Here is a 62,202-nt window from a genome sequence, read left to right on the forward strand (position 1 = left end):
ACAGCCTTAATGATTTTGTGTTTTTGGAAAACGTGAGTGGTTTGGGGCCGCATGGTGGTGCAGTGGATAGTATTGCTGTTTCACGACTCCACGATTTATGGTTTGATCCTCGGCTTGGTTTACAGTCTCTGTGGACTTTCACCTGTTCTTTCTGGGTTTGTATGGGTTTCCTCCAGGTTCTCCAGTTTCCTCCCACTGTCCAAAAACATGCAGGTAGGTGGACTGGCTATGCTAGGTGTGAATGTGTGTGTGCATGGTGCGCTGCAATGGACTGAAGCCCCACCTCAGGTGAATACTCCCACCTTGCACCCAGTGTTACTGGGATAGGCTTCGATTCCACCATTACACTGACCACAACCTGAATGAATGAATGAATTAATCCATCGTAAGGATGTAAACAACTGCTTTGCTTGCATATACATGAATAAACTTGCATGTGTTAAAATAAACACATTTACAGCGCAATGACATTTAGTCCTGTTGCATGAGCGGGTTAGTTAGCAAAGCACATCCAGTGTATTTTTTTTAATGGTGCGTGGTATTGTCTGTATAGTGTACGTTTCCCCACATCACCACAGAGTATAAAGGAAAGATTCTGGGGTCTTTCCTGCCTAAATAATGTAAACTTTGAAGCTATAGTAAAATAGTAAAATGCCATATGGAAATATTAAAATTAGAAATGAAATGTCTACCACAAAATACAGTAGAATACAATAGAAACCAGTGTGTTTTTTTGTACTTTTATTTGTTTTTTTACAGTGTATTTTTTTAATTATTATTTGCATTGTATTTAAGAGCTGGTAATTGATAGATTTTACAGAATGGCTCCCAGGTCTTGCATCGACTCTTGATCCATGTGGTTAGACAGAACCTGTTGGTGTTTTGTTCCTATCCATAGTCTGGTCTCAGGAATACCTACAAAATAAATTATTTTGTTAAAAAAAAAGGTGTTCACTGTATATAGAGAACATTAATACATATGAAAATTCACACCCAGGTGTAATAAAAAAAACCCAACTAGTACCATGCTTATAGTCTTCTGCTTGGGTTGTGTTGACACATATGGTCGAGCAGATCCAAACATCTTTCATAGTGTAAAGTCATTCAAAATCAAGATACCGGAAAGGTCTTCCTCGGGTGTTATCATAGAGCAGTGTTTCTCAACTCCAGTCCTCAAGCCCCCCTCCCAGAATGTTTTAGATGTCTCCCTATTTAACACACTAACAAGCTGATGAGTTGAACCAGGTGTTTAATTATTGAGACATCTAAAACATTTTGGGAGGGGAGCCTGAGGACTGGAGTTGAGAAACACCGTCATAGTGTATTCATATGCTGTCTGATAACTTAAAGCACATAAACATGTGCTGTTTTACCCCCAGCCAGTACAACCTCAAGATCAAATTTCCCATAAAGAGAGAAGGCACTGTTTGTGAGACACAGCTCATCTGTCTAAACAGCTGAATGTCAGAACTGGAGGTATTTCAGAAAGTAGGTTTAACAAACCTTAAATGCTCTTCTTTCTTTTTTTTAACCCTGTTTTACTCTCAACTTAGTCATTGTTATTTAATGTCTATTAACTAGTTCTCTCTATTCATGCTCCTGTCTGTTAGATAATATGCCTACTGTATTAGGGATGTAATCAAATAAAAAGATATCATTCATAATAAACAGATAGACAGATAATGTATTCTAAACAGATACATATACAAACAGAGGGTACACAACTGGATGTATTCTTTCAGTGTTTTGGTGAGACGGTAATTCTTGTGATGGTTATGTCAATAAAGCTAATATATATAAATATATATATATTTAAGTTTTCTGTTTTCTTTAAGTTTCAAAATCAAAAAGATTGTGTCAAAATCAAAATAAAACAAATCCCACACTGTCAGTTACCACAGATGCTACTACCACTACTACTACTACTAATTTTAATATAGATTTAGACTAGCCCTACAATTTTGCTATACACATTTGGATATAAAGGTATGTTCGAAATAAAACAGCTGTAAAATATCATTAATGTTAGTTTCTTATCCAGACCTTTGTAAGGAAGGAACTATATGTAAAGACTAAGTGTTGCAGGCCCTATCATCAAATTAATCATTAATGCAATTTAATACAAATTAATGCTGTGAATTTTGTTCTGCGTATACTAATCCCTTACTTGGAAATTCCTTCCATTACACATCGCAAATGTTTAACAGTTAAAACACTTGAATAGTAAGCACATAATGTTTGAAAATGTATTGTTTTCTTTAGAATGTTTCATGTTAGGAATCTAAGCACCAATTGTTAATTGGTTTTTCTGCTTCTTCTGCTTCTTCTCGTTCGTCTTCCCTTTTCTTTATTAAAATGTATCATAGGTCTAATTAACACAATGGTGGCACAATAGTGCATCCACAAAATTCATTTAGCTGCATTTCCATAGTATACAATTGTGCAGACCAAACCCTAAGTCATAGAGACTTGAAATGTAGACAATATTAGTAGTACTTGTGCCCGCTACTCAGGCAAACATGATGGCTTCTCCTCCGCCCACGTAACCCTCTATAATCCCAACCAGCTCGCCCAGCTGCACGCACTAATAAATTTATTATCCTAAATATCTTTATGGCTTGTAAAATCCACATAAATGCTGACTAAAAACTGATCACCACTGGCAAATGTTTATAATGGCTTTCAATGCTAATAATGATGGTAAACTCTGGCAATTGTCCAGAAAAGCTAATACACGACACAAGTTTTTAAATCATGTATGCAGCCTATAGGATGTGTACTGTGCTTTGCAGTTTTGTTATCCCATCTATTTCCCTAATCGCTTTGCTGCAATGCATGTAGTCGCCACAAGATGGCGGAAAACTCCCCAAACTGTCAATGCACCGCTTTAAAAGGTGTCAAAAAATGCGGGCCATATTGCATGCATGAATGTACCGCTGTGAACTGTTCATACCGTATACAACGTATTTACAAGTTAAATCCAAAAACAATCAAAATGGATCCCAAGAAGTGAGGACTGAAAAACGACAGAGTATGCTGTTATATGAAAATAATCAGTGACGGATTGTTGGTTTGTTACTGTTACCACCCCAAAGCTGATTGTTTTTACAAATACATAGTATGAATGTAGCACTGTGAACAAAATTGTCCACACTATTTGTCCAATTACTAAATTTTAAACTTAATAGTTAGACACAAAGTTTGATGTGATGTACGCAGCCTAACGCTTTGCTGCAATGACTTTAGTCGCCAAAAGATGGCGGAAAAACTCTCACTGCATCAAACTGTGTAAAAAAATATATAGATATATATTTGGATCAAAAATACGTCCAAATACATAGACATGTAGCACCGTGAAAACGTGTCCATACAATCTGCGGTAGCACTAAAATGAACTCTTACACAGTTAACAAGCTTGGTTAGCATGTAGGCTAAACAGTCTAAGGGTTAGTCTATGGTTTATGGTTTTGAACGCACCCATGTGTTCCAACAATCTATTTATAACTATGCACCAGCGTCAGGTTTCTCGGTGTGTCCTCCAACAGAGACAGACCCTTGAACTACAAGATATGGTCTAAAAAAGAAAGAAAGAAATCCCTCCTTTTCAGTGAATACTGGCAAACCGTCTGATTTCCGATATTGTTGTTAATATTTGAAGAGCTGAAATGTCGAATGTCACCTACCACATTTCCAACCTGTTGGAAAAAATGACATCCACTGACAAAGACTTTCGGTAAGAGCGCCTGTGTTTAGTTTGAGTGGAAGCCGCATGACTAGTATCAGGCTATAAATATAGGACGGTAATGGATTGTCCTCCAGTTTCTCAAATCAAATGTCTTTTCCGTTTTATACGAATGTCATAAGATAGGATCACTTCAGGCTGCCAGCACCGTTTATCGGTAAACAGCCCATTCCAAGTCCAGCATGTGTCACACAAACAGTCTGAGTGAAAATAAATCACTTCTAACAAATTACCTAATATAAGGTTTTATAAAAAAAGATATGAATAAGCCTCATAAATTAGCAGAATAATATTTATTAACACATGTATATTGGACAATTTATAAATTTAAATTCAGCTCTGGCTCTTTACAGAATATGCAAAAACAAACAAACAAACAAACAGGGTGAACACTTCAAAAAGTATTAATCTATAACAATAACTTGAATAGTTGAACTACCACTATCCAATATTCATATCCATATGCATGGCCATTTCACTTCCATAATTTTTTCCGTTTTCACACTGTTTACAATGTTTAGACAGTTGACAATGTTTATTGCCACTTTAATTCCACTCAAATTGGCTGCTTGTACAATGTTTCAATGCTGACACCCATTAAATACTGCTCTGACCCGTCGAGGCATGGACTCTACAATACCTCTGAAGGTGTGTTGTGGTATCTCGCACCAAGACGTTAGCAGCAGATCCTTTAAGTCCTGTAAGCTGCGAGGTCGGGCCTCCATGGATCGGATTTGTTTGGCCAGCACATCCCAGAGATGCTCGATCGGACTGAGATCTGAGGAAATTGGAGGCCAAATCAACACCTTGAACTCTTTGGCATGTTCCTCAAACCATTCCTGAACAAATTTTGCAGTGTAGCAGAGTGCATTATCGTGCTGAAAGGGGCCACTGCCATTAAGGAATACCATTGCCATGAAGACATGTACTTGGTCTGCAACAGTGTTTAGGTAGGTCGTACGTGTCAAAGTAACATCCACATGAATGCCAGGACCCAAGGTTTCCCCGCAGAACATTGCCCAGAGTATCACACTGCCTCCACTGGTTTGCCTTCTTCCCATACTGCATCCTGGTGCCATCTCTTCCGTAGGTAAGCGACGCACACACACCCGGCCATCAACATGATGTAAAAATAAATGTAGTTCATCAGACCAAGCCACCTTCTTCCACTGCTCCATGGTCCAGTCCTGAAGATCACATGCCCATTGTAAGCACTTTTGGCAGTGGACAGGGTACAGCATGGGCACTCTGACTGGTCTGCGGCTACACAGCCTCATACACAGAATTTTTAAACTCTGTTTGGAATCCAAGATGGATTTAGAGAGTAAGTATGATGCTAAGTGATGATAATAAAGTACCGATCTGGCAAACAGTCAAATATACAGTACATAGTTTTCCATATTTTTGCACATTCCAGAAACCCAGAATCATTCATTCATCTTCAGTAACCACTTTATCCTGGTCAGGGTCCCAGGAACACTAGGCACAAGGCATAAATAAACATTGAATGGCAGCCCATCACAGGCGCTGTGAGATGGCAACACTACCCATTGTGGCACTATGCTGCCCTAACTTTCATTATTTTGGCTTCTTTTCAGTTTGGTATCATTCCTCCCTACAGGTCTGACCTTCCCAAAGTTTGGAATGTAATAGTATGGGGATGATGAAATAGTTTGAAGTTTATAATTATTAACCCTTTCTGCTATTTTAGAAAACAATCGAGTTTACATAGTTTAACAATTTGTATTTCAAGTATGCCAAGATTTTGGTGTTTATTAGCCAAAAAATTTTGTTCGAAATAGACCTTTATTAAAGAAACAATAAATAAATCACCTGCCTGATTGATGAATTGTATGACATGATGATTTGTAGTAAGAGAAAGTTGTATTAATTTGATGTTTTGTCAAACAATTCATTTAAGAGCTTTATAAACCAATCACTTTCTTGACTAGACCTCACTGTTTAGGTTTATGGCTACCAATGATCTCATGATGGAGCTGCAAAAAGATTCTATAAAACTGGATGAGGACAGCGAAAGGAAAGTGGTGACAATGCTCCTGAAGCTCCTAGAGGACAAAAATGGGGAAGTTCAGAACCTGGCCGTCAAATGGTAGCCAAATTATTTGTCTGATTCACCAACACATACTGTATATAGTGTTTTATAGATCATTGCTAAATTATTTGTCCATTTCACCACCACATACAGTATATAGTGTTTATAGATCATTGCTAAATTATTTGTCCGTTTCACCAACACATACTGTATATAGTGTTTTATAGATCATTGCAAAATTATTTGTCTGTTTCACCAACAAGTACAGTATATAGTGTTTTATAGATCATTGCTATCCATGAACTATCATCATAGCTGTTTTTTTCAAGTGCTGTTGGCTGAAGAATTTATGATCTATGCAGTCTTGGTCCTCTTGTGGGCAAAGTGAAGGAATATCAAGTGGAGACGATGGTGGACACGTTGTGCTCTAACATGTTGTCTGACAAAGAGCAGCTACGTGACATCTCCAGCATGGGCCTGAAGACGGTTATCGCTGAGCTTCCCCCACCAACTCCAGGTGAAACATTCACATGTTGGTCCTGATGGCTCAGTGTTTGAAGGCTTTGGCCTACTGAACAGAAGGTTGTATGTTCCAATACCTGTACTACCAAAATGCCACTAAAAGTGCTTGAGTATTGGTATTAAAATGTAACCATGCTCTGATATATATGCTTTATTGTACTTTGTTACACTAGAGAAGCTTAAGGATGGCTGAGAGTACAAAATTTGTTTTCAGTCCTTCACATTTTGTGGTGTAGTTACATGAGACACAATCTCACACCAAGTTCAATCAAATTTGCAATCATTTTTATTTGCCTGCTTGGTTAATGTGGCTAATATAGGCAAATTCCGGGAAACGTACACTGTATTCTGTCATTTTATCCATTTATCCAACTGATCTCCACCTCTTTCAGGTTTGTGTCTGACAGCTAACATCTGTAAAAAGATCACTGCTCAGTTGATTGGTGCCATGGGAAAACAGGACGATGTGTCTGTACAACTAGAAGCCCTGGACATCCTTTCTGATATGCTAGGAAGGTTGGTATCTAACATTAATCTGAGATGAAATTCTTATCCAAGTCATCCATGTTCTGGTATTTTATGAACCATTTTATCAAATTTTGGTAGATTAATAAACCTGATCAACTGTCAGTGTCATGTGTATACATAGTATGAAATCACTCATTTTGATGGGGATTGTGGTGGTGGTGATGGTGAGGGGGGGGGTCAGGGGGGGTAATTATGCATCATGCAGCTTTTTTTTTCTTCAATAATTCTAAACACCGTAATTTTATTTCTGTAGAGAGTCAATTCAAAAGGAGCACCAAAAAAATAAATAAAAAAAAATCACATATTAATATGCTTAAATTTGATGTTGCAATACATGTTGCAATAAAATTTTTTTTTTAAAAATAGAATAATCATTTTCTGGAGGTATTGTACGTTCCTTAGAAAGAATGTGTTATGAATGTGGCATGTTGGATAAAGTTTCTTTATAGACTATAGAAATGGCACAACTACACCGATCAGCCATAGCATTAAAACCATCTTCCTAATATTAACAATATTTTGTCATGTTCCTCAACCGAGCAATTCTTGCAGTGTGGCAGGACGCATTATCTTGCTGAAAGTGGCCACTGCCATTGAGGAATACCATTGCCTTGAAGGGGTGTATTTGGTCTGCAACAATATTTAGGTAGGTGGTATGGTCAAAGTAACATTCACATGAATGCCAGAACCCAAGGTTTCCCAACAGGACATTGCCCAGAACATCACACTTCCTCCACTGGCTTACCTTCTTCCTACAGTGCATGCTGGTGCCATCTCTTCCCCAGGTAAGCGACACATATGCACCTGGTTGTCCACATGATGTAAAAGAAAACGTGATTCATCGGAACAGGTCATCTTCTTCCTTTGCCCCATAGTCCAGATTTGATGCTCATGTGCCCATTGTAGACAGGGGTCAGCATGGGCACTCTGACAGGTCTGTGGCTACGCAGCCCCATACACAGCAAGCTGCAATGCATTGTGTGTTCTGACACATTTCTATCATAGCCAGCATTCACATTTTCAGCAATTTGTGCTACAGTAGCTCTTCTGTGGGATTGAACCAGACATTCTAGCCGTCACTCCCCACGTGCATCAGTGAGCCTTGGGTGCCCATGACCCTGTCGCCGGTTCACCAGTTGTCCATCCTTGGATCACTTTTGGTAGGTACTAACCACTGCATACTGGGAAAACCCCACAAGACCTGCTGTTGTGGATGTTCTGACCCACTCGTCTAATCATCACAATTTGGCCCTTGTAAAAGTCGCTTAGTCACATGCTGCCTAATAACCCCTTTACAGGAGCCACTGTAACAAGATCATCAATGTTATTCATTTCACCTGTCAGCAGCTTTCATTTTATGGTATGTTGTTAACTGTATTAAACCAGCAAAATAAGACTTAAGGGAAAATAAACAATGAAACAAGTTTAAAAAATGTTCTTACAGTTTTATTTTTCCACGGTATGGTTGAGATTTGCCTGGGCTTGCCCAACAGAGTACAATTTGGATGTGCGAAGGTGTGACCGAAGCATTAAGAACCTAAAGGATAGAAAAGGATAGATGTTTGGTCTGTTATAATTGTTTGGTTTATATGCCTCACTCTTTCATTTACACCATGAACTTACACCATTGACATTGACTACTTACAAAAAGTCATATTTAGAGCTAAAACAAAAATACACAAGTTTAAAAAACTTTATTTACACCTGTATTGAACACAGTATTTTTGATAGTATTACTTCCAATGACACTGTAGATCATAATGTTTTCACCTCTGTAGGCTAAGCAGCACCTTAGTTGGTTTCCACCAGTCAATCCTGACCAGTCTTCTTCCACAACTGACTAGCCCTCGCATGGCGGTGAGGAAACGTGCCATTATGGCGCTCGGGCAGCTGGTGCCCAGTAGTAGCCCTGCGGTCTTCATGCAGCTCACTGAGTATCTCATGGGTGAACTAGCACGAGGAGCACCTGCTGCAAACACACGTACCTACATCCAGTGCCTCACCGCCATCAGCCAGCATGGAGGGCACAGAGTTGGTGAGAGGCTTTGCATCATCTATGAGTAATCTGTATGCAATTTTATGAACTGGAGGAGGATACGTTGAATGATTCTTGTTTTTCTTACAGTATCAGTGAGATAAAGTTATTGCCTCATCTGAAATGCCTCTATCAAATCCCTCATATTGCTTTCAATATGATTTCCATGATTTCCATTCTTTGTATCACAGTATTTTGTTACACCTTTTCAATTTATAGTTGCATTAAATGACAATATAATAGTCAGCTTTTGAATCAGATGTATTGAATCCTGTATGTCTTCCTCAGGGGAGCATCTGGAGAAGATCATTCCAATGGTAGTGAAGTTCTGTAGTGTGGAGGATGACGAACTGAGGGAGAATTGCTTTCAGGCATTTGAAGCATTTGTTCGCAAGTAAGTCTTTTGGCTTATGTAACATAAAGTTATAATTTCTGAATGATTTCACATTAATCCATGAAGTGTAGAACCTTTCTCTTTTTTTCTTGAAAGATGCCCCAAGGAAATGTCTCCTCACATTCCTATGGTAATTAACTTGTGCCTGAAGTATGTCACCTATGACCCAAATTATAACTATGACGCAGAAGACGACGAGGAGGACTCCATGGATATTGAGGATGGAGGGGATGAAGACCAGGGTGCAATTTTTATTCATTCCTAAACATACTGGAAATTATAGTAACATTTTTGTGCCACTATACACTCACCATACACTTTATTAGGAAAAACCTGTACACCTGCACATTCATGCAGTTATCTAAGCAGCCATTCATGTGGAAACTCTAGACACTGTTGCATGTGACAATCCCAGAAGATCAGCAGTTTCTACAATACTCAAACTAGCTCATCTGGCACCAACAACCATGCCACGGTTAGTCACAGAGATCACGCTTTTCCCCATTCTGATGTTTGATGTGAACATTAACTGAAGTACCTGACCTGTATCGGCATGATTTTATGCTGCCACATGATTGGCTGATTAGATAACTGCATGAATGTACAGGTGTTCATGTACAGGTGCCCCCCGCCCCCATCTGATGATTCATACAGCAAAAGGATTGTGAAACAGGCAGCAAACCTTTCACCATCACTATTTTTTCCTAACAGAATCTGAGGATGAATACAGCGATGATGATGATATGAGCTGGAAGGTAAGACGCTCATCTGTGAAATGTCTGGAGGCGGTCATCAGCAATCGTAGAGACCTGCTGGTGGAACTTTATAAGAATGTGTGCCCAGTTCTGGTGTCACGTTTCAAGGAACGAGAGGAGAATGTCAAGTCAGACATTTTCTTGGCCTTTGTTGCCTTACTGCGGCAGACTAAACCCCCTCATAGCTCTGCTTTAGATCCTGGAACTAAGGAAGACCCTGCAGTTACCCTTTTGAAGAAACAGGTACAGACAAACAGTGATATAGTATATACAGTGATATATTAATCGTCACACTCAATTTAAGGGATACTCAACTTGCTCACAGGTGTCTGTATAAAGAACTGTGACGTTTAGTTTTTTTTTTTTACTATTTCCAAAGCACCATTATTTTTGGATATGGTCCACAATTACTATTAAAAATTCTGTATTTTAGGGTGGATTACTGGTTAGCATGTTTGCCTTGCGCCTCCGTGCGTGGACTTTGCATGTTCTCCCCGTGTTTTGGGGGTTTCCTTCAGGTACTCCTGTTTTCTCCCCCAGTCCAAAGATGTGCTGTAGGCTGATAGGCATTTCCAAATTGTCCATATGCTATTATGCCCTGCAATGGGTTGGCACTCTGTCCAGGGTGTCCCCTGCTTTGTGCCCCGACTTCCCTGGGATAGGCTCCAGGCTCCCCCAAGACCCTGGGTATGTCCAAACCAGCTCCCTAGTTTAGTAGTCAGGGTACTGATCAGGGAGTCAGCCATTTTAAGGGCTGCCTCAATTGCAAAATTTTTTCCAGGGCACTGGAACATTCGCTTCCTAAAAAAATCCTACAACTCACAGCAAAAATCAGGGAGCGTCAATGCTCACTATGTTCCCTTACTGGAACTGACGTTATAATTTCTGAAGCCTCTCAGCTCGATGAAAAAAAGGCAACTTTTCAGCAACTTCCGGCTACAAATACAAATTGTTATTGTTGTAGCTCTTAAATGATTACTTACGTTAGCGATTTTTTAGCTTTCTTTGATGTTCTATATACGGTTTGTTTGAGTCTAATGACTTTTAATGATTTTGTTTTTAAATCCACTAGCTTGCCTATGATTCTGCTTGGCCTATTATGATAGAAATATGTGTTATTAAGCTAACAAATTTCTATGACATATAAAACTTAAATAAATTAAAAAATTCAGTTATTAGTGTCCCAATGTATAGTAAGCCAAGGTCCTTACCAATGCCCCAACTCATGTACACGTGTTCACTACCTACTGAACTAGGGAGCTGGTTGAGACATATCCCCTGTAAAGTATAAGTGGTATGGAAAATGGATGGATGGATGGATTAATTCTTAAGTTATGACCTAGTTTCAGACCTTTTCCAGTATATGTCATGTAAATACCACCATATTCTGTCTATTGGAGCCGTCCTCATCGTTGACTGTAGGTGTCCCCAATTCATGGATCCTTCTTACAAAAGAACCAGCATACCCTTAATAGACCTATAGTGTGGTTAGTCCCAGAAAATATCTTAAAATATTAAAAACACTTTGTTTTGTACGTATTGACTTTGTGAAGAACAAAAAAACGTATACACTTTGTTCTGTGTGTGAACTAAGTGAAATCCCTCGTACATGTATTTGAAATGTCTGGTTTTTACAGAATCTGTGATAAATCTGCTTGGATTCAGGAGATTTGTATACATGTATTTTAACTGTCCATTAAGTTGTCTTAAGTCTTGTCATATTCAGTTACCGTTTCATTTCAAATCCAGTGTAGGGGGATAATCAAAAATTGTGTCACTGTCTAATTATATATGGATTGGTGAGATATTTGTACAATAATACACTTTTATAATCAGATGCCCCTTGCATTTGTAGGTCCCCACAGTAATAAAGGCCTTACACAAACAACTGAAGGAGAAAAGCATGAAATCCAGGCAAGGCTGTTTCAGTATACTAACAGAGATAGCCATTGTGCTTCCTGGGTCATTAGGAGAGCACGTTCCTGCCCTAATTCCAGGTAAGGTTCTTGTTCATTTAAATGAACTTATTTTGTACAGTTCTGGTATGGTTCATATGATTCAAGTAATAAATGTTCATACGAACAATAAACCAGACCAGTATTAATATGACACTGTTTTTGCACTTTTGCACTAACTTTTAGCACTTTTCATACTTACTCCCTCATGAAGACTTGTTCTTTCCATAGGTATTGTGTACTCTCTCACAGACAAGTGTGCCTCCTCCAACATGAAGATCGATGCACTTTCTTTTCTCCATGTTCTCCTGTCCAGCCACACCCCAGAGGTCTTTCACCCACACATAAAAGTCATTCTGCCACCTGTAATTCTCTGTGTTGAAGACCCTTTCTACAAAATTACATCAGAAGCCCTTCAAGTGACTCAACAAATGGTCAAGATGATGCGCCCCCTGGATAAACCACCTTCTTTTGATGCAAAGCCCTATATTAAGGATATCTTCAACAGTACCTTAAAGAGGTTAAAAGCAGCAGACATTGACCAGGAAGTGAAGGAGAGGGCCATTTCCTGCATGGCCCTCATTGTCAGCCACTTGGGAGACCAGTTGGGAGGAGACCTGCAGCCCACCCTACAGATTTTTTTGGAAAGACTAAAGAATGAAATCACCAGGCTCACAGCAGTAAAGGCTTTATCTATCATTGCCACATCTCCACTTAAGGTTGACATAAGACCTATCTTGACAGAAGGAATTCCAATTCTTGGATCGTTCTTACGTAAGAACCAGCGTGCCCTTAAGCTAAACACGTTAACAGCCCTAAATATCATTGTCACAAACTACAGTGACAGTTTCAAGCCAGCTTTGATAGAGTCTGTATTGAATGAATTACCTGCTTTGATTCAGGAGAGTGATATGCATGTTTCCCAAGTGGCTATGATGCTTGTCACATGTGTGGCCAAAGTTTGTCCAAATTCTTTAGCCAAGATAGCAGGCAATATCTTGCCTGAAGTATTTCACTTGGTCCATTCACCACTGCTTCAAGGAGGTGCTCTTGGTTCCATTGTTGAGTTCTTTCAAGTCCTGGTCCTGACCAAGGCCAGCAATACAAGCTACAGTGATCTTGTAAAGGCTTTGACTGGCCCTTTCTATAAGGCTAAATCAGCTGACTCCATGCCAATTCATAGACAGTCCTATTACTCAGTTGCAAAATGTGTGGCAGCACTGTCATCTGTATGTCCCAAAGAAGCTTCTGGAACAATTAACAATCTCACCCTGGAGGTGAAGAACCAGAAGACTTCAGAGTCTGTGAGGATCCTGTCATTTCTTTGTCTTGGGGAAGTCGGACGTTCCATGAAGCTGGGTACTCACAAGGAGTTGAAGACCATCATCGTGGATGCTTTCAGTTCCCCCAATGAAGAGGTGAAATCTGCAGCATCATTTGCACTAGGCAACATCTGTGTGGGAAATTTAGATGAGTACCTTCCATTCCTATTGAAAGAAATCGGTAGTCAGGTCAAGAGACAGTACCTGCTCCTTCATTCACTAAAAGAAGTGATCAGTGCTTTATCAGTTGAGAGTCTCAAGCCTCATGTGGAGAGCATTTGGTCTCTGCTCTTCAAGAATTGTGAGTGTCCAGAAGAAGGTATTCGTAATGTTGTGGCAGAATGTCTGGGCAAACTCACACTGGTCAACCCATCTGAGCTTCTGCCCAGGCTTAAGAAGCAGTTATCTACAGGTAAGAATCCTTAGCAACTCAAGCTACTGTAACCAAAAAGAGAATATTTGCTTTAGGCAACACCTAGGTAGAGGTCCACAGAGGGACAATGAGATTAGTATATTCAGCTGTGACAAATGAAGAATATTAACACAAGGCAATCTCTTTTTAGGTTCCTCTCTTGCCCGTAGTACTGTTGTGACAGCTGTGAAATTCACTATCGTAGATCAACCTGTGCCCATAGACTCACTTCTTAAAGAATGCATAGGTAAAATCTTTTCAATGTTATTATCACTAGAGTGTTATTGAATACAACTGTTCAGTTTCATTGCAAAACAGTGTGACATTGTCACATCTCCCTTACTAGGTGACTTCCTAAAAACCATCCAAGATACAGATCTTAATGTACGGCGTGTTGCCTTGGTGATGTTCAATTCAGCTGCTCACAACAAGCCTGGCCTGATACGTGGTCTTCTAACCACAGTTCTGCCAAACCTCTACAAGGAAACCCAAATAAGGAAGGAGCTCATTCGAGAGGTAGCATGCCATTTTGAGATTACCTCCAGTACCATGGCAAAACTAGCATACTTTTACATATTTTAAAATGGATGTTTTTGAAAATAATCAGCAGAAATATGTTACTGTAAATGTCTGAGAATATTGCTTGAAGAAATGAGCAAAATTAGCTCAATAAATAAATACATTTTATAGTATACTGTATATCACGGCAACTTAAAAGGTTTTCATGAGCTGAATGTAGAACATTTATATAATAATGCACCTAAAAAATATTTGTTTACTATTTCAGGTAGAGATGGGTCCCTTTAAGCACACAGTGGATGATGGGCTAGATGTCCGTAAAGCAGCCTTTGAGTGCATGTATACTCTACTGGACAACTGCCTGGAGTATCTGGACATCTTCGAGTTCCTCAACCATGTGGAAGAAGGCCTAAAAGACCACTATGACATTCGAGTGAGTATACTGATGATACTATATCACATGATTCCAAGCCATTCATATTTAAATGTATGTTTTGAATAATTTGACACAATCCAGTTCCTTGAAAAATAATTGACTGCACCTTATAATGTTTTATACCAGTGTTTTGAATAACAGCAGCTCTGAAAATAGTAGCAGCTGTACTCATCACACCACCCCACTGTTGATCATTTTCCTTTCTGCTTCATTTTATTCCTTACATAATATGGATGTACATGTTTGTTTATACTCTATCGGTTGTTTTCTTTTTTGTTTTCGTTCTTATGGATGTGACATACAGCAAAAGCAATTATAAATGTTAGTTGGTTTTTAAAAGGGTATGGTGTTCTACTAAGAACCATGGCATCTGCACAATTCAGGTAAAATGAGTAGAATTTTTATTTTACAATTTGTAATATTATTAGAAATATTATTATGTATTAGGCAGGTATGCATTAATTTAAAAATCAATAACTTCTAAATTGAGCAAGGCTTTGAAAAAGCAACATTTCCAGTTTTCTGCATCGCCTGTCATGGTTTGTGGTAAGCCAGCTTCTTTAGTTGCCATACACACACCACACATTTTTTCCAACCACCACCCTTTATTTTTTCTGCCATACCGTTGGGTGGAAATGTTTGCATACCTTTACTTTGAATGACAAAACGAGCTAAACAAAATAGATTTTAACCCACAAGACTGTGACTGTGAATTTTGTGTTTGTTACAAATATGTCATTATCAAAAGTAACACAGTGTTATTAATTGTAAGACAGACAAAGTATTACTGCTACAAAATTCTTGGCATTTTGTAATGTATAAAGAACTTGCATGTCAGCTTTGTATAGTTAATATTTTGGTAGCCCTGGGGAAACAGTTGGATCTTTGCATCTGCCAGATTGCTTGGTTATCTATGATACAGTTTCATTTAAACAATGCAGAGATTTTGAGATGTATTTAGACAATGTAGACTGTATACCCCCCCCCCCCCCCCCCCCCCCAAAAAAAAAAAAAAAGTTTTTTGTCTTATGTCACATTGCAGAATCTACTTGCCTGTTGGTTTTTTCTTTTAAAAACTGGCCATGAACTTCATATGTTCATACCTCCTATGATATGCAGTGAACATTACCCATGTCTATATGTATTTAGAAAATACATGTAAATGTCTGGAGGATGAATAATTACTTTTTACCCATTACATTATTAAATAACTGATATCTTTGATGTTCCCCAGATGTTAACCTTTATCATGCTGGCCAGACTTGCCTCTTTGTGTCAATCTGCTGTTGTCCAACGGTTGGACCGTCTAGTGGAGCCCCTCAGAGCCACTTGTACTACAAAGGTAGGTCCTAGCTGGCAAGATACATCAGCTATGTTGAGTAACAAGGACAAGTCATAAAAGATTTCTCCCACCATTGTTCAGGTAAAGGCTGGCTCTGTGAAGCAGGAGTTTGAGAAACAGGAGGAGCTGAGGCGCTCAGCAATGCGTGCAGTGGCAGCTCTTCTGTCCATCAGAGATGTGGAGAAAAGCCCAGCGATGGCGGACTTTGCCACACAGATCAGAACCAATACAGAGATGGCTACCATTTTTGAAAGTGTTCAGGGAGACCCCATATCAGGGGCCGTGGAATCAATGGACACTAGTTAGGACTTTCAGCTATAAGTATGCACTTTGTGTGTGTGTGTGTGTGTGTGTGTGTGATTATTTAACAAAAGAAATTAAAGAAGTCTTCTGTGCTAATGGTTTAGTATCACAATTTTGCTGAAGATTACAATACATAATTTCCAGACTGAAATTAGCCTTACTATCCCATTAGCCAAAAAAACAAACAAACAAACAAAAAAAAAAACACTTAACCCAAATCTTCCCAGATCTTGGCAGCACAATACTAAACTGATAAAATCTGAATTGAGATTCTTGTCTTTATAAACATTGGTTACGATTCAACAAAGCCTAACAAGATTACACAAGACAGTAAAAATGCACACATTACACAGGAAGCTAAACATGCTGGCACAAGCACAAAGTTACACAACACCCACAAAGGGGCAAACTAGGGGCATCTACAACAGCAATACATAGCAAGTTGTAAATGTCAGTTTAGTATTAACTGCAAACAGCAGATGGGAAAGCCAGCAAACATTTATAACACATTTAAGAAAATTACAAGACACATGGGCTGGTTTTTATGATTTTAAGGTTTATTGAAAAGACAAGATTTCCAGATTATTCGTTCTCTTCGCTGCGGAGTCTTGCGTTCGGGTTTGTGACCTTGATGGCCAACTGAGCCGCTCGCTCCACAATCACCTTCCTGTTCTTTGAGGAGACGTTGTGGGCAATCTCTGCACAGTAGCTCCTACAAAGGTAACGCACAGACAAAGAAATTAAGACAAGCACACCACTGCAAAGTTCTATAATATCTCAAGAACTTGGCTGTACTACAGACCCCTTACACTGCCTGTTTTTCTTTTATACAATAGTTCTTATTAAATGCATTCCATTGCAAGCAATGCAGCAAAAGTTAATTACTAGACATTGAGAATCAAATGAATGCTGGAGATCTGTTGCAGATTATCTTCCACCTGCAGGCTATGGGCAGAGCTTGAGGTGGAATGGGTATCTCCTCTGCAGCACTCTCTCTCTCCATATTCAATACCTGACTAGAACATGGGTGAATTCAGCAGGTACAGCTGGAGAGGAAAGTTGGGCTGACCAAGGTCTTGATGTATTTTAAGCTTTGAATTACCATAAACATAAGACAGTTAAAAACTTTCCTCAAATCACAGTATACTACACCTGCATACTTATTATTAGTTTTAGAGAACTCAACATACTGCTGATACGGTGTTTATAGATGAACAAGCTTGCAAATTCACACTGCATACAACAAGAAGCTGCGCCGGGCAAAAACAGCCTTTGTTTAGGTCTGGTTCATTTGTTAAACTTTCATAAATTTGGACCTTTCTGTATTGCCAACGATTACGTTGTCAACATTCACTTCAACAGGACTGCATGATGCTTGATGAAATGCCAGACAGACTTAGAACTGAGATCTCAATTCTCAGTAACGATTATTTAACATTTTGTAAGGAACGGCACCGTATAGTTATCAAATTACATTATTGCAGCAGAACACCGAAGCAACACTTTTACTAACGGAAATTTGTGAATGAATTACTTGCATGTGTGTACTGCAATGGCCTTACTCCTGAGCAATGATGACTGCTACTAAATCTCAAACTAATCATATTAGCATGCCGGGTGTGCAGTGTGGGAAGGAAACCAACATTATCAGCTAGTTAAATAATCAACAGTAAATTTCAGAGCATGTACAGTGTCAATTCCCTCACCCCATTCAATCAGTTTTTATTTGGTGAGCGATTTTATTTTTCTGTATTCATTTTAATCATTCACCTAGGACAAAGGTGTTCCTTTTCACTTACAAGCAGGCATTTGGATCATTTTCAAAAATTCATTCCCACATTAATTTTCTGAAGTGTCTCTGCTTTCACTTCTGTAGACCACACATAGTTCCATGGTAACTTCAGGCGAATTTTATCTAATACATCTGTAGTGTTACGAGAAATTACCAAACACAAGAACACGTATGTTTTCCTGTACTGAGAAAATAACTTTTTAAAAAGCTTGCAACAGAAGTATAATTCAAACTAAAGGTCACCCATTTTAAATGTGGCAGCTGGGGTCGGGGGAGAGATGTGTTCATTCTTGTCTATTGTAACCACATGTACACTTCAGACACAGCATACAAAAGATATAGTCTGAATACAGCTGTGAAAACCATTGTGGAAAAACTAGTAGCTTCTGACTTTACAGTATGACTATACTGAGAGATATCCTATCACCCCAAGACTCTAAGAACAGCAGCATTAAAAGCTCTTACTTGTTGCTCATTAGAAGGACTTCGAGCTCTTTGACGTTGTGCACCAAGAACTTCTTAAAGCCAGACGGCAGCATGTGCTTGGTCTTCTTGTTGCTACCATAACCGATGTTGGGCATCAGCATCTGGCCCTTGAAGCGCCTGCGGACCCTGTTATCAATACCTCGTGGCTTCCTCCAGTTGCGCTGCAGAAGGAATGGGTCAGTGTTTAGCGTTTAAAATGATCCATGTTTTGGAAATCGAAATATCCTCTAATGTTTTAGACAAGGAATTATATACAAATACATTGCAACAGGCACAACATACAAGTACATTCATCTTTCACTAGCTGAGATGCAAATACATTTTTTTGAAAAAGAAATAAAAATAAAAAAGCCCAAACCACACACCTCAAGCTGATTCACACAGAAGTGTGGTTTAATTTAATGAAAGATGTCACATTTGAGACACACATACCATTTTTAATAGTAATACAAAACTGATGCATAACGATAAATTCGAAGGTGTGCCTTCGAATAATAAGACATCAAGTGACGCGTAGGTCACGTGGTTTTCTAAACAGTTTAGAAAATGTGTCGGAATAGATTCTGTAGATGACTTGGGGGCCGTTTACACAATGTTTTCAACTAAAAACTTTTTTTGCTGTTCGGGGCCTGAAAACGCAAACTTTTGAAAACAGGTGGCAAAGGGCAAGTTTTTGAAAACGATGCAGTCATCATCTCCGTGTAAATGTACATAAACGCAAATTTGTGAAAACGATGATGTCATGGCCATGCGTATTATGTGTTCAGTATTATAGGCATGCGTGCGAGTACTTCAGAACAACGCACAAGACATTCAAAACTACAGTGATGGATTACAGGACTGTGTTTGTGCTGCTCAAGATCACGAGTTTATTGATGCTTCTCCAGCAAAGTGTAGATTTACAGCAACACTTCTACGACCAGCGGAGACGCGTTCGTTACATACAGCACATTAACCCACATCTACACTGATGAGGAATATTCAAAACTTATAATTACTGTCCTAATTGTCTGTTTTGGAGTACATCTGTATCCTTTTATTGCTAATAAAAGAAAAGAAAGCAGACTGACTGCCAGTGTCTCAGTATTTTATTTGTATTTGCCGATTTTGCTCATTTTGGTGCAATGATGGTCAATTAGTACTTAAATATGCACTATTTCGATTTTTTTCAGTATTTAAAAATTAATGAGCTTTGTTAACAGAATTCTGTTAATTTCAATTCCTTATGACAATGAATAATTTTCCAAGTCTAACTATCAAGATTCTAACTGGACACCGAACTGTTTTTTTGTACTCCATGTAGATCATAAAGCATTGAAATAATTTGAGAAATGTAACCGTTATTGTGCTTTTTATCCAGGAAACCCACAGCTCCTCCGTCTACTTGTATTTATTTACAGGGCAGTCTTTCCCAGATCAATATAGCGGACACATTGACGTGAATGCTTATGTGCGCAGGTACGTAATGTTTCTTTACAAAGTAACATCACCAACTACTGGCCTGGCATGCGTAACACGCAGTTCATAGTTTGCACAGATCCGTGTGAACGGGGATCATTTTCACAACACCGTCGTACGAGAAACATTAAAAAAATTCTAAGAAAAACTTTTACATTTTTAGTACATTGTTGTCGTGTAAACACACATGCTACAGAACATGGAATTATTTTTTTTGGGATGTGCAGGATTGGGTTGGTCTTTTTTTTTTTGCCTTTGAATATACAAAAGTTTATCAGACCACTTATATATATATATATATATATATATATGTGTGTGTGTGTCCTCAAATACTCCTGTTTCCAATATGCTCATTATTCACACTACAGAACTACTTGTGATATTAGCCCTGACAAACAGGGATAGAAACATGTTCAAATCAATTCAAGCTGATATTGGAGCAGATTATCCAGACGTTGGCCCTACCAAACATCTGTCAATAACAGCAATCATTGACATTCATAACAGCTTCCTGTTGCAGAAAATATATAGCACTTCTTACCCTGATCTTTACATAGCGGTCTGACTGATGCCTGATGAACTTCTTAGTCCTTTTTTTGACGATCTTAGGCTTGGTAAGGGGTCTGAGAGCGGCCATGATGGCTGCAACAAAAACATTTCATTAAAAACTAAACACCACATACATACATACTATATAACTATACATATTACAAACACGCTACCAGTGTGTACTGCTTTACACACACTTGACTGAAATGTTTCTCATAACCTTAAAAATCTTTTGATCCGATGGTGTATGATTAAATGTTTGAAATCTGTGTTGTAGACAAAAATATAATCGTGCCAACATTCATTAGAAAACGAACAATTTATTTACAAAAAGAATATATTTTTATACAGATGACTTGGAGCAAAACATTCCAAAAAGCAGCCGATAAGTGTCCAGCATAGATGGGAAGTCCTTTAACACTGTTTAGAAACCATCTCAGGGAGATTCCTTAAGAAATCGGCTGGAAAAAATGCCAAGAATACATTTCTGGAAATTCTAGGCAAAAGGGGGTCTACTCTTAAGATGCTAAAATAATCAATTATTTTAGGGCAATTTTTTTTTTTTTTATCACAACATAATTCTCATAGTTACATGTGTGTTACTCCAGAGTTTTGATGACTTTATTATTTGAAAATGCAGGGGGAAAATAAAAATACTATAACTAGTGTCTAAATATTTGACCGGTAGTGTGCGTGTGTTTTATTTATATATGAACATTACATAAATATTTCCTTGCAAAAGTATGCCTTTAAATCCAGGACTTTTAGAAATCTGAGTAAAGTACACTGCAGTACTATAAAATAACTCAATATTTGAATATCAACATGCCCAATTTTTTTCAGCCCGACACTTTAGACTGTAACTAAAGAACGCTTCTTAAACATTAAACATAAAAAAATTAGCGTAGAAAGTCAAGTACTCTCTCTCACTAGTGCTACTTAGCTAGCATTAACAGTTTAACACTTCTCACATAAACACCAACTCTACTCTACAATTACAGTTGTAGGAGGAAAACAGATCAGAAAAAAGACGTTAAATAATCATCACTCTATTTATAACTGAGAAGCCAAACAAGACTCAATAGAGCTGTACATGCAGTTATTGGACGTTTAGCATGAGCATCGCTAGCACTAGCATGGCTTCATTAGCATGCGCTGATGCTACTTTCCAACTTGTGACATTACAATTACATAAGTATATATAATTAATTTAAGAGTTAACGACTTGATAACTACTTGAAGCCAGGCTTAAATAATACATATTCGCGCTACACAACTGTGCATCTTTAAACAGCGCCAACTCCACACTAGCCGCCATGTCTGCTAGCGCTACTTTTTTTATATACAAAATACCCCAAATTATTTATCATATTGAACCGAAATATCTGAACGTGTATAATCTTAGGACATCTTGGGATGATTCTACAAAGTGATGAGTTTAAACCTGAATCAGGATAACTTGATGCAAACAGATTTCCTCGTTCCACTCACCGTTTAATCTGCCTTCACGAAAAGACAGAAGGTAGAAGAGGAGGAAGTAAAGCGCGGAATGCTGGGAAATCAACCCCAAACACCGGAAGTTGGTGAAACCGAACGGCTTCCAAACGCCTTCTAATTTCCTACATTAGCGCACTACGTAGGGTATGAAATAATGGCTTAGGCACACTTCTTTATATTTAATAGAGCGCTATGTGGGATTAGATTCATTATATTATAAAAGTTTCACAGTGTGTTGTGCATTAGCGCGATTTTGCGTAAATTAACAGGATTTACTTATTAATTCATTCATTCAACAACAAATTTAGCTTTTTTATTTAATAAATATTTATGCTTCTCCTCGCAATAAATGGAAACGTCACTATTATAAAATAATGATACGTAGTCCATTATACCCATTAAAATATAATGTATTTGGACGTGTTACAAAGTAAGAGAAAGAGAAAAGTCCCTGTAGTAATAAAACAAAAAGTAAAAAAAAAAAAAAAAAGTAAAGAAAAAAAAGTCTGACGACATTGAAATGCTTAGAAAGAAAATCGGGGTCATGGATAACTATAGTTCACAAATTCCGTTGGTCTACACACATACTGTACATATCCCATAGTGTTTAAATTCACAGTATTAGGGAACACTTTATACATAGTTAAAAACAACTTAGAACACGAAACAACGACCTGAAGACTATACACAAGGCCAACATGCAGGAAATGACAGACAAAATACTTGACATTCTTTTCAGTTTATTAGAAATGTATTTATAAATCCACTGGGCAGTAGATTGGCAAAAAAAAAAATAAAATGAAATGGAAAAAAAGTAATAATAATAATAATAATAATAAATAAAAGAAAAGAAAGAGATAAATAACTATATACTAGATATTCCTACTAGAGTACTAAAGTCTCTCACTTATCCCAGTATTTTTTAGATAGTTTATTAAGGGGTGGTGCATTTTCCCAGATGTTTTCCCCAGCAAGTTCTCTAGTGTCATGTTTTGCTTTCCAATCTGCATCTCCATCTCAGTTCTTTCCTTCTCATTTCTCTTGCAGTCTAACAGAATGTGTTTTACCGTCTCTTGTGTACTGCAGTGTGTGCAGAGTCCAGTGGGGTGTTCTCCTATTCTGTTGAATGCTAGATTTAAGCCAGCATGACCTATTCTAAGACGTGTAATTATCATCTCTGCCTTTGAGTTTCTGCGCTGCCTCACACCCATGCCTACTTGTTTTTGTATAGTATATAGGTGTCGTGCTCTACATGAATCACGTGGGGGGGAGGGAAGCGTTTTGGGGGCGGGCGGGTTAGCAGGGGGCGGGAGAAGTTATATGGCTGGGTTTGGTCTCGTCATTCTTCAGATTTCTCCTGAGTTCCTCTTAACATTTTTTCCATCCGTTCTCGGCTCACGATTACAACGGCCAAGGTAGGTTTAAAACGTAATAAATAAATAAATATTCATGTCTACATCTTTCTTATTTGCTTTGTAGAAACCTGACCCTCATTTATCTAGTAGTCTTTATGATTTTTTTTTCTAAAATCTAAATTGAACAATAAATAAAAAATAAAAAAATAAATAAATAACACATCGTTGTTAGGTACACATCGTTATTTTTTTGCGTTATTTTTGTTGCATGCATGCATGCTTGCTGACCGGAATGATTTTATTAAACAAAAAGTAATTATAAGATTGCAATGTGATAAATGAATATTTTTATATGACTTAGCCTAATAGAGGCCTAGGTAAAATAAGTCTTTTTAACAAGTCACGTCACAATTTCTGATTGTAAATTTATGCCAAATAAAAAATTATCTAATATTAAAACTTGTCTCTTTTGGCCTCCCTGTATGGGTCATTAGGTAGATATGTAAGTAAATTAATATCTCAGCATATACAATAGGGTAAAAAAAAAACAGCAACAAAAAAACATGGCACAGATCTGAATGGTGAATTAATATCTGCGGTTTTACAATGGGCTGGTTTGTCTATGAATCAGGAATTAGATATGGGAATACAAACCAAAAATATGTGATATTTTGAAAAATCCAGAATTTGCTAAGAGTCAGGAGTAATCAGACTCGCAGGACGTTAATGAAGTTAATCGACCAGCCAGAAGATATCGGAAGCATTTTTAAAATACCACCATTTGTCAAGGGAGATATGCTTTCCAGCATTATAGCGGGTCTAAGTTCTGCCTCATTTGTCATCTGCATTAAAAAAAAAACAAACCACTGGCTAAAATCTCAATGTTAAAGAGCTAGGATTTGGAAGCTGTTTTTATAGTTTCAGCAACATTAAAAAAAATTAGGACCAGTTGCTACACTCAACAATTACTGTAAACTCCATATACTGAGAGTTGAATCATAGTTGCTTTCTAAAAGTTTCAAAAGAAATTACAGACTTTGAGCAACATGCTGACTACCTATCAATTACTAGATTATTTAAATTGATAAAGAATAAACTGCCTAGGAGGAGATTGAAAATTCAAAATTGCAGAAAAATTTTCATGACGGAAAATGACATCATAGGGTGCATTCGAATTGTCTTGTTTCTAGCCCTTATGGTTCAAAAGTTATATGGTGTAATTGGTATTGTTGAATCTACGAAGACCAGTCTCATGACAATGGGCAAAAGTAATCAAAAACAATTAGCATTTTTTGAAATTGCATTATAATTTTGACGCCAATGATGATGTCAATGACAGGTACTAAGTTTGGTCTGAATATGCTAATGCATTACGGAGATTTGGCCTCACATCTGTTTTTGCGTGAATTCGCCATCGAATTCATCTGAACATTATTTGAGAATGGTTTCTTTTATCAAAAAGCTCTTGATAACTTTTTGTCTGCATGCTCTGAAGATGATCTCTTATGAATTTCATCAAAATTGGATGAACAATCTAGGACGAGTTTGAAGTAGGTTTTTCAGGAAATTCAAAATGACGGACAGGAATTTTAGCCTACCATGGCATAGTCTGTTTGAATTGATGTACAATGTACAGTCATAGGCTGGATGACAGAAGAGGAGACTTTTCACAAGTACTTTTAAGCTCTGAGTAAAAATGTAAGGAGCGAAAAAAAAAAAAATTTTCTTGGAAACATAATTAAGTAAGAGTATATGTATTAAATTTTATATTACTCAAGTAACAAGTAAATACACCAACATAATGCTTAATTATAATAAAAAGAAAAGTGCAGTTACTCAAGCATTGTTTAATCCTGGGCTTAGTCCACACAACTCGGGAAAATGTGAAAATGAATATTTTCTTCATTTTGCCATTCTGTCCACACTGAAGTACTTTCAACTACCAAAAAGATAATGACAGTGTTTTTCTAAATATGCCATATATCCAATTAATGGTTTAAAAATGCCTATGTAGGAGCTGGTTGGGTCATCAATAAAGTAGGTGGTGATATTGAGCTATACTGATAAATTCACTACTAGTCAACATCTACTTGTGATAAGAAAAATGTAACTGAGCAGGAGAGATTGGCTAATACCTGCCCCTTTTCTGCCCCATTTCACATAATGCTATTGGGCAGTTCCTCTCCATAATGGTTTTCTGATGTTTTGAAGGTGTTGGAACCCTCTTCATACGTAACTACAAATCAGCCTTAAGAGAGGAAACATTCATATCTACAGTCGTGCACAGCTGAGTGTTAACCCACTCGGAATGCATCAGAGCCATAACTGTGGCCTCTACTGAGCTTGAGCCTTTAACTACAAATATTTAATTAATGCATTATAGTTAATAGTGTTTCATCAAAGTTTTAACCTGTGATTACAATCATCACCAGTAATCAGAAATATATTTGGGTTAATCTCCAATGTGAAAGATGTGACGCAATGTTTATTATGCTAATTTAAAAAAATTCCACTGTGTTTACTACAGCTATGTATGCCCCAGTGCATGGAATGGGCCCCCCCCAAACGCAGCCCCTGTTATATGGGATGCAGACCCCACCGAACCCAATGCCTGGATTTGACGGAATTGGCGGTAAGAGCTTAAATAATTAAATATTGGAATGAAATGAAAAATAAATAATAATAAAATGATTTTTGAGAGGAGTTTTATTTGGTGATGTATTGGCATATTACTCTTATGATGACCACTTACCCACTCTTGTGTAATGACTTATTATTTACTGAGCCTCTAATGTCACACTATATACATGACCTTTGGGGACAACAGGCCATTGTGTCAAGAAATGAAATGTGTGCAAAAACAGAAATATCAAAGGGTTTGATTATGGCTTGCCTTAATGTATTTGCCAGTAGATATATAGTAGCTTGTCAGTGGGCTAATACAGTACTTCTTCTTCAGCTTGTTTCTTATATAGAGACCCATGTCTAATCTGCTGTTAATAGTACAAATCTTGTACACACTTGTGATGTTATATTTTGAAAGGTGGGTTTCTTCCTCCTCCACCTATCCAACCAATGCCAACTCCTGATTCACAGCCAGCACAGGACTGGAGGTATGATTCCTTAATTTAGGGCCAACCTTTTTCATATCATCATATAAATGCATGTATATTTTTAATGTGCTTGTCGGTCATTGCCGGGCCTGACTGTTTCCAACAGTAAGCCTAGTCTAAGTAACTCTGTAGATCAACTACATGGTGGCAAGCATGACAGACATGGCTGAACTGATATCAGTGATCCAGCTAACCCTGTAACTTGGAGACTTGTACTTGTCAACAAAACCCTCTGTATAGGTCAGTGGCTAGTCATACTTCATGCCCCATCTCAGTTGAACATGAAGAAGCTATATTTACAGCTACTTCTGGAAGGCTTTTCCAGGATTATAATGACCTACCATCTGAGCTACCGTTTTCAACCAGCTCACAAGTTCAAGTGTCACCCCATCACCCCAGTGAATATAGCCTCATGCCAATGAACAGCATGACCTGCAGTTACTTTGCCAATCAGATTCAGCCAGACCATCACATGTGGTATCAGCATCAGTTGAGGACACTAGGACTAATGACTGCAGCTATATTGGTGTTCCACCTAAGCTTGCAGGAGCTGTGGGCATTCCAGAAGTGAGTGATTATTAGGACAGAAGACAAGAGGGTTATTGTACCAAGTGATTACAATTTCAAATCCCATTGGTGATATCATTTTTCAGTTGGATGAGTCCCTGTGTATGGATATAGTGCAACACTATAAAATTACATGTGGCAGCCATTGTAGTGACCATAGGACCATGGATGGCATGGCTTTAGAGTTCTATAGGCTTATTACCACCTTTCTAAAGGGGCAAGGCACATCCACGTACTACAATCCTAAAGGAGTTCAGAATGGGATATTTCTTTAGAAGAAATGGAATCAGACAAATAAAGAGACGAGATTTTGCTGAGATACTCATATATACTCAGGTAAACATGTGGGTTTCAGTATCCATCCATCCATCCATCCATTTCTGTACCGCTTAGCCTACACAGGGTCCCGGGAAACCTGGAGCCTATCCCAGGGGACTCAAGGCACAAGTTGGGGTGCGCTGTAGCCCGGTTGCCAACCCATCTCAGGGCACAATCGCACAGACTCACACACATTCCTGGAGGTGCGAGGCAAACGTGCTATCTAATAAGCCAGGTTGTAGTATTGTAGGGCAAAATGGCAATGCTTTAAGAAGGATTTAACCTGACCATCTTTGAGTCTGTATTTGTGAGAAGTGTCTGTTTTTTAAAAGATAATCTCAAGTTAAAGGGATTAGATGTTGTCTCTCTCTTCTTTTGTTTCAGTATTCCTGCTCTTACCAAGGAAGAGGCCCAAGAGGCTTTTAACAACTTTGCAAACAGCAATTGCTGTTATTCGTCTGGTCCAGCTACAGATGGTGTGATCACCAATATGGAACAGTTCAACACCTACCGAGTAACTGCAATCACACACATTCTCTCTCGTGAAATGTTATACAGAAAAAACAAGCTTGGGTTATACTGTATGTACATGCACTGTAGTGTACAACAAGAGTTTCCTAGGACAGAAGACAAGAGCGATAGTGTTCACTTCCTAGTGCACTGGTTCTTATGTTATGTCCAGCAAATGCGCACAATTTCAAAACCTACTGGTGATATCATTGGCTGTTGAATGAGTCCCTGTGGATGGATGTAGTGTAATATAGTGCCTTGGAATATTTGAATATAATGGCTTCGTAGCAATACTGTTTTAAACACACCCTCATTGACTATCCCTTGCCATTTCCCTTGGTTGAATCTTCATTCATATCTGAACGGCTTATAATTCTTGTTAGATGAAACATTGTTAGATGATTATTGGAGGTGCAAGAAATCTAAACTGTTAAGCAGGAGGAAAAAATATATATTCAGTAGGTAGTAATTTACAAAATACTTCAAAAGTATATTTGTTTTGTTATGTAAATTAGGTTTTATGTATCCAACTATTCATAACCCTTGATGAATGTGATTATTTTTTATGCTGCTTAGCTAGCAGACTTACAAATTAGCAAACTAGCTAATTATCAAGACAATTAGACAGTTAAACTTATCCCTAGTAGATTAAGCACTTCTTAGTGGTGAAGAGCTGTTGACAAAGGTGTGATGAAAATAGCATTGAAACAGAGGATGTGTTTCAGTCCCATTTTGGCTGACGCATTTGTTCACCTTCACAGTATCGCCTAGAGACTTACACGGAATCCAGAAAAACGGAGTGGGCGACCAAGCCTTATGAGGGTAATAAAAGAATCAGATAGGTCTTTACAGTCATTTACATTGCCCTCCACTAATATTGGCACCCTTGTTAAATATGAGCAAAGAAGGCTGTGAAAAATGTCTTTATTGTTTAACCTTTTGACCTTTTATTAAATAGAAAATCACAAAAATTCTCTGCTCTTATGGTTATCAAACAATTGCAAACACAACACAAGTTTAACCAAAAAAATTTTTTGTTAAATATAGGTGTGCAACAGTTATTGGCACCCCTATGAATCCATATGAGAAAAATATATTTGAAGTATTTCCCCATTGATTTTTAAAAGTTTTTTGGTACACCTTGATGACTAGGAACAGGAAATTGTTCAACTATGACTTCCTGTTTCACAGAGGTACAACTATGAGGTAACAGATAGGCAAAATTCCCTTAGTCATTCATAACAATGAGTAAGACCAAGGAATATAACTGTGATGTGCGGCAAAAGGTTGTTGAGCTTCACAAAATGGGAAGTGGCTATAAGAATATAGCACAAGCACTGAAAATGCCCATTTCCACCATCAGGGCAATAATTAATAAGTTCCAGTCAACTGGAAATGTTATGAATCAACCTGGAATTGGACGTGTGTCTATTTTGTCTCAACGCACTGTGAAGAGGATGGTTCGAGTGGCCAAAAAAATCTCCACTGGAGATTTGCAAAAGTTAGTTGCATCTTGGGGTCAGAAAGTCTCCAAAACTACAGTCCGAAGTCATCTAAATCACCACAAGTTGTTTGGAAGGGTTTCAAGAAAAAAGTCTCTACTCTCATCCAAAACCAAACTTAAGCATCTTCAGGTTGCCAGACACTTCTGGAACTTCAAATGGAATCGGGTTCTATGGTCAGATGAAACCAAAATAGAGCTTTTTGGCAATAAACACCAGAGGTGGTTTTGGCGCACACAGAGAGGTAGCCACATGGAAAAGTTCCTCATATCCACGGTTAAATATGGTGGTGGCTCTTTAATGTTTTGGGGCTGTTTTTCTGTCAGAGGACCTGGACATTTTGTTAGGATACATGACATCATGAACACCATCAAGTATCAACAGATATTAAATGAAAACCTGACTGCCTCTGCCAGAAAGCTTGAAATGGGTCGTGGTTGCATCTTCCAGCAGGACAATGATCCAAAACCTACATCAAAATCAACACAAAAATGGTTTACTGATCACAAAATCAAAGTCGTGTCATGGCCACCCCAGTCCCCTGACTTGCAACCCATAGAAAACCTGTGGGGTGAACTGAAGAGGAGAGTCCACCAGCGTGGACCTTGAAATGTGAAGGATCTGGAGAGATTCTGTATGGAGGAACGGTCTCAGACCCCTTGCCATGTATTCTCCAACCTCATCAGGCATTATAGGAGAAGACTCAGAGCTGTTATATTGCCAAAGGGAGGTAGCATAAAGTATTGACCAAAAGGGTGCCAATAATTGTTGCACACCTATATTTAACAAAGTTTTTTTTTTTTTGGATAAACCTGTGTTTTGTTTGCAATTGTTTGATATTCATGAGAGCAGAGTACTGTTGTGAATTATTTTAATAAAATATCAAAAGGTTAAACAATAAAGATAATTTTTCACAGCCGTCTTTGCTCATATTTACCAAGGGTGCCAATATTAGTGGAGGGCACTATATATATGCTTCCATAAATTGTTTTCTTATTGCAGTAACTGTGTAATGATAGGTCAGCCATTGACCACCAATGCACAGATTGCTCCTAATCCATGGGAAGTCCCGGTTCAAGTGCCAGCCATGTTTACAAACTCCACTGAGGATGTCGAAGTGCCCTGCACAGCATCAGTCAAGGTATATATTAACTAATGCTATACTAATTAGCATACCTGTTGTTTTTGTTTGTATCTTGTGGTCTAAATTTCTTTATTTGAACTTTTCCTTAATTCACACCAAATATATTTTTTACTCCAATATACAATTTTTTGTTTTAATAAGGGACATCTGTGTAGCACTAGTCTGCACTGAGAATTTAATCCAATTGCAAAAAATTGTTTAATCTGTAATTCATGAGTGGTTTTATAACATTTTTTACTCATTATCCATATTTTAAAAAATTTCCTTTCTAGCCATGTGACCAATGCTCTGCCTCAGGAAAATGTCAGTGTACCAAGTGTAGTGGATCCAAAACTGTAAGTGATTTCAGGTTTTATATATTATACTTTACGTTATGTTTTCCGTTACTCCCCAAGCCTGGCTATCAGTCAGTCTGTGCAGTGCATGGCAACATGCAATGGTCTATCCAGCAGTGGCTTCTTTAGGAGCTATTTTCATTGACAAACAAAATATTAGACCATATTGTGTCTAAAATGTCAGTTCCGCTGTATTAATTATTTTTTTATAGAACCACCTTTTGTTAACTAAATATCGAAATACTAGAGATAGATCTAATATAGAACTTAATATCCTTTTTGGATTAATGTTTGATTTTCAAATACACCAACCATCTCTGTAGGCTGTGCAAGAAGAGGAATGAGGCAGCACTCTCTGTAACAGTCTTCTCAGTCAGCTGAACTTAAGCTAATCAATGCAGAAAATCTCTGAGGAACATCTGGAAAAACTTAGTTTTCGAATGCCTGTAGTCCCCTAGTCTTTCTGTACAAACAAAGGAAATATGCTTTTATTATTTGAGCTGTTGCTCTGTATAGCTCTCGGAGATTGCATGTAGTGTATAGAGTTATGTATCTCTATGAGCCTCTTTTAAAATCATTATTTAATTGATTGTTTTTATTGTAAAACTTGTATATTCGTTGTGCATGTTTTTCATCTTTCTTAAGAGATTGTTCTCTATCATTATTAAAAGGAAATCTTCTCAGAAAAATCATACGGTTATTATGATGAAATGCTACTGAAAAGACCCCATTTTGACTCAGTTTACTCAGCCACATTATACAGAATATAGAAAGTTTACCAGAAAGTTCCACACAGTGTGTGGTAGAGCAGATACAGATACTGATAATGTCGTTGCATTACACCTCTAATATACTGTATAAAGTATACATATAGCCCTGTGGAGGGTTCATCGTGGAAAAGACCATGCCCTTTAACATAGAAATGTTTCATAGGATAAAGGTGATCAGTCAGATTAACTTTGTATTGTTCTGCAGTACCTAAACAGGTGGAGCCAAGCCATGGCAACAAAATGGCAGTCATTGGATGACAGAGCCACCAGTAGTATCTGTAGCATGTAAAGCTATATAAAAATATGTTTCCTTAAAAAAAAATCCTGTCTATTCTCCAAATCATAGTCTTTTATTCTGCCAAATGTCTTATTGCAGAGACAATGCAGAACGTGCAGAGGCTCTGGGAAAGTTGCTGAAGAACAAGTCTGTGAAACATGCAATGGCACAGGCAAAGTGAAGTAAGTTTTCACACTACAGCTGACTCACTAACCCTTTTAGTTACCACTTTGTGCAATGAGACTAACATATCTAATACACATGTTTTGTGCAGATCAGATGTGTTATCCATGCAGTGTCAGTTTTACTCAGCGATTGTCTACATTAAATGATCTAGAGTATGGTCGTTCTCTACCCAATGAGAAAATGACCAAAATTACACTTTGAAACTTTCTTACACTGCAAGTCATTCTAGACCCACCAGCATTAACTGTGACACTGTGGGAAGATCCTGTTGCTTCAAGCCAAGGCAATAATCATATATGGACCTGTGTTGACCATATATGGTGCTGTGTTTTATTCCATTTTTTATAGGTGCCCTGATTGTTCAGGTCAGGGAACAACTGTATGCGATACCTGCAAAGGGAAACAGAAGTTATTAACGTATATCAAGCTTATAGTGGAATGGTAAATCATTCACATTTTAACACAGAAATTAACTAAAATCTAGTCATTAAATATAACACCATTTTTTGGGCATTTTTTGGCATCAGGAAAAACAACGTTGATGATTATATTGTGGAACAGTCAAGTGGTCTGCCAAAAGATAAACTGGATGCAATTACTGGGAAGAAGCTCATCAAAGATACCAAGTTCATGGTGAGAGAAAAGTTATTATTATTACTACTACTACTTTTGAATAATATGGTAGGGTTCCCATTTGAATAATAGTTTAGATTCATGCCTGGCAGTGTAAATGCTGAAATGCACAGGATCTTTTATCATTGCTGTTATGTTTATCGCAGGTGTATCCTTTGATTGGATTCCCAGAACATAATGTGGCTCAAGCATCTGAAAGGATGGTCATGGAACATCACAGCAAATTTTCCAAGGCATCACGCATCATACAGCAGGTTAACATTCATTTATGCCTGGCAACATACAGTCATATGAAAAAAAATTTGGACACCCTGTTAGACACTACTTAAAGTCTTTAACCGATGGTTTATTGACAGATGTTACAGTTTTTTCTAACAAGCAACAAGCTTTATTTATTTTTTATAAATTTTTTTGCTTTGCTAGTTTTTTTCCTCACTCTTCCTTGCAGAATGTTTTATTCCACTAACAGTTTTATGTCGACTTGAGTGCATTGCATGTCTGAGAGATCTACCTATAGATTTACAGTATCACCAATAACCTTTTCATGTGACTGTATGAACCTGCCATCATTTGTTCTACATGAATGAATGGATTCAAATTGTAGTCCTGATTGTGTAAAAAATACATTTCACTTAATTCTTGTTTATGTGGGGACTAATTTAGAATTTTCTGACCTTTCTGTGTTCCAGCAACAAAGTGTTGAGCTGATTCCCATCACTAAGGTGACATACAAGTGGAATGAAAATCATTATATTTACTTTGTTTATGGTATTGAATTAAAGGTCAAGGCAGTTGACTATCCAGCTACGTGTTGTTGCACTATAATCTAGCAACCCAGAGGAAGCATAAACTCCCTACATGAGTGGCATTTAAAATGTAAACATTTATAAACATTTAAAACTTTAAACATTTCTAGCAAATATAGGTGTTTTGACATGTTTTGGGTCTGAGTTTGATTTTTAGGTTTTGCACTGGAGCTACAAGTGTAAATCTTTCCTTAACTCTCTACCTCAAACTACATAAGGTTCTTCATAATAGCTATGTTTCCATCCATGCATTTTTATGTGAATTTTGGGATATCCTTGTCCCCGGTTCAATCCTGATCTCAGGATACTATCAGTGTAGAGTTTTGCATGTTTTCTCCATGTCTGCTTGGGTTTACTCTGGGTTCTCCCATGTCCACCTACCTCCCAAAAACACACCATTGGATATTCTGGATAGCTTTTTGGTGTGAATGAGTGTGTGAGTATGTGTGCATGCTTCCCTGCAATGGACTGGCATATCATTTAGCGTTCATATTCACTCCTGCTTCACATGTTGTTCATGGGATGAGCTTTGGATCCACTGTGACCCATGACCAGGATAAAGTGATTACTGAAAAGAAATGAATGAATGTTAATGAAACAATTATATGATGATTTTGCCATGTATTTATGAATATTATGGATGAAACAGATTTCTATTAGCTCCAGCACAGTCCTAAACTGTAACATTTTGAAAGCAGACATGTCTTGGCTGATCAAGAAGAAAAGAACGTATATTTCATGATTTCTGCTAACACTGTTACATAATCTACAATTATGCCTGTTTCTGATCTATTGCTATGCTGTATTTTTTAAATGAGCTAAAATGAGCTTTTACAGTAAGTACTTGGGACTAACCCTAATCCTGCTTCTGTTAATTACGTGTTTTTAATGTTAAGCTTAACTTGTATGTGCTGCATGACAGTATCATATGTATCTAACCACTGACTCTGTATACTTGATTTACTTATAAACCTGTGGAAACATAATCAAGTGAGTGCTTATCACACATTGAAAAGGAATACTGCCAATAAATATGACATGTCAATGATGTAACATTGTGTCTCTGAGTTCAAAAACTCTAAATAAATATATGTGTGATATACTGTAAATTCTAGAAATTCTATTTTGAATTTCTCACAAATGGCAGCTTGGGAAATCTACTACTAGGAATTACGTACATAAATAAAACTTTACTCTGACTTATTTCTTAACTTGGGGTCCATTAGTAAACAATGGCAATAGATAATAAATTATTAGAAAACCATGCTATATTGCAGAAATTTTTTAAATGTGACATATTTATAAGGGATATTTCAAGATTAAAGGTACACTATAACTTTTTTGTTCAAAATAAACAAAATTTAAATAATGAGTATACGTCATAAATTCATATTCCAAATCGTGTTTTTGTCTCATTCACTAAAGGTAAGCCTATTATAAGTATTTATATTTTAGACCTGTTGGGATCTATTTTGCTGGAAATTATGTACATACGTCATTCTGGTTTTATCTCTCGAGCCTAGTAGTGAATGAAATCGGAATCAGATTGAAATCAGTCACTACAGATTAGTCACATTCGCTAATGCTACCACTTCAGCTATCGAAGGAATCAAGCAAGTGTTACAACCCGCTATAACACATAAAGCTCCAGCTGCTGTGTTTTGCCACCATATGTGACATCTACCTTCGGTTTGCCTTTAGGAGACTCCTTTTCCCCTGTGTACGTCTTTACCATGACTGAGGTCTTTTCTAACGGTAGCTTGAAAAACAGTCTGTTGTAGACAGCTTCAGAAAGTACAGACAAAGCTGAGCCTGTATCCAGCTCCGTTTTCAGTTTTACACCAGACACATTTGTTGTTATCCACATTATTTTCCTGTCTGTTTCAGTCATGCTATGCAGTTCTAGGCATACGGATCATCTTTGTCAGAGCCTGTGCTCTCTCATATGTTTTCACATTCAGACACTTTATGCACGTGTTTAGTTTTGTATTTGAAACCTTTGTCTTTACCTGGTTTTCCTTTTTTTTTGTCTGTTTTGCACACTCTTTCTATGTGGCCTTGTCTGTGACACTTTCTACAGACTTTTTCCTTGAACCAACAATCATTTGCATCATGAGAGGATTTACCACATCTATAACATATCTGCCTTTTTACATCACTTAGGGACATTTTGTGCATTTCATTTTCTACACTCTTTTTTTGTAGCTCTGATGCACCCTTGGCTGCTGTTTCCATTGATATGGCAATGGCCAGTGCTTTTTCTAAGTCCAGGTCTTTTTCTGACAATAGCCTCTTCTGTGTGCTTGAACAATGCATGCCACATACCAGCCTGTCCCTTAATGTATCAGAAAGTACCTCTTTGAAGTCACAATGCTGTGAAAGGTTGCGTAGTTCTGCCATGTATTCAGAAATGCTCTCCTCCTTTGACTGGTTTCTTTTGTGAAAACTGAATCTTTCCGCAATCACTAGTGGTTTGGGGTTCAAGTGACATTGTAAGATGTCAACAATTTGTTTGAATGTCTTGTTTGCTGGCTTTGCAGGGGTTACTAGGTTGCCTAAAAGATTATATGTTTTAGTCCCCATGAGACTAAGGAGTACAGAAACTTTCTTCTCTGCACCCACATCGTTCGCTTCACAAGTTCAACCCTTTCAATATACGCCTCCCAGTCTTCATTAGCACTGTCAAACTCATCCATTTTCCCGACAAAGCCAATTGTGTTATTTCCACTTTAGCTTTTTAGCGTCTTTTACTGCGTGCTATGCACAGTTAACGTTACTCACGCAACCCTTTCGCTAGAAGTGACTGCCTGCCGTGATTCACTATTCCTCTCCTCATTCCCTCCGGAGACCACCTGGAGCTGGAGGAACATTTTGCAAATAATTAGGTTAACTGGCAACAGGTCAGTAACATGATTGGGTATAAAAAGAGTATCTTAGAGAGGCAGAGTCTCTCAGAAGTAAAGATGGGCTGGAATCCGGATGGAAGAATATGTTGCTCTAAAACCTGTATATACCTTTCAGCATTGATGGTGCCTTTCCAGATGTGCAAGCTGTCCATTCCATAGGCACTAATGCACCCCATACCATCAGAGAGTGCTGATAAAAAGCCAGATTGTCCCCTTCCTCTTTCATTTCAGTCCATGGTTAAACTATTGTTAAACTACAGTCTGTGTTCGTACTCATTTTCAGAATACATCAGATTCCTTCAGTAATGCTGTTCTGTCTTTGTAGACAGCTGCTGGCTATCCTTCTATACTGCTAATCCCCCCTCTCTCTCTCTCTCTCTTTCTGTCTCTCTCTCTCTCAATTTCTCTCTCTCTCTCTCTCTCTCTCTCTCTCTCTCTCTCTCTCTCTCTCTCTCTCTCTCTCTATCTCTCTCTCTCTCGTGTGTGTGAGAGAGAGAAGGCTCCTCTGACCAGACCACTATTTTGGATTCAATCCAACTGCAGTGTGTACAGTAGGTGCCTCACTTGCCTTCTGGAACACATATGGAACAAAATATTGTTAAAACTAGCAGTTTTCCAAAACCTGTTTTAAGGATAATATTTTTCTAGATTGAATAATACATTTTCTACAATTTTCTAGTCATTGTCCATAAAAATGTACAGAATGCCTAGACTTTTCCTTTACCCCATTATCTCAAAGTTCATGCAGTACCAATTCCCTGCCCACATTTCTCTCTCTTCACTTTCTTAAAACCAACACAACTTCTGCTTGTGCAACAACACAGAGCAGCTGAATGCATCTAGGAGAGGACAAACAGGCAGGGACGGAGGAAGGAATGGTGAAAGAAAAACTGATAAAGAAAAACACACTGTACATTACATACGGTGCTTTAAAAATCAGCTGACCCATATAGTGCTAACTGTAATGCCAATGTAATCTTCACTGTGGTGGCTGTCACTCAGGTGGTAAAGCGGGTTGTCCACTAATCGTAGGGTTGGTGGTTCGATTCCTGGTACACATGACTCCACATACCGAAGTGTCCTTGGGCAAGAACCCCAAGTTGCCCCCGATGGCAAGTTGGCGCATTGCATGGCAGTTTTGCTACCATTGGTGTGTGAGTGTGTGTGTGAATGGGTGAATGAGACACAATGTAAAGCGCTTTGGATAAAAGCGCTATATAAGTGCGCCATTTACCATTTACTTTTTATATTTGTGTTGATATGGGCAAACATTTTTGGTCCCATATCTTCCCAAAGGTATAAAGGTACATACAAAAGATTGGGAGGGAAAATAGTATAAAAATGTATACAAAAGTGTATACATGTGAACATAAGTACAAATTAAGCTCCAATACAGCTTTTGAATAATAAGCTACAATCCACTTTTTTTTTCTTCTAGAAACCCATATCAGATTTTTCCCCAACAAAGCACAAATGGTAATTGCATACCAAAAAACCCTGTGGCCAGTTTATTACATCACATTTTTATCAGGTAAAACTACCATACAATATCACTATTATAATAATGCCACTGAATGAATGAATGAATGAATGAATGAATATACAAACATGGACAATAAAAAGGAACAAAAATAAAACATAGAAAAAAGAAAATGCATAGACTTTTTTTCCAACATAGAGCCAGAGTTCATGTTTGGAAGTGTCACTATTTGAAATATCAGGGTTCACAAATACTGTATATAAGAGAATTTCAAATCTCCTCTATTGATCACGGACTTACATGGCCTACAGATACAACTATAGTATAAGGGTTTTTCTATCATTTATCCAGTGTCAATGCTTGTACTGAACTGCTGTACTGCAGAAAACCATAGATTCTTGTGGGAAAAATCAGTGTCCTGTCCCTTTAAGGAGAGCTTCTAGCTCTGGAAGTAATGAAATTAGCTAGCACTCACATGATATTGATTTGGTTTGGGGAGTGGTGTCATTTTTACATTGCACTGCACAAAATGGAATACAGAACTTTTTCAGTACATCCAATGTTCTTTTTACACCCAATATCTACAATAAGATTAGGTTTAAGCTGGAGTTTATCAATTAAATAAGGAAATGTAGGTTTACTTTGCAGTTCACTGATTTGAGTGGTGTCTCAAAATGTCCAACATTATCAACATTATCATTAGAGACCTAGAGAGCCTGTGACATCATTCTATTCACAGCAATGCAAAGCCATGTAGCTGACTCATTGCTCTTGCTTCTCTCTCCCTCTTTGCAAATTGACTAGTTGTCTATGGACATAAAAATAAAATACCAAGATGTGCCACATGTTCCTGCAACAACACCAAGTGTAGGTTTTGCAGGAAGACATTTCATGCAATAACATATCTAGAAGTATAAATGGTAACCCTTTACTGTATGATCCAAGGTATAGGGTCATAAAGATTCAATAATACTATATGCATTTATCCTTACCACATCAGAAAGTTCTGAAGTATATACATTAACAGCCAGTTGAGTCATATATGCATTAACCGTTTTTCAGAATTTCACTTGCAGAGGTTAATGTTTCAAGGAATGCACTTAAGCGACCAATCGAGAGAAAAATCTTTCTTCTTGGAGGAATTTTAGCCCATTTTTCAGTACAGAACAGCTTCAAGTCTGGGATGTTGGTGGGTTTCCTCACATGAACTGCTTGCTTCAGGTCCTTCCACAACATTTCTATTTTAGGAAAATGTTTGTGAACCCTTTAATATTTCCAGGAAATGCACTTAAGCAATCAAAGGGTTCATAAACTTGTTTGTGAACCCTTAGGTATGTTTCAGGAAATGCACTTAAGCGATCAATTGAGAGAAAAATCTAAACTAGACACACCGTAGAGGACATGTACCGATTGAAAAGTATGATCTTTTGGGGTATTTTATTTTATTAATAGCATGAAAACCTGAACATGAAAAGTCTGTTTTTTGTTTTTGTATGTTTTGTGTTTTTATCTGTGTTTTAAAAAAATTTTTGTTGATATTTTCTTATTGTGTAAAGTGCCTTGAGAAGCTGCTTTAAAGGCTTTAAAAAGAAAGTTTTTTTAAAAATGATTATTATTATAACCTATTAATAAAATAAAATACCCCAAAAGCTGATAACTTTCAATCTGTATGTGTCATGTAGGTACATCCCAGAGTTGAACAGGTTCTGTACTGAGGAATGCACTAAAATTCCTCCAAGCCGATGTGCAGGAACACAGAGTTACCGGAAATGTTTAGTTCCAGTTATTGCTGCACAAGGGGGTCATACCAGATACTGAAAGCAAAGGTTCACATTAGAGATGCACCGATGTATCGACCGATAATCGGTATCAGTCGATAAAGGCAATTTTTCACGCTATCGGCTATCGGCCGATAGTTTAAAAACATCCGTTGATCAGGGCCGATTATATCCTGTCAATCAAAAGAGGGCGCAAAAACACATTGATTTCGTGCTGTCTGTAAAGATGAGGTCTCTTGTGTGGAATGACAGTAAAACTGCAGTTTGTAAGCTCTTCACTGCTAATGTTTTACACCAGAAGTGAGCAGCAGTATAGCGGGAGTTTCGGCGTAGAGTCTAATTTATTTATTCATTTATTTATTTTGCCGAGCTGCTCATGCTGAAAATTATATTTGTAGAGTAGTATATTTAATATCCAGTTAATGTTAATATATAAAAAAGTTTATATTATATATGACCAGTTTGATGTTCACTGATGAAGTAGAAATTCTTTTGTTTGTAGTGAGTGTTTGTATGATTTCCCCTAGCGTTCTGGAGCAGGAAGAGCAAGCACGTGCTTTCGGGTTTCAGTGACACTGACTTTGTTTACTTCTGACATGTGTGTTTTGTGATTTCTGACCTTTCATGTATGTCTCATTAGTCTCAACTGTTTTGTTTCACCCTTGATTACGTTTGTCATTTAAACCCCTCGTGTCTCTTTGTACTTCGCAAAGTATTGCCTGAGTTTTCAGTATACCAAGCATTTGTTCCTCATTTCATATGTTATAATTTTGACCTTGTTCTCGCCCTCGTTCTTCAATTCTATTTAGCCTTGTTTTTGCCCGTTTACCGATCCCCTGACCCATTACCTGCTTTTGACCACGCTATTGTCTCACGTTTTGGATTTGTCTGCCTGTCTCTACTCTAATAAAGCTCTTATCTGCATTTGCATCCATCTTAACCTCCATTACATGCTTAACTTCACAAAGCCTAATAGGTGGGTTTTTTTAGAATTCAGTCAGTTAAGTCTGTTAATATGAATTAATAAGACTAATCTTCAGAATTTAGGTAATGTGTTCATGTTAATTAGAGCAATGTGTTTTCTGTTTTTGAGACCAGTTACTGTGAAACAACTTGTTGAAATGGAGAGAATGAATTCCATCCATCCATCCATCTTCTACCGCTTACTCCTTTTCAGGGTCGCGGGGAACCTGGAGCTTATCCCAGGCAGCATCGGGCACAAGGCGGGGTACACCCTGGACAGGGTGCCAGTCCATCACAGGGCACAATCACATACACATTCACACACCCATTCATACACTACAGACACTTTATACACGCCAATCAGCCTACCATGCATGTCTTTGGACCGTGGGAGGAAACTGGAGTACCCAGAGGAAACCCCTGCAGCACGGGAGAACATGCAAACTCTGCACACACATGGCCCCAGCGGGACTCGAACCCCGGACCCTGGAGGTGTGAGGCGAACGTGCTAATGAGAGAATTAATTTTTTATTGCATTTCCTTTAGAATTGTGGAATTAATTATTATTAATTTATAAGAATGCATAAAAGGCAGAACTTTCGGTTAACGGTATCAGCCGATATCACTCTGAATATATAAATATAACTATCGGTATCGGCTGAGAAATTTACTATTGGTGCATCTCTAGTTCACATACTTTTGGCACTCACAGATATGTAATATTGTATAATTTTCCTTAATAAATAAATGACCAAGTATATTTTGTCTCATTTGTTTAGTTGGGTTCTCATTGTTTACTTTTAGGACTTGTGTGAAAATCTGATGATGTTTTAGGTCATATTTATGCAGAAATATAGAACATTCCTGAACGGTTCACAAACTTTCAGACACAACTGTAGGTCACCGTGTCTATATATAATGTATATGTGCGTGTGTGTGTGTGTGTGTGTGTGTGTGTGTGTGTGTGTGTGTGTGTGTAATTTTACTTATTTTATATATCTACCATATTTAAAAGGTATACTTTCCTCAACTGTTCATTAAAACATTAATAATAATAATAATAATAATAATAATAATAATAATAATAATAATAGGAGTAAGCAGTAGAAGATGGATGGGTGGATGGATAATAATAATAATAATAATAATAATAATAATAATATTATTATTATTATTATTATTAATAATGATGATGACGACAACGTTTTCTTAAAAGTAAGGCTGTAGCGCCACCTGCTGGTGAGCCTTCTACCTCTGGTAATACCGGGTACACATGTATCCTTTTATTTTTTTAAAAAACATTTTACAGTTGTATTTTTTCCAACGCTGAACTTTCCAACATTTCCCCTCCCCGCCCCCTTGTCATATCTTGCAATTAACATGTTGCGACACAAGTTACTTACTGACAGTTATTATTACAGCTCTTTCGTGTTTGATAGAAAGCTTCATAACTCCCAGTCCGAGGTGGGAAGTCTCAGTGTGACCTGTTTTTACGAGCCGGAAACTCTCTATCACGGCAACTCCATCACAAAGTAAACGCCGTATTATCCAAAACAGTGAGGTGGGCGTGGCTTTATCGTACTTCACCAGGCACGCACGAAATTTGATCTCAGATCAGAAACATTGCGCCATCAGATTCGTCATCCGGAGTTTGTTAAATTTTTATTAGATTTAAACCTGTGCTCTTTTCCATCAGGATTATGGATGAGAAAGACCAAGATGTGGGTAAGTTACTGTACATTTGGATTTATTAAACCTACTGAAAGCTACGCACCAGGCTGTGAGACAGTGAGCGAAGAAATGTACATAGGCAGAGTATATAGAAATTAAAATGTAATCCCCCGCTCAGGTTAATGATTACTGAGTGATGAATCGTAGTTGTATTCAGACGACCACATATATTGTGACAGTTTTCTGTAATCATGCATGCCTGTCTTGCATACTTATTTACAATAAAAAAAATCTGACATTACTACAGGAAGAGCAAAATCTTCAAACTAAATTTAATATGACCCCCAAACAAACAAACAAACTAGGGGTTTTTTGTTTGTTTGTTTGTTTTTGTTTTTTAAGTTATAGCTACTCATCAACCATGAACCAAATTTTATTGATAATTTGGTTCGGTTAGACTAGACACAATACACCCAGAATTGATCACTGCCATCTCTGTTGAATGTAAACATCACTTAAATAGAAGCTTTACATTAATGTAAAGTAGGATAAAAGGTCTCAAGATGTCGCACACTATGTTGTGATCAAAAGAAATTGAGAAAGAACTGTTAAAATATATCTGTAAAGGGTTACAAAGCCATTTCTAAGGCTCTGGGACTCCAGTGAACCACAGTACGACCCATTATCTTGAAATGAAAAGAAAAAAAAACACAAAACTTGGAACAGTTGTGAATCTTCCCAGAAATGACCGGCCTCCCAAAATTCCACCAAGAGTGCATCAGTGACTCATCCGGTATCACAAAAGAACCCAGCCAAACATCTATGGAACTGCAGACCTCGGTCATCTCAGACAAGGTCAGTGTTCATGATTCCACCATTAGGAAGAATTTGGGCAAAATTGGTGTCATTTTACTTTTAACATTTTATTAATTTATCCAAAGTGACTTACAAATGGCCTTGTGCCCGATGCTCCCTGGGATAGGGTCCAGGTTCCCCGTGACCCTGAAAAGGATAAGCGGTATAGAAGATGGATGCATGGATGGACTTACAAATGAGGAAATACAAGCCAAGTAATATATCAAGGAGAGAACAGTGCAAGTAGTGATACCATACAGGATTTAGAGGTCTAAGAGCAAGTGCAAGTGTAGATTTATTTTTATTTTTTAATATTTTGAGTGGGGACAAGTGAAGGGTTAGTTAATTAGGTGGGTCTTTAGCCGCTTTCGGAAAATGATAATGATAGTGTCTTTATTAATCACATATACATTGAAATTCTTTTGTCGGGAAGCTGGGGTCAGAGCGCAGGGTTAGCCATGATACAGCGCCCCTGGAGCAAAGAGGGTTAAGAGCCTTGCTCAAGGGCTCAACAGTGGCAGTACTGGGGCTTGAATCAGTAACCCAAAGCCTTAACTGCCAAGCCACCACTGCCCCCGGTAAATTAGCGACTGGTTGGAAGTTGAAAGTTCATTCCACCACTGAGGGACAGTCAGTTTGAAGGTTTTGGAAAGGGACCTCTTTTCTTGCTGAGAAGGCACTACCAATCATTGGTCATTATTGCAGGTTGCGGGAGGGAACATAAACCTCAAGGAGAGTGTTGAGGTAGGGGGATGCTGTTCCAGACAAAGTCTTGTATGTGAGCACCAAGGCCTTGAATTTGATGCAAACGGTTACAGGAAGCCAGTAGAGGGAGACGAAGAGGGCTGTCCATGAGAGAGTTGCAAGGCAAAAACCAGTGCCAACCAAGAAGAACATAAAGGCTCATCTCACATTTGCCAAAAACAACGTAATGGACGCCAAGCCTTTTGGGATAATGTCCAGTAGACTGATGAGTTGAAAATGGAACTTTTTGCAAGACACGGGTCCCATTATATCTAGTGTAAAGCAAACACAGCATTCCACAGTAAGAAAATGGTTGTGGAATGTAATGTTGTGGAGATGCTTTGCTGCTTCAGGGCTTGGGCAACTTGCTATAATTGACAGAAACATCAAATCTGCTCTATACCAGAAAATCCTGAAGGAGGATGTCCGGTCATCAGTCCATTATGTGAAGCTCAGATGCAGTTGGGTTGTACAGCAAGTCCACCTAATGGCTCAAAAGAAACAAAATTATGTTTTTGAATTCCAATTTCAGGTTGATTCATAACATTTCTAGTTGACTGGAACATCCTAATGATTGCCCTGACGGTGGAAATGGGCAATTTCAATGTTTGTGCTATTTTGTTATAGCCACTTCCCATTTTGTGAAGCTCAACAACCTTTTGCATCACAGGTATATTCCTTGATCTTATCCATTGTTATGAATGACTAAGGGAATTTGGCCTGTGTTACCTCATATTTATACCTCTGTGAAACAGGAAGTCATGGTTGAACAATTGCCTATTCCCAGTCACCCAGGTGTTAAAACATTAAAATATCAATGGGAATCTTCTCCTCTTTTCTTCTTCTTACTAGCATTACTCCCATGCTATAGCAGGGTCCACAAATCCGTCTCCATTTTTCTCGATCCAAGGCGTCTTCCGGGGTGGCTTTCATGTGTTGCATGTCCTCCTTGATTCGATCCATCCGTTGTTTCTTGTTTCTTCTGCATGGTCGCCGGCCATCAGGGTCGAGATGCATGGCTGTCTTCGCCACCGAGTATTTAAATATCAGTCAGAATATCCATCCATGCATCTTCTATACCGCTTACAATTTTTTGCAGTCTTCTTTACTCATATTTACCAAGGGTACCAATATTAGTGGAAGGCCCTGTACATTCTCAAAATCCAGAACATTGTACATTTTATACTTAGACCTGGGGTTATATATACAGCTGCTAGACTTTTTATCATGGTTGTTTCTTAGCACTTCATTATTGCACTTGCTCTCAGGGGATTATATTTGTGTTAATTTGTCCATTGTTAAGTTACAGTGCCATACAGTCTGCACAAATAAACCGACCCGACATGAATTGCTCCCTGTGCAGCAGATTTTCTTATCAGAGCAGTTTACACTAACTATACGTCAGTAATCAAATCCAACAATGCACTACTTAAATGCTTTGTGTTAGTGATTTGGGTGGGGTTTCTCTTGCTTTTATACACCAAAGATCTTGACTCTTGATATTTGTCAGACTCTGTCTGTTATGTATAGAATTAAACATGATTGGGCTTGTGCTGTTATAGGAAAATAATCAACAGTAGGTTATGTGTTGTGGCTTGATGCAACGTGGCCACATAGTTCATTATTCTCCAATAACAGCACGTCCAGAAGTGTTTTATTCTTCTTGTACCATAGCAATTTGCTAACAATATATTTTAAAAAATTTATTAAAGAAAGACAGGTCATGTTTTTTTTAAATCAATTTATAGTTACAGTTAATGCTGTGGAACATCATTCAAATTATTTTGTTCATGCTATTACTTATGTTATAACAGCTATAAACAACTGTACATTTCATTACCAGCTTCTATTTTTTTCTATGTTGAAGATAATAAACTGTAGCTTGTCATGTTACAGACAAACCCTCCATTCTGCAGACCTTCCTGCATCAGAAAACTTAAAGTTATACAACTTACACATGGTTTCATAAGCAGCGTGTGGTTGCTAGCATGGCCTGCCTCCAGTCCTGACCTGTGGCACATTATGATAAGCCAACAATAAGGCAAGGGAGAGCCTGTATAGTTGTGCAGCTGAAGAAATGCATAATGGATGAATGGGGGAAAATTCCGCTTGCTAAACTTAACCAACTGATGTCTTTACTCAGCGCCAAACACTTAATAAGTGTTATTAAAATAAAAGGTGATGTTGCACAGTGGTAAACAGTCGACTGTCCCAACTTTTTTGGAGTGTGTTGCAGTCATCAGATTTAAAATGAGTGTATATTTTAAAAAATCTAATTACATTCACAAAGGAAAACATCAGACAATGTGTTAATAATGTGTATTCAATATAGTACAGGGTGAATTGAATTTTCAAATGACTCTTTTTGTTTGTTTTCGTGCATTTTCCATACTCTCCCAACTTTTTCGAAATTGGGGTTGTACTATTTTATCTGCAAATAGCACCTAAATCTGACCACTATTAATGGAGATTTTTCAAACTTGTAGCTAAATGGTTTCCTTTATTTGTTTGCGTTATTAACCGTATAGCTCCATTGTAAATCCACTGCAAATCCATTGCAAATCTTGGCTAATTAATTACATTTGGGTTCTTTTTTTTAAGCTATGTTGCCACAGAACCTCCTCTAGGGCGAACATATATTCTGTATTACAGAAACTACAGTAAAGCCTTCCCCATTTAATATCCCTCTCCTCGCCAGCTGTCGTATTGATGTGATATGGTGCTGTATTTTCAGTGCATTGTTTCTTTAGCCACCATTCCTTCACCTTTCTTGTGCTTGCGTTCGAATACCAATCTTAAGTATGATCTCAGCTGGAGGAAGTGCATTCACGCTGATATTTATATCACCGTCATAATTCTATTGTTCACTTAACTAAATGTGAGAAATGCTGTATTTATAACTCTGTATGCTGGAGCTCCCAGACAGCCAACGACCTCATGAATAGGCCACTGGAAGAATGTATGTAGTAAATGCTTCACCTTTCATCCAAAACAACAATGTTTGCTCAATTTCTGTTTTTTAAACACTTGTTTATCTATAAGCTGTCAGGCTGTGCTGATAGTTTGCTACTGCAAATGCTCACTTCTTGAAAAAAAACATTCTTGTCTTGCATTCACATCTGTACATTTCTACAAAGAGGTGTGAAAAAAGGTGGAGTGTCAGGGATTGTGTACGACCCACACACATACAAGACATCCTGTATACATTGTATGGTCCGAGTTGTGATGTATTGGTTACCTCTTAATCATTAACTTAAACCGACAGTGAAGAACTTGGCTTATTTGTGAGTTTCTTGGGTGGAAGTGCTATCATGAGACCTTCATCAGTAATACTGAAAATATTGAATATAAAGCAATTTTGACCTGTATAACAATTTTCTTGGGCACTGAATAATCCCATATGTGTTATTTCCTACTGTTAAAATAGTAAAAATGAAATAATTCCATGAACGTGTTTCCAAGCTTTTCAGTATTTCATATTATGCAGTTTGTAAGCCATTTTGGTATTAAAAATAACAAAACAAGCCAGAATTTAATTGCCTAGAAGAGGAATACAGAAGGAACATATTCTTAACCTATATACTTAAATTAATTGCAGATTAATCGCAGATTATCTCAATCTCTTCAGTTCCACATTTTTGCTTTATGAACAAAGTTCAGACCTGATAATCAGGTGCGGCATTGTAGATGGGACCTACTCAGATGAACTGGGACACAGATCAGAATTTTAAAAAAGCTGGACGGATACTGCCTTCAGGAAAAATATTCTGAATAGGGAACCCGATATAAAGTTCTGTTTAAATCATACTTACTAATGGGAGTTTTGGAAACATATTTGATTCCCCAGTTTCTGACTTGTTACTCTTACATTTTCATCATTACTGGTATAAATGATGATTCAGTGATATATTATTTTTCTAAATAGCTTTACTAGTCAGTGGTTTGACAGTTTTGCTTGTAGCCATGCATGATATAAAACAAATATTTAACTGCCTATTGTTACTTCTGCAATTGAATGCAAAGGCTTTGCATTTGCATTTGTACCTACATTCTCAACTGGCACTATTTTAGGAGCATGTGAAGGCAACATGAAAACAGCTCTTTAGCCAAGATGCAATTAATGCAAAGAACAGGAAGTAGCAAATTAATGTTAAAATAATAGTCCCAGAATTGAAAAATATCTATACATTCTAGTATTTTGTATATTTCTTAAAAATAAGTAAATAAAAAATAGTAAGTGATTACTAATTACATATGAATTCCACACTCAGAATAAGTACCCTTCTTGGTATAGATAGAGGTTTTCAGTTTCCTAAAAGTGTTGTAGTTGGAAATCTTTCTGAATGGGAAACACTCTGTTGTAGGGTTCTACTTAAAATCTTTAACAGTTGTAGATTTAATTGTTTTGAGACAGAGAAGTGTTTGGGACAGTCACTGTGTCTAGTACATGCTCTCTCTCTCTTTTTATAGGACCCTTTGATCCAAGCATTCCTGATGAGGGTCCTTCAGTGCTACCTGCAGGCTGGTTGGACAGTGTGACAGGCTATGAAGACCATAAAGGTGGAGGTACGCACTTACTGTCATAGCAATGATGGAATGTCACTGACAAGGTCTGGCCTGACTCCTGTTCTTCTGGGTTGGGAAGTAGGAACTATGCCAAAACTGCAAATGTCAAGGCTTTTTTTTTTTTTTGCTCATGCTTAATCCAAGGCATCCTAAAGCAGACTCATACAGTGGGTTATTTGTACTAAAGTAATATAAAAAAAAGTTCTATTCGTGGGCATTAATTTAACAGATGGTGTATAAGAAAGTTTAATGAAGCATAGACAGCCTGTTGGAATTTATGTTAAACATTAGGCTTTAGTTTGTAGACATTACTGTAAGAGATGGAGGGAAATGAAGGATAACAGTCACAGCAACACCACTTTCTACAGTACAGACTTTTCAAATATAGATATTATGGTAAAAAAAAATGCTGATAAATTGAAGGACATGCAGTTCATTATGTGTTGCATTAGATGTTTGACACGCTTCTGATTTGACTATATTTTGTAATCAGATTGCACAGATCAGATCTACCCTCCTCCACCTGATTTTATTCCTGAGCCTGAGAATGACAGGAACGCCTCCATCCCCAATGTGATGTATGCAAAGTTTTATATATGTTGTATAATGTACAGTTTACTGTATTGCAAATTATAGTTATATTTCTTAAACCCTACTCCATTATTCTTCCCTGATATAAGGCAAAAATTGTGTTCGTTAATATCAATATTGCTGAATGTTACAGCGTGTGTTTCAAGTTAGGTGAAATTATGTATTTTTATACCACAACATTGTTCAACTCTTGATTCCGACTGGTCAAAACATATTTACGTTAATACTCTTGTTGCAATACCTTATGGTTTCTATAGTAACAACTTAAATTTAGTCCCAACAATATACAGATTTTTAAAAATGGTTTTTAAATTCTTTCTCGCAGTACACTTTTGTTCCATTCCGCCGGCGGAATAAAAATGGATTTATCAGACATGTTCAATCAGTATAAACGAATGAATAATTTTATTGTTATTAGTCAGCACACTGTTGGGTTTCTGTGTGTAGAGTATTGTGACTCTGTGTTTAGCTGCTGGTGAGGCAGTGAGGAGAGATGTGAGCCCCCTTCTGGACAAACAATTCACACCTCTCAACAATAGCATTGGTACAGAAATAAAACAGACAGCACTTGTTTTGATAGTAAAACACTTTATATGACTGCCACAATTGTATAACATTTAAACCTAGTAGGCTAGATTAAAAAAGAAATGAAAAACTGCAAATACTTAGAACCCTGAGTGTCTACTTTCATATGAGCCATTAACGACTACAGTGGAATGTGACATCACAAATAAACACGGGCATCCCAAAACAGGTGGAAATTCCATTTTTGTGGTCTGTTAAAAAAACCTGTTAAACATATACTCATTGATATGATGAAGTTTTCTGTAATGAGATGTTAATTTAACGTTAAGGAAGGAAAGTCAAGTGTCAGTTTTTTGTAACAGCAATAAAGTTGTTCCATTCCGCAGAAGTCTTCAGGGCAGAGAATATTGCACTTTTGTATTTTATATTACTATTGTATTTTATTAGTCACTTGAAAAGCTGCATTTCTGTCTTATTAACTTTATGTGAGAGAGCGAGAGAGAGAAGATAAGCTGGTAAGGAAGTGACTGTTTATAGCTCTTCTAACATGAGTGATAACAGGAACTTTCTTGTTTTCCATATGGCTACCTCTCTGTGTGCGCCAAAACCACCTCTGGTGTTTATTGCCAAAAAGCTCTATTTTGGTTTCATCAATGGAAATATACTTCAAATATATTTTTGTGAATTTTTAATAAAACCTATTTTTCTAGCCTTCTTTGCTCATATTTACCAAGGGTGCCAATATTAGTGGAGCACACTGTAGTTGTAATGGTATTGGTCTTACAGGATGCCTCAGGTGTCAGAAGATGTGGCCAGGGAGGCTTTGATCAAGTTTGTGGGGAAAAAATGGACGTACAGCAGAAAACCCGCCCAGAACCTGGTCTTCAAGGATTTGAGGCCTTTTACAGTGTATCGTGTAAATCAACTCCTTCTGTATTACGTCATTCTGATGGTGTACTGACATTATTATTGAATTTTCCATAACAATTCTTTTCTGTTTAATTACATTCAGTTAATCTGACAATAACCATTATTTTCTCTCTGCTTTAGTATCGCTTGGAAACATTTACAGAGTCCAGATCAAGTGCCTGGGAGCATGAAATATATACTGGTATTGTATATCACATACAACACATAAGGCATGTGCTGATAACAGATATGTTATATATATATATATATATATATATATATATATATATATATATATATATATATATATATATATATATGAAACATATATCATCAAGCCATTTTTGAGCTGTGTTTACGCTTCTAGGATAAGGTCTGTCCTATTTGGAACGCAGCATAAGCACATCTGTCTTTTAAGGTTCCCTATCTTAGACAAATTTCCTTTTCTGAGAAGTCAAGTCCATAATTTTGTCTTCCATACAAGAGTACATGTGAAAGTTCAAAAAACATAGCTCACTCAGATTGAGCAATAATTGAAATACTTGAAATTGCAGGACTGTCACCAGGTCCAAACTTACACTCCTCACTCTTGTACTTATGAATCTTTCCTATTAGTTTCTCTGTAGTTACTGAAAAATGATTACTGTTACAGAATAATATACTTTAAGTTGAATAATCATGAGTATCAGATGAGTAAGCTGAGAGGTTAAGGGGTTAGATCGTGCTAAAATTTAAGAAAGTTGTTTTGATAAGAAATTTTAATATTGGCACATGCTTCTAAAACATACGCTTTTTAATGTTCAGGTTATTTTATATGTCTCAGTGAAAGAAGCAAGACATTCGAAATTGCCGATTTGGCTAACGATGAGTAAAAGTTTAGTGGAGCCCATACAATTTGTTAGAGCATATGGTTTTCTTTGTGTGTGTATGTGTTTTTTTCTTTTGCAAAAAGGTGCATCAATTGAGGAAAAGATGGTCTTTTATTGAAATTTCAGTTATTTATGGATACACAAAGGCCCCTTAGTACTAAATGTTTGTGTGAGATTAAACACATGCGGTCTACAGAGGATTGTGTTTTTTACGTCAGAAAAATAATACATCTTGTCCATTATTAGTAAATTAGTACAAAGGAAAGGCAAAATGATGCCATTTACCATTTACTTTTTCTCAAATTACTGTCACAGTAAAGTAGGTTTGACGTTAGATATTTGCCGCACATTTGCAGCTCCATTATGCTGATCCCAACAGCATTTAAACAGGGCCACATTTATCTCGGTAACAAATATACACTCCTGTCCACACTCTTTTTTATATATTTTTTTTACATCTGTATTGTATTTTGACCCATTAAAAAAATCTCAAATCACTGCGGTTAAAGAGAATAAACAGCACATGCAAACCTTTAATAAAATATTGTTTGCTTCCATACTTTCTATGATGATGTCTTTCACACAATTGTTTTTTGCAAATCCCACCAAACCGATTTTACGCCATAAAGTTTGAACTTGTCCTCTCCACCTCACTCTCTATTTTACACCCAGGTCCCAGTTCTATTCCTGGCCCATAAACAATGTCTCTGTCGTCATACTCAGGAAGCTCCCAGAGATAAGCAAGGCATAACCTCTCATAAATTGCATAACCACGGCATAGATTTCCTCTGCTTGCATTCACTACAGACTAGTGTAGTCAAGACTAAATAGAATAAAATGTAGAGTGTGATGATTCTTTTGTGATGCTAACTGGCCATTACCAACTTTTGCACATTATCAGTGTTAGTGTATTTGGGTTAAGTATTTTCAGATATTTTTGATCGGATATTACAAGTCTGAATGTAATTGATCAGCTAAGGCATCTGATGTCTGGAGTGTTCTTCTTCAGTTTTGCACTTGAGCTTAGTGGTGGAGTATGCCTGTATTTTTTTCTTTTTTTAAATGATCAAATGAAATTGAAACTATATTGTCCTTCTAACCTACAATTGCACCTACAAATTTTGGATCAGGGTGCATTGTGGCTTTACATATCAGATGATTTCTTTGAATTCACTGACTGAACTTTGTGGATAATCTTTGCATCTTGTTTGGCTGACAGACAGAGCCTCTGACTCTCACACCACCGACCCGAATTCAAGTCCTGACCTTGACAGTCATATTGTCAATTTGAGTCTGAAATTTGTATAATACGATATCTAGTATTACACTTATATTTTTAGAGTGTAATACAGTTAATGATGATATCAGTATCTATCACTGAACTCATACAGCACATATACAGCAAAATATTGTACTATATAGTTTGTGCTCTTGAATGGCAGCTTATTAGTTCCTGTATATTCATAATACAATTGATAGATAAGTAATAGTGATTGAAAAAAAAAACATTTAAAAACACAAGTTTACACCATAACTATACACTTATTTGAATGATTTCATGATCAGGTCAGTATGTGGACGGGCCACAGTATGGCAGCATCCCTCCTCCGTGGCAGGTAGAAGTGCAATATCCACCCAAATTCACTGACACGGTCCAGAAAGTGCGTGTGCCTCACACCTCGTCTGTAAAGGTATTACCTCTAAGAATCTTGATCCAGTATTATGGTTTCTGCTTCTTTTTCTTAACCATTCCTTGTTTGTCTGTGCAATTTAGTCATTATCAGCTCCCATAAATCTCTTCTGTATTGCACGTAAGGAGGAGAAGAGGTGAAATCTCAAAGTTCACTGACATTTCTGGATGCTTACTGTATATATTTTGTAACTGGATATTCTCACAGAAAATGACAGACTATCACTATTACAAGGAAAATGTAGAACTAGGAAATGGGGTTGAAAGTGAAGCTATGTGATGAAAGATGAAACTATGCACCACAAGGTTGATATGTAGGTCAAAATTTACAACCCTTTCATACAGATATTTAACTCGAGTCTTGGTTACATTTCTTACATAAGATGCAACCATCTAATAGCACACTTTCGCCAAATGTAATTGATCAGCTGAGACATGTCTAGTATTTGCTTCTTTTATTTTATACTCAAGAAACACGGCTAATGCAGCTAACGTAATAAATTTTCTGACCAAAATGTTTCTCTGATATTCTACATAAGCTCATTAGTAAGCAATGACTGTGTAAAACAGCTGTAGTAGCAACACAGCAAATTTAAGTTGAAAGTGTCATTATTTTATCCCCAGTATACTATCGTAGGCTACAGCCTCCAAAAGAGTGAATGTCATTTTATATATTGTGTTTACTGGAACGCTAGACTTCAAATCTGTTGTCATTTTGCTGTAGAAATGTTGTCACTTGAGAACAGGTTTGGAAACCACTACATGTTTACATGTTAGGTGTCTGATGCTTTGGGGGTTTTTTTTCTCATTTTATTTCTCTGTAATTCTTGTTGTTTCTCAGTCTTGTCATCAGTGCCAGGGGAAAGGACGTGTGCGCTGTATACACTGTCATAGCAGAGGATGGGTGAGTAGATGTTTCTATTTAGAGAAATTAAGCTGAGCAGATTAATATATATATATATATATATATATATATATATATATATATATATATATATATATATATATATATATATATATGTTGGAAAAAAACATTTAAAGTATAAGAAAGTAAAAAAAAAACATTTTAAAGTATTAAAATTTAAGCCATGTCCAAGCCATGGTAAAATGTACGCAAAAAAAAAAAAAAAAAAATCACACGTGTACAAATACACGTGCTATTAGGAGGATCCTCAAGGTTGGGAAGGGCTTTTGGCTGCCTATTCCTATTAATATTGTTTATATTTGTTGACGGTAATAACAAAAAACAAAGATCACATATTTAAAGGTGCAATTTGTAATTTGTACGTTATTTCTCAAACCTTTAATAAGATCTTAAATTGAAACATACCTCAGCAAAGCTGTGATTCTCACTATTGTAATGCTGGGTATGGCTTAGTTTCTTCCTTTTCCAATTTTCTGCAATTTAGCCCCACCCCGATGCTATATAAGTCAATTCAAAGGGCATAGTTTTAACATAGAGGGTGGCCTTTGTTAGAGGAAGACGCACCAATATTTTCATTGCAACTGTAATCACAAATTGCTGTTTTATTATTAAGTTTACAACCAAGTTGACACCCAATTTGACTTTCTTTGTTCCTTTACCTTTAGATCAGCTGTATGTCCTGTCATGGTGCAATACACGGCCGGAACAGAAAATGTGTTGGCTGCCATGGAAGGGGAAGAAAAGTGTAAGTATCAAACAGTATAAGTTCATACTGCACACATCAGGTGTACTAAGTAAAGAATAAAACATTTTTGGTTGTGCTCTTATAAGATATTAAACAACAATGGGTTGGTGTGAGCATTAGCACCCTGAACTTGATTATTTTACTATAACAGCATGTCGTGAAATGTTTTATTTCTTTTATACCACAGCAAATTTCCAATAAGTAAAATGATGTCACAAGTCATGTCCTTTGAAGCAAGTTATTTCCTGTTATCACTTATGTTATAGCAGCTATAAACAGTTCTTCCCTCATTAGTGTCAATTTTTTTTCTTTGTCTTGAGGTAAAGAGAAACCGAAAAGTCCTGAACATTCTCCTTTAGGGCAAAACTTACTGATTGTTATGTATATATGTATATATTATGTATATTATAAATGCTGACACCCGTGACTGTTAAATGTCACCTTACAGAAAGCTTCACCATATCAAAGACACAAATTATTTGTAGTAACAAGAGCATAATTTTTAAAATCCATATATTATTAAACTTAGGTTATATGAAGTAACCACAAATTATAGCCAGCATTACTGTCAGAGCTGCAGTATTAAATGAGTATTTTTTTCTACATAAAATTATGCGTTAGATATCATTACAAGTACATCAGTAATTAATAAGTGTTTTCTCATTTAGATGTACATGGTGCCATGGTAGCGGTCATAAAACATGCCGAAAGTGTAATGGCCGTAAAAAGCTTTTGCATTTCATTCAGCTCACTGTCACGTGGTAAGTGTAATTTCCCTAGTGATGTTCTGATTTAGGATTAACAGCTGAGGCAAACTTAATATACAGCGTCATGCCAATAATATTGGCACCCTATATTGGTAAATATGAGCAAAGAAGGCTGTGAAAAATTGTCTTTATTGTTTAGTTAATAATTCCCCAAATCTATGAAACTGCATTCATAATGGTGTTCAGCTGGACAAGACTCAGCCAGGCCTGATTACTGCAAACCCTGTTCAATCAAATCAACACTTAAATAGAACTTTTTCAACCACATGAAGTTGGTTAAAAGGTCTTATCCAGTAACACACTATGCCAAAGTTGAATGAAATTCCAGAAATGATGAAGAAGAAGGTGATTGAAATATATCAGTCTGGGAAGGGTTACAAAGCTATTTCAAAGGCTCTGGGACTCCAAAGAACCAGAGTGAGAGACGTTATCTCCAAATGGAAAAACTTGGCACAGTAGTGAACCTTGCCAGAAGTGGCAGACCTTCCAAAATTCCTCCAAGAGAACAGCAACTACTCATCCAGCAAGTCACAAAAGAGGCAAGGACAATAATTACATCAATAAAGGTCAGTGTTCATGACTCCACTATCAGAAAGACTCTGGGCAAAAATGGCATCCAAGGAAGAGTGGCGAGCTGAAAACCACTGCTAACACAGAAGAACATTAAGCCTCGTCTGAATTTTGTCAAAACACACCTTGATGATCCACAAACCTTTTGGAAGAATGTTCTGTGGACTGATGAGTTGAAAGTGGGACAGTTCAGAAATCAGGGGTCCGACACAGTACATCTGATGTAAACCAAACAAACAACATCATATCTATGGTCAAGCCTGGTGGTGGAAGTGTGATGTTGGGATGTTTCTCTGCTTCAGGGCCTGGCCAACTTGCAGTAATTGAAACATGAATTCCGTTCTCTATCAGAAAATCCTAAAGGAGAATGTCTGGTCTTCAGTCCGAATGTAGAAACTCAAGTGTAACTGGATTATGTAGCAAGACAATAATCCAAAGCACAGGAGTAAGTCCTAGTCCTAAAAGTAAGTGAAAGACTGATCTCCAGTTATCTGAAATGTTTGGTTGCAGTTATTCCTGCCAAAGATGGCACAACCAGATTTTAAGTTTAAGGGGGCAACTAGTTTTTCACTAATGATTGGTGTTGGGTGTTTTTTTTTTTTGTTGTTGCTTCAATTAAAAATAAATAAATAACCTGTATTTAGTTTTATTTCATTTGAAGATCTAAAACTATTTTAGTATGAGACACAAAACCAGAAGAAATCAGAATGGGGTAAATACTTTTTCACAGCACTGTAAATGAATTTCTTCATTCTTTCTTCATTTCTTCATTCTTGACCCGACACAGACTCCACGAGTTCATGTGAAACCAGTTTATCCATGTTGGATCAAATCCATTGGCGTGTCATCTGAACATGTGCTTCAGAAGAAGGGATGAGATTCACAGAAAATCTGACTTTTTGTACAGGAGTTAAAATGGTCAATATGAAAAATTAGTTTAAATTTAAGTAGTGACCTAGAAATTTTTCACCATCATGAATACTGAATAGTCCAACTTTCTGTTTAATTCTAGTTTTAAATAAAAAATGTTAAAAATCCCAGATTTTTAGTATGGTCTCAGATATTTGGATTTGATGTTGTATATGATGTTTCTTAGGAAGAACCAAGTGTATGAGTTCATACCTGACCGGCTGCCTGAGTTCCCCATAAAGAAGTTTGAGAAGGTGTCTGGGGAAGCATTCTTTATTGATGAAAGTCTCCTGGTATTCATTTTTTTTAAAAATTTGGTTCATTTTTTTTCTCTTCACTTATAATAACATTAAAATGATGTTAACTCCTCCAAAGTCCACTGTAGTCTAGGGAGGTTGCTGGTTGTTTTTATACAGCACTAACACTAAAATATTATATGATCTGGTATGTTCAAAAAAGAATCAGTATGTAATGTTGACTTCCCTTTCAAAGGGCACTCCACGTTATATCAGCTGAACGCCCTGGGAAGCACCCTCAGTGTTCAGCTAATGCAACGTCTCGTTCTCTTCGCAGAGAACAGGATTACATGTGTAACCCAGATGCTTTTCTTGCAGGTCTATCCAATTGTAGGCTTCCCTGACAAGGAAATCTGCAACGCTTCTGAAGAAGCCATCCACGAGCACCTGAATAAATACTCTGCTGTCAGTCGCATCTTGCAACAGGTGAGCAAGAATACTCCAAAACAATGGCTATGTTTGCATGCACATCAAATTCCATTGAAGGTCTATATTCTGGTTGCAGCCATATTCCGAATACGTGTTTATATGCTGTGTGTATATAAAGTTTATTGTTAGCCCACGTACAGGCATCAGAATTTTCCTGATACATGGTTGTTGTAAGTATGCCTGAGTTGCCATTCATAAATACCTAGCCTACAGCTAAGCGTCTGTTAGCACCCACAATTCCTTGTGAACTGAGCATGCGCATATATCTAATTTCAGTCGATTTTGTGAATAAGGTGTTTACATGCAACAAATTTACATACAAATGGGCATATTGCAGGGGTGGGAATCAGAATTTGGGGAATCAGAATATTGTCTTAATTTGAATCGGGCGATCGGATTGCGGTGTTTACATGACTCAATACTAATAAGAATACTGCCAAATTCTGACTAATATTTGAATATTGTCGTGCATGTAAACGTAGCCATTGATTGGTTATTACTTATTTATATTTATTTATTAGTACTAGCAATTGCAGTTTGTGAAGTATCCACTAGGGGACAGCAAATGCAACCATTTCAAAATTCCATCTAGCGCGGGGCTGTCCAATCTTATACGCAAAGGGCCGGTGTGGGTGCAGGTTTTCATTCTAACCAAGCAGAAGCCACACCTGAGTCTACTGAAAGCCAAGATCAACTGATTGAACAGGTGGCATCAGCTGTGGCAGGTGTGCATACTATTTGGTGAAGTAGTGCTCTTGTGGTTATAGACTGCATGATTTTGAGATTATTTTGTGATGCGGCCTTAGTGTTTTTCAATTTTAAGACGTTGGAATTCTGCTTTTGTATGCAAAATGAGTTATGTGTTATTTACATGCCCCTGAATATACACTCAATGTCCACTTTAATAGGAACACCTGCACATTTATGCATTTATCCAATAAGCCCCTAATGTGGCAGCAGCACAATGCATAAAATCATGCAGATACAGATCAAGAGCTTCAGTTAATAGTGACATCAAACATCAGAATGGGGAAAATGTGATCTCTGTGACTATAATCGTGGCATGGATGCTGGTGCCAGATGGGCTGGTTCGAGTATTTCAGAAAGTGCTGATCTCCTGGGAATTTCAACAACAGTCTCCAGAGTTAATACAGAATTGTGTGAAAAACAAAAACATTGAGTGAGCGACAGTTCTGTGGGTGGAAACACCTTGTTGATGAGAGAGATCAGAGAAATATGGCCAGACTGGTTTGAGCTGACATGCAGTCTATAGTAACTCAACTAAGCACTCATTACAACCATGGTGAGCAGAAAAGCATCTCGGAATGCACAATATATCAGACCCTGAGGTGGATGGGCTGCACCGGCAGAAGGCCAAAATGGGTTCTACTACTTTCAGCCAAGAACAGGACTCTGAGACCATCATGGGCACAGACTCACCCAAACTGGACAGTTGACGACTGAAAAAAGGTTTGATGTATTGTGCATGCTGGAGATGCTTCTCCTCATTCTGATGTTTGATGTGAAGTTTAACTGAAGCTCTTGACCTGTATCTGCATGATTTTATGCATTGTGATGCCACCACATGATTGGCTGATTGGATTACTGCATAAATGAGGAGGTGTACAGGTGTTCATATTAAAGCGGGTGGTGAGTATGCCAGCTGTTTTATGCCTAAGTACTATTTAAAAGTGGGCTAACAATTGCTGTAGTGCTGCTGAAATACACTCAAAATGATCTCTTCTCTCAGGGTATTTCTCTCTGTATGTCTGTCTATCCACAGCGACAGTCAGTAGAGCTGGTGCCTCTTACTCAAGCCTTCTACTCCTACAATGGAAAACACTACGACTATTTCGTATACGGGACTGAAAAGAAGGTTCATACCAGTAAATATCCGACTTCCTGCACTGTCCTGTAGCATCTCATCTTACGATTCTATCAATACAATGTGAAAAAATTATGGTTATTTTATTATTGTTAAATACTGCTTGCTGAGCAGTGCATTACAGAGATTATAATATAATGCTTCTGAAGCTCCTTTGTTATACATCAGCATATTATCCTACGCAGAATATGTGCCAGTGATTTGTCAGTTACAAGGATTCTTATAATTAACATATGAACGAATAATTAAACATTTCTGATTGTATAGTGTAGGTCTATATTACACAATATGTAAGTCTTAAGGATCTGTATTTATAATCCGTAAATCAGAAATTCAGTCTTATGCCAAGTTGGATCACTTTATATACACACAGTATACTTTTTTTTTTTCCAACTGTTATCAATTTTGAACAATATGTTCTAAATATTTATATACCCATTTGTAACAGGGCTGTGAATTGAAATAAATTGCACATGTATGAAATTGAACTTTATTGGACGTGTCTTCTGATCACTTCAAAGTCTCTTGCTATAGCCTCTGTAGATCTCATTTGAAGCTACTTAATAATGTTAAACACTAAACTATGCAGTGTAAGACTGCTTAATTTGTCTTTTAATATTGTGTGTATCCACAGAAATATGGACAAGTACTTATTTAACAAATAAAAAAATAAAATATTTGATACCCCTCCAAATTTTGGTTCTGACTAGTATCAGACAAGAGCTTAAGAGTTTTGATATGGGTATCAAGCATGTTTTCACAGATAGGCCATGGTGTTTAGACCATTTTATCCAATTTATCCCAAATGAACGTCAAGTCTGAATGTATCCCAGATATAAACATTGGGAAACAGCTTTATTGGGAGAAATAAGTGATAGATGAACCAACCAAGCAGGATAATAACCCCCATATCTCATCCTGCATATCACTGACATCACAAACAAGAATGAGAACATAGTTCTTGTCAAAATTACACCTGCATAACCAGAGAATTGCATCAAAATCTGCGTCATGAACTAAGTGGAAGGATGTAACAGCTGGCGATGCTGGAAGGGGAAGATATGGAAGGCCATATGGTTCAGAAATACCGACAGCTGTTTTCAGTATTATAGCATTCTGTTTTGTATTTGTCATGTTCTGAGACACTGGGGGTTTTGTTTTTTTTTTTGTTTTTTTGACACCACTAATGTCTGGTGTTTCAAGTTTGTCACTCGTCAGTACAGCTATGATCCAAACTCTACACAGTGTTCAAAATCTCATGGGATGCATTTGAATAACCCACGGTGATTAGCACATAATTAATATGCAGTGCAAATGACTGATCTACATTATTCATTAATATTTTCTTGTTAACTTACATAGCACTGTAGTGGGTTTATACTACAAGTTATTAGCACTAGCTACAAGAGATTCAGAGGTTCATTTGCATAACTTATTGTGTTTTGCCCATTGCAGCCAATTAACATATGACACAAATGAGACACAGGCTGTGTCCCAAATGACATACTGTCTAATCTAATTTCTAACCCAAATGACATACAGTACTGTGCAAAAGTCTTAGACACATGCAAAGAAATGCTATAAAGCAAAGATGCCTTCAAAATTCATTAAAAAATCCACTATTAAAAGCAGTAAACAGTATTAAATGAAACAGCTGATATTAAGTGTAACAAACCTTTGCTTTTTAAAAATGCTTCATTCATCGCAGGTCACAGTTCGTCACCGTTTTATAAGGAAATTAGCTGGTAAGTTTTTCATGAGCATCTTGGAGAATCTGTTACAGTTCTTCTGGAGACCATGACTGTTAAACCTATTTCTGTTTTTGCAGATAAAACTGGACAGACTTCATTAGCATTTTTGTCTGGAAAGTGGTGTAAAATGTAATACATTGCTTTCTTTACTGCCATACAAATATTTTCCTGTTACATTGAAATTTTTTTTTGATGGAAAAGTAATGTTTGGAATAAATTTGCTAACAATTTTGTTACTATTATTGACTCAATAATGCAGAAGTCACAAAAGCAACATTTAAGACAAAATTTCTATTTTTAAGAATTAGGGTGCTTAAGACCATCCTTAGCACATGCAATTTTCTACGATGAGGTCACTTCTGAATAATAATAAAAATGGCTCTCGCAATGCATACTTTATGAGCGTTACTCCTCCGTCACAGACAGAATTAACATTTGCCTTACACAGGGGTTCCTTAAACCTGGATTAAATAAGAATCCAAAATCCTTCCCACATAATAGCAACGAGGTGGTTGAGTTCAATTTCATATGTAATTCAGTTTTAGTGAATCCATCTTTTGTTGAACGGCGAGGGGTGTCGCTAGCAGGTGGACAGACAAAGAATTGTTTTCGGTATTGTGGGATTATTTTCTGTCCACTTTCGAAGTATTTTCTCAAATAATATCATTCTAACAAAAAAAAATGACAAAAATAACAAATCTAAAAACACTGTGATTGCTTAAAAAGTTACAATATTTGAGCTTCTATCGTACTGAGCTCTTT

General features: G+C 37.3%; 4 protein-coding genes across 9 annotated transcripts; 3 read left to right on the plus strand and 1 right to left on the minus strand.

Annotated features, from left to right (window-relative positions):
• Positions 1-3,491: 3,491 nt before the first annotated feature.
• On the plus strand, positions 3,492-16,496 carry cand2 (cullin-associated and neddylation-dissociated 2 (putative)). The gene is made up of 15 exons (XM_053674069.1): positions 3,492-3,733; positions 5,709-5,852; positions 6,158-6,312; positions 6,710-6,833; positions 8,624-8,880; positions 9,169-9,274; positions 9,371-9,516; positions 9,986-10,272; positions 11,885-12,026; positions 12,216-13,718; positions 13,870-13,965; positions 14,065-14,234; positions 14,506-14,670; positions 15,908-16,015; positions 16,097-16,496. The coding sequence occupies exons 1-15, from the start codon at positions 3,666-3,668 to the stop codon at positions 16,319-16,321; spliced, it is 3,696 nt and encodes a 1,231-aa protein (XP_053530044.1). The 5' UTR covers positions 3,492-3,665; the 3' UTR covers positions 16,322-16,496.
• Positions 16,497-16,855: 359 nt separating this feature from the next.
• Positions 16,856-22,113, minus strand: rpl32 (ribosomal protein L32). Its single transcript, NM_001200127.1, is given in 4 exon segments — positions 16,856-17,030; positions 18,576-18,757; positions 20,596-20,696; positions 22,095-22,113. Coding segments are annotated over 3 exon segments (408 nt in total). The 5' UTR covers positions 20,692-20,696; positions 22,095-22,113; the 3' UTR covers positions 16,856-16,900.
• A 1,305-nt stretch (positions 22,114-23,418) lies between these two features.
• LOC108255245 (protein SSUH2 homolog) lies at positions 23,419-34,669 on the plus strand. Its single transcript, XM_017451066.3, has 12 exons — positions 23,419-23,515; positions 25,983-26,087; positions 26,499-26,568; positions 27,838-27,967; positions 28,725-28,785; positions 30,485-30,606; positions 30,882-30,944; positions 32,091-32,173; positions 32,526-32,618; positions 32,705-32,810; positions 32,957-33,064; positions 33,500-34,669. The coding sequence occupies exons 2-12, from the start codon at positions 25,985-25,987 to the stop codon at positions 33,638-33,640; spliced, it is 1,080 nt and encodes a 359-aa protein (XP_017306555.1). The 5' UTR covers positions 23,419-23,515; positions 25,983-25,984; the 3' UTR covers positions 33,641-34,669.
• A 7,569-nt stretch (positions 34,670-42,238) lies between these two features.
• ssuh2.1 (ssu-2 homolog, tandem duplicate 1) lies at positions 42,239-60,182 on the plus strand. Of its 6 annotated transcripts, none has more exons than XM_047149634.2 (14): positions 42,259-42,468; positions 43,141-43,269; positions 48,484-48,579; positions 49,073-49,157; positions 50,482-50,611; positions 50,746-50,806; positions 53,040-53,164; positions 54,005-54,067; positions 54,754-54,833; positions 55,502-55,594; positions 57,267-57,372; positions 57,694-57,801; positions 58,397-58,529; positions 59,588-60,182. In XM_047149634.2, coding segments are annotated over exons 4-14 (987 nt in total). In that variant the 5' UTR covers positions 42,259-42,468; positions 43,141-43,269; positions 48,484-48,579; positions 49,073-49,155; the 3' UTR covers positions 59,674-60,182. The 6 variants fall into 6 exon arrangements, with proteins under 6 accessions (XP_053529957.1, XP_047005591.2, XP_053529956.1 ...); XM_047149633.2 differs by having other exon boundaries at positions 43,157-43,269; XM_047149635.2 differs by lacking the exon at positions 49,073-49,157 and having other exon boundaries at positions 42,253-42,468; positions 43,157-43,269.
• The last annotated feature ends 2,020 nt before the right edge of the window (positions 60,183-62,202 follow it).

Source organism: Ictalurus punctatus, chromosome 21, assembly GCF_001660625.3.
Source record: "Ictalurus punctatus breed USDA103 chromosome 21, Coco_2.0, whole genome shotgun sequence".
NCBI lineage: Eukaryota > Metazoa > Chordata > Actinopteri > Siluriformes > Ictaluridae > Ictalurus > Ictalurus punctatus.

Excerpts from the sequence above, each read along its gene's own strand:
- cand2 (XM_053674069.1), top strand. The coding sequence starts at position 3,666 with ATGTCGAATGTCACCTACCACATTTCCAACCTGTTGGAAAAAATGACA. Across the intron at positions 6,834-8,623 it reads CTTTCTGATATGCTAGGAAG|GCTAAGCAGCACCTTAGTTG; the intron begins GTTGGTATCTAA and ends TCACCTCTGTAG. Across the intron at positions 16,016-16,096 it reads GAGCCACTTGTACTACAAAG|GTAAAGGCTGGCTCTGTGAA; the intron begins GTAGGTCCTAGC and ends ACCATTGTTCAG.
- ssuh2.1 (XM_053673981.1), top strand. The coding sequence starts at position 42,444 with ATGGATGAGAAAGACCAAGATGTGG. Across the intron at positions 50,807-53,039 it reads GGAGCATGAAATATATACTG|GTCAGTATGTGGACGGGCCA; the intron begins GTATTGTATATC and ends TTTCATGATCAG. Across the intron at positions 54,068-54,753 it reads ACTGTCATAGCAGAGGATGG|ATCAGCTGTATGTCCTGTCA; the intron begins GTGAGTAGATGT and ends CTTTACCTTTAG.
- LOC108255245 (XM_017451066.3), top strand. The coding sequence starts at position 25,985 with ATGTATGCCCCAGTGCATGGAATGGGCCCCCCCCAAACGCAGCCCCTG. Across the intron at positions 26,088-26,498 it reads TGGATTTGACGGAATTGGCG|GTGGGTTTCTTCCTCCTCCA; the intron begins GTAAGAGCTTAA and ends ATATTTTGAAAG. Across the intron at positions 33,065-33,499 it reads CATCACGCATCATACAGCAG|CAACAAAGTGTTGAGCTGAT; the intron begins GTTAACATTCAT and ends TCTGTGTTCCAG.